The sequence below is a fragment of the Crinia signifera genome, chromosome 9 (assembly GCF_055691185.1).
Source record: "Crinia signifera chromosome 9, ASM5569118v1, whole genome shotgun sequence".
NCBI classification, from domain to species: domain Eukaryota; kingdom Metazoa; phylum Chordata; class Amphibia; order Anura; family Myobatrachidae; genus Crinia; species Crinia signifera.
The window spans coordinates 18,998,883-19,070,971 of NC_139225.1; the positions used below are offsets into that span (position 1 = coordinate 18,998,883).

The 72,089-nt window shown below is 48.2% G+C and overlaps 2 protein-coding genes and 1 pseudogene across 2 annotated transcripts in view; 2 read left to right on the plus strand and 1 right to left on the minus strand.

Moving 5' to 3' along the window:
- The window catches only part of ABT1 (activator of basal transcription 1), a 6,969-nt gene extending 3,222 nt beyond the window's left edge, over positions 1 to 3,747 (plus strand). Inside the window, exon 4 of the mRNA XM_083161288.1 lies at positions 1,970 to 3,747. Within this exon, the coding sequence (XP_083017414.1) occupies positions 1,970 to 2,335 (366 nt within the window). The 3' untranslated portion in view covers positions 2,336 to 3,747. The remainder of the gene's footprint in view (positions 1 to 1,969) is intronic.
- A 14,263-nt stretch (positions 3,748 to 18,010) lies between these two features.
- On the plus strand, positions 18,011 to 19,525 carry LOC146036800 (kinesin-like protein KIF19 pseudogene; annotated as a pseudogene).
- Positions 19,526 to 34,702: 15,177 nt separating this feature from the next.
- LOC146037262 (CCN family member 1-like) lies at positions 34,703 to 45,892 on the minus strand. Its single transcript, XM_083161289.1, has 5 exons — positions 45,667 to 45,892; positions 40,905 to 41,118; positions 38,512 to 38,883; positions 38,005 to 38,198; positions 34,703 to 37,465 (listed from the first exon to the last, which is right to left on the minus strand). Exons 1-5 carry the CDS (start codon positions 45,724 to 45,726, stop codon positions 37,163 to 37,165), a joined length of 1,143 nt encoding a protein of 380 aa, XP_083017415.1. The 5' UTR covers positions 45,727 to 45,892; the 3' UTR covers positions 34,703 to 37,162.
- Between the last annotated feature and the right edge of the window lie 26,197 nt (positions 45,893 to 72,089).

Genomic DNA, 72,089 nt, shown 5'->3' on the forward strand with positions numbered 1-72,089 from the left:
CCCCGCTGCTGCAGATGTGCTGTCTCTCTTCCCTCACACCAGGACTAGGCTGGTGTGAAAGGGGATAACCCGGGAATGCCCCTGCTTGATCCCTGGACTGCATTCCCAGATAAATCCCTACATTTTCTGGTGTGAAAGGGGTATTTATATATCCTCCAGTCTAGACTGGGAGCGACACTGCCACTATTGTCGCAAACCTCCATTAACTAGAATATCACATTGTGGAAATATATATTTTTTTATTAGAAAGTGTCAACTCACTTGGGACTAGGATTTGCAACAATGTTTCCCACTGTACTAGCAGAATATAATTTCCCACTTAAACCAAAGCAATCGTATACAAGCACACTACAACCAATTTAAATCAATTGAGAGCAATATTAGGTACTTGTTTCCTATCTGGGCGCCCACTAAGTTAATTGAGCACCATGCTATTCTCCGTAGTGAAATCTGATCGCATCGCATCGTACACATACACGATATTGAACGATGCGATGCGATGCGATGCGATCCGATTCGATTTCCCATAGGAAACAATGTTAAATGGCTCAATTTAGCCAAATTATCATAGGAACAATAGTAAATGGGCCAAAAACACCCCTGAACATTGAAATGTCCCCCCAAAAGTAGTTGACGCCACCCCGCCATCAACGTGAACCCGAAGCGTGGCGAGCGCAGCGAGCCCGCGAGGGGCGGCGGTACGCGTCCTCCGACCTTTTCATGCCCTACTATCCACTAGGGCGTGGAGTGAGAATAGAATAGTGTGGCGAGCGCAGCGAGCCACCGAGCCCGAAGCGTGGCGAGCGCAGCGAGCCCCGCGAGGGGACGCGGATACCTTCACAGGTAAACGCGTCCCTTTGCGGGCTTCCCAGGTGTCCGCGTCGCCATGGACACCTGGGAAGCCCGCGAGGGGACGCGTATAACTGTGAAGGTATCCGCGTCCCCTCGCGGGGCTCGCTGCGCTCGCCACGCTTCGGGCTCGGTGGCTCGCTGCGCTCGCCACACTATTCTATTCTCACTCCACGCCCTAGTGGATAGTAGGGCATGAAAAGGTCGGAGGACGCGTACCGCCGCCCCTCGCGGGCTCGCTGCGCTCGCCACGCTTCGGGTTCACGTTGATGGTGGGGTGGCGTCAACTACTTTTGGGGGGACATTTCAATGTTCAGGGGTGTTTTTGGCCCATTTACTATTGTTCCTATGATAATTTGGCTAAATTGAGCCATTTCACATTGTTTCCTATGGGAAATCGGATCGCATCGCATCGCATCGCATCGTTCAATATCGTGTATGTGTACGATGCGATGCGATCCGATTTCAGTACGGTGCCGTACGTAGAAAACCTGGGCGCCCAGATAGGAAACAAGTACCCAATATTAACCCATACGAATTATGGGTTAATTCTTAACCACATTAAGTACACATCTTTGTAATTTTGGTACTTATGTAATATCTGGGCTCCCGTTTTTCTTATGAGACCGCGTCTCCTCGCGGGGCTCGCTGCGCTTGCCACACTATATAAAATCAACTCCATGCGTAGTTGGATAGTAGGGGTATGAAAAAATGGGGCGCATTTAACATGGGAGCCCAGATAATACATAAGTACCGTAATTTTTTTTTTTTTTTATTCACATAATTTCTGACTAATATCACTTGCTCTGTGAACTATTTTTAACCTTAATCATGTTTTTACGATAATTTAAATTAAGTTATGTTTTAATATGTCATTATTTATGCGATAACTGTAGTGGAACCTCACATCAGATTCCAGAGTGCATTTGATATATTGCTGATTTATAGATACGTAGCACCATCCCCAATATTGGGGGAAACAAGGCATAAGGAATGCCAAGTGATAGAAAGCGAATGTATATAAACAATTACATTGCACAAGATTAGTGCGGATCACCCCCACAAATCCCCCCTCCCCCTTTACTTTTGTTACGTTCACTGATGCTTCTGTCTCCCACAGTACTTGCACCGTTTCAAGTGGTCTGACTTGAGCGAGAGGCTTGCAATCGAGAGACAGGTCCGGCAGCAGCGGATGCGTGCGGAAGTGTCGCAGGCAAAGAGAGAGACAAACTTTTATCTGCAGAATGTTGAGCGCAGCAAGAAATTCTCCAAAGCTGATCGGAAGAGGGCGGCGGAAGAGGGCGCCGGCGCTGGCCCGGAGAAACAGTGGAACTTCACACAGCGTAAAACAGAGGAAGAAATTCAGGTCCTTAAGTCGGCCAGGAACAATGAACGCATCCAGAAACGCCAGGAGAAGACACAGCGTGTGCAGGAGAAATCACAGACCAACCGCTCACTTCTGCACAAGATTTTCAATGCTTCCTGAAAGGCGAGCGCCTAGGACCGGTGACACTGATTATCACTGGCCGTGTAAGTGCTGCTCCACCGCAACAACAGGAGTACTCTCCGTCATATACAGGAAGCCCCATTACTAGGTCTGCTCAGCCTGTGTTATCCTATGTGCTTCAGAATGCAGATAAGATCGTCTGACCGGTTTCTGGTTGGTTAAAACCATTGTATGAATATATTTAGTAGAAAAGTAGAACCTTTTTTTTCTTTATTGGGTTGTTTTTGTATTTTTCTTGCTCAATGCGTCCCAGTACTATGTGTACTATATATATTCATATTGTACCATCTCAAGCACTGACTACTATACTGGAATTATTTGCAGCAAAACATTACAGGGTGCCATCATCGGATTCATTTTACTGGCCATTTGCAGACTCCTTTCTTCATGTGTAACCACCTTATTTGTGATGAGGAAGAGGCCTCTTATTCCGCTTCCACACAGGTGACCTGGGATCTGCCAGATCTAACAAGCCAACAGATTTGCAGGCTCCGCTCCATGAGCTCTGTTGGAAGCAGGATTTGCATCCGGACATACGAGAATCCTGGCCTAATGCAAAAATCTGACATTTCCATGTAATTGAGAAGGAGGTAGAAGTGTTGTAACTCAGATATCTCAAATGATTTAATCTAAAAAGGAAATGCTTTTGGTTTGAGGGTGGTCTATTGGCCCCCACCATGATATATACCTGTACAAAATGTGGGGCTGATGCAAATCTGCCAGCTATAAGCCGTATATGTTCTGCGCTTACACCAGGAGTATACTGTAGTGTATATGTGTCTGCAGAGGTGGGTGACACTGGCAGTCGTAAATACTACACTTATATACCACAGTAAGGGCGTGACCTACACAGAACAGACAGTTAATGGGTTTTAACCCTTTGCGTGCCAAATTATTTTAAATTTATATAGCAAATGTGAGATGTTGGCATTCAAAAGGTTAATAAGTAAAGCTGTATTTACCATATAAAATGCAGTTAATTGCAGAGGCTAACACAACATTTAAATGACTAAGTATAGCAAATGGGAATGTGTTTTCCATTGTGAACTGGATACAAATATCTGTTAAGTACCGGCAATAGAGGGTGCAGCAGCCACACTGCTAATAGTGCAAGTGGGAGGGACCAAGGCTCACCCAGCCAATCAGAAGCAGCTGCCAATAGTCTCTCTCATATCGGCTTGCATTTTGCACCGCCTCCTGACAGGCCAATGTGGACCTCTGTTGTTGTATGCCTGCAGTTATATTAACTTACCATTACTGTACTGTATCGGCGCTCGCACACTCCCATTGCCGCCTCCCAAAGGCATAAGTGCAAACTGCAACCCAGTCCGCGGATTGAAGGATGTGTAAGAATTGTTTAAAAGGGCAGAAAAAATAAATGTAAGCCTTCATACACGTGCAGTGTGCTAATATGTCTTTAACTGAGTGCCAAACGAACTTGCCAGAATTGGTGAGGAAATTACCAAGCAAACCTTTTTATTCCTCATAATGACCTGTCATGTTACCTTATATAGGAAATATAATCTATTTTTAATCAACATTTTTTTATTTGAATTTATATAACAAATGTGAGCGACGATGGCATTTTTAGCCGATATTTTCCGCATCTCGCAGATGTTGGCACTCAAAGGGTTAAATCGTGTCGCTCGTAGACTGAACAATCACTGTCGCCTCATAATGGCAGCGGCCATTTTGTCTGCTGAGCTGGTGCTTATGTGAAGGAGCCTATGAAGTCACTAAGCCACGCAGTTGATGCCGCAGTGACCTGTTGTGGAGATTTGTTCATCCCCCAAATCTCTACAGTGTGTAGAAAACAGACACAAATACGCGTTCATTCAGCCTGTGCCTGTTTTATGTTGTGTTTTTGTTAAGATGACAAAGCTGCAAGAATCTGGGCTCCTTGTGGTTACATTGTGTGACCTTGTGATGAATGGTCTGATCATGCTCTGTGGTCCGGTCTCCACACCATGGCTTCCATCAGGGGAAGCATGGTCCTGAGAAAAGCTGTGTCTGTTCCTGTAAGTATGGTGTTCCAATAACACACCCAACCCAAGCACCAACCATCTGACCAATCGTTTCTCTTTCCTTCAGGCTTTACGTCTGGGTTGTGCAGTTCTCTGTGCTGGGAATAGCATGGTCTTATCTTTGTGAGGAATGACAATGGGTCGGATCCTGGGGTGCACACAAATACTGTAGCACTGCCGCAGGAGGAGGATTGTGTAAAAAAGGCGACCACTGCTGGCTGCGGCCCGAGATTCAACACTAGGTGAACATCGCCACCATCCGTCGCAGCGTCAGACATCTGAGTGACCATTCAGTTACCAGGGGAGGTAGCCATTTTAAGTCAATGGCGTAAAGTTACATGTTCCACATATCCCCAGTGCACGAAGAAATTGGATAACTGCTCTTTGATGATCTGGAGGAATCCATCATGCATCCGACCGTCCAAAACAGGAATGAAAAAGCCGTTTACTACACATGCGCAACTGGGAAATATGCCACATGCGCAACTGGGAAATATGCCACACCGTTTATCGGCAAACGCATGAACCCACTGCGATTATATGCGCTGCTACAGCAAAAGTCTCATTAATTTGGGCACACCGTATATTTTACACAAAGCAGCAGCCTCTCCTCAGCGGCCCCTCCTGCTTCATGACCGAAATTCCTGAGGCCTCTCTGGCCACACTCATTGCGGCCTAGGTGCTGGGTAGCCGTCTCTCCCCTCAGGCATTCGTGCAGGGGAATTTAGGGTGCTCTCCTCATCCTCCTGCATGTAGTCCTCACTGACCCATCACTCATCTCCTGATATACTCTGTGCTGCTGGGGGCCCTGCTCCTCCCACTATATAACTATCAGTCTGTGGCTTCCTGCTGCCCCCATTCCCCTCCTCACATCATGTCACTGCCCCTGTCACATGCAGCCTTGTCCTCACTGACACATCACTCATGTCCTGTTATACTCTGTGCTGCTGGGGGCCCTGCTCCTCCCACTATATAACTATCAGTCTGTGGCTTCCTGCTGCCCCCATTCCCCTCCTCACATCATGTCACTGCCCCTGTAACATGCAGCCTTGTCCTCACTGACACATCACTCATCTCCTGATATACTCTGTGCTGCTGGGGACCCTGCTCCTCCCACTATATAACTCTCAGTCTGTGGCTTACTAGTTGCAGTCCAAGATTCTGTCTACTGTCTGCACACATGTTATAGGGAAACATACACATGTATGCTTGAGAAGACTGTAATAACATTGTTTAGTTGTGTTGCAGCCATTAGTAAGCTAACTATTGTAATGTTTTAATGAGATCACAGGACTACAACCAATGTGTAACACAACTGGCCGCAGCCAGAGTTTCATTGCGGCTATGGAAGTTTTAGAAGCAAACCTGTCGCTTTCTCCCACCGTGCCCAGCTGTACGGGCTGCAACAGGAGGCAGGGGCCAGCTAAGGACAGTGCAGCACTGATACACACTGTATGCGATGTGGCCAGCATTAACCCTTTCACAGTGACCAATTTAGGGATAGTGCAGGTAAGACTGCAATTTCGCAAATCACACAATCCTATCAATATTGTTATCAAGGCCCCCTGTGGTTTGTACATGTAGCTCAAGCTGACGATATCGCCAGCAAGCGCATGTACAGAGCGAGGGTCCTGTTGATGTCACTGACCGATATGGCTACCGATATCTAAACACACTATACAATTAAAAAGTCAAAACGTTGGAGAAAAAAAAGTGGAAAATTCATGTCGTCCATTTCATGTGTCAACCTTTTGCTTGTGCCGAGCCTTTGTCAGTATCAACCTTTCTATGTCAACAGTTTGTTAGTGTCGAAACTGTAGACCAGGGATGGGGAACCTTTGGCCTTCCAGCTGTTGTTGAACTACACATCCCATTTTAAATAGTATTACACTATGTATATTTTTTTCTTCTTTTTTTGTATGAGAAATATTGGAGGAGTTGGGATTGCACTACATCTTTATTTTTATCTCGAGTTGCCACACAAGAATACGTAACTATATCTCCCATCTCTTTTGTATGTGCGCAATTATTATTTCACCTATAGCTTGTTCAGAATTGTCATTTCTGGCATTTCTCTATCGCATCCTAGAAAATGACAGACATTCACCTGCAGATGGCGCTGTTTGCATCTGTATTATTCTGTCATTCAGTTTTAGGAATGTAATCTATGTACCATGAAATATTAGGGGGATATTCTCTGAAAACAGACATTGTGATGGGTAACTGTCCCCCAGATGCACTGTGGAGGGGTCTCTCTATTTCTGACACTATCCGCATTCCCCCATTTCTGTGGCGGCTGTGAAGCTGATGGATGTATTGCTTTCTGGAATAAGCAGAGGCGTAGCGAGGGCGGAGCCGGGGAAGCACAAGCTCTGGGCGCAGGAAGCTATCAGGGCATCGGAGCCGTGCCCGCTTCCCTGCACTCTCGTCTGCCCACTCTGTCTCCCCCCGCCAGCTCCCGGCTCCCCGCTGTGTCCGGGCTATGTGGTGCTATTTAAAATTCACGTCTCCCGCTGGATCAATCAACTGGTGGCTGCTGGACCGTGAGCGCCTATTGGCTAGCACGGTCCAGCGGGAGATGTGAATTTTAAATAGCAGCACTGTGCACGTCTCCCGGACACAGCAGGGAGTTGGGAGCGGGCAGGCCCGGCGACAGGGGGGAAGGGGTGCGCGGATTGCACCACTGCTTTGCTGGCTGGGGGGGGGAGGGGTTATAGAAATCTGTGGCTCATTATTCATTGTATGCAGACCGTGGCAGCCCTGTTGGTTACAATGTGAGTTTCCTCCCATACAGTATACAGTCCTGGAGCCGTAAGCAAAAGGAATGGCTGCATGTAGCTGAAGGCAGGTATGGCCGGTACCACCCCCAGGCAGCCCCGCCCAGTGCGGCCACGCAGCCTGCACTTATGGACCTGCGCATGCACACATTGTCTTTTCACCGCAACTGTGCTGAGCAGCAAGTGAGAGGCCATCACAAATTCCAAAATGGAACAGGCGTTCATAGGAATATTGCAGCGTGTAGTGGGCAAAATCAATCCGATATACCAAAACCATATAAAAGGCTAACTACTCCACACCTCTATGAGGTGAAGTACCACCAATGACCACTATAGGCTACTCGACGAACCAAATTACTCCTTTGTGCGCTAAAATATGTCATAACAGAAAGTGAAAGCAAATTTTGCAGGTAAACTAGTCTGTTTCAAACTTGCTAGATATGGAGAGAGGAGATAGAGATTGGACGTAGAAGCAGATTGTGTGGGCTAAAAACTGTCACAGCTCAAAGTGAAAGTACATTGCAGAGGTACTCGTTTTGACTGGTTCCACATTTTCAGCCAGCTGGGCTGTTCTGAATACAGTATTATTAGTACAAAGCTGCCTTCCAGTGGAGAAATGCAATACGACATCTACAGTATCTATATATATATATATATATAAATTGATGTGTGTATGTTCCCTATGGACTCCAAAACGGCGTGACTGATTTTGATGACCTTTTCAGGCATTCTCCAGATTAGCCCAGCGGGTGACCCTGTGAAGTTTGGTAGCGATCGGATCAACAGAATTATTATTATTTTTTTTGACAATTAATTGACCGCGCCACGAATGAGATTTTGTTCCTGCCGAACTTCTGTCAAATGCAACTGAATATTCAAGCCGTTGTCGACAATGTATTCCCAAATCTAACAACCAACTACAAAAATCCGGTTTGGCTGTGCGAACGTGCAATTTTGGCACCAAAAACTGATGATGTCAACAAGCTCAATGAGAAAATTCAATTGAAACTGCCCGGCAAAACAGTCAAATACAAATCGATTGGCACAGTAATGGACGAAGAACAAGTTGTATGGAGTAAGCCCATACAATAGAGTAAGCCCATAGAAACACAGAGGGAATACACAAACTCCACACAGATAGGGCCTTTAGCAAAACTCTCAACATCGCCCACTCCAGGACTTCCCCCTTCATCTATTATTGCCGTCACCTGTGCTGAACCAGTTATTATTACCACAGGTGTCGGCAATCATAGGGAAGCCCCGGAGCAGAGCCCCCCTGGAATGGGTCATGTTGGGAGGATTACCTTTAGGGCAGTGCTTTCCAGATACGGTCCTCAAGCCACCCCAACAGTCCAGGTTTTAAGGATATCCATGGCTGAGCACAGATGGTCAATTCAATGAGGTCCTAATTAATTCACTTGGTAGCTTAGTGGGCGCCCAACTAACATATAAGTACCATTCACTTATGCTTAATCAGGGATATCCTTAAAACCTGGACTGTTAGCATGCTTTGAAGACCGTGTTTGAGAACCTACTGTTTTAGGGATATTGAGCCGAAGACCTCATTGCTGTGTATTGAGGGTTATAGGAGATGACTATGAACATGCAATAAGGGGGAAGATGGGGACATTTAGCATCCCCCATACATTAATTAGAATTTTTACCTATATGCTTGTTGACAGGGGTTTAAGTCACTTTGCCAGGAGGTTCATAATCAAGGTTTCATGCTCGTTGCCAGGGGTTTCATGCTCATTGCCAGGGGTTTCATGCTCGTTGCCAGGGGTTTCATGCTCGTTGCCAGGGGTTTCATGCTCGTTGCCAGGGGTTTTGTGCTCTTTGCCAAGGGGTTAATATTTGTTGACAGGGGTCTCATGCTCAGGGTTCCATGTTCTTTGCCAGGGGTTTTATGCTTGTTGCCAGGGGTTTCATGATCAGGGTTTCATGCTCGTTGCCAGGGGTGTCATGCTCAGGGTTCCATGTTCTTTGCCAGGGGTTTCATGCTCGTTGCCAAGTATTTTGTGCTCTTTGCCAGGGGGTTCATGATCAGGGTTCCATGCTCGTTGTCAGGGGTTTCATGTGTGTTGCCAAGAGTTTAATGCAGATGATTTCATGCTTGCTGACAAGGTTTTAACACTCGCCGGCGTGCCAGCGTTCCTGGTTTCCCGGCACATCTGGGTAATGCTATACATGTTTTGTTTCATTGACAGACAATAGAGGTCGTCTATGCCCTCTTAGCATCTGTCTCCATCTAGGCAGCAGCCATTATTGGAGGGCCATTTTCATGGTCCCTGACTGCATGGAGGGGGTGTATCTGGGTATTGTACACAGGTCCAATGTACAGTAGTATGATGCCGAATATGGTGCCATGGGTTCTATCAGCATCAAGACCTCCAAATAGCATTTCTCCTCACTGTAATGACGTTTCTCTTTTCTTTTCCAAACATCACTTTAATGTACATATGTCAGCATTCCAGGAGTTGCAGCTAACAGGTTAAACGACGATTCCCCCTGTGTCCCCCCCCCCCTCCCCCTCTCACAGTCAATCTGCTGTCAGATCTCACAGGTTGCTGCAAGGGCTGCCCCATATCGACTTGTATAGTATAGTCCTGTCAGCCTGTCTGACTCTACTGCCAATGTCAACTGCGGTCTGAAGGCGGGTGGCTCTCAGTAGTCTGACACTGTAACCCAACTCTCCTCTGACGTCGCCGGCCAGACCTTTACAGAGTTGGGGTCCTGGAATGAGGGCCTGAGGCATCGAGAGACAAGAGCAAAGTGTCAATCACTTGACCTGGGCCAAGGTGCAGTTAAACTTGGCCGTGCATCGCAAAGCAAACTAGATCACTAGGCTGGTCACGCGGAGGTCACGTGTGCACAAACGTGCGACACGTACTGCAATGCTGTCCCGCCAGGAAGGGGCACCAAGGTTGGCACATCGAGGGAAGGGCAAGTCTTGCATTTTCGCATGCAGTGCAGTTTGGTGGCGTAGTGGGGGGTAGGTCCGACCTCTGTTTCAGAAAATGAAGGCGCATCGCCCCCGGTTTCCTGAGGCCCAGCTTACGGAGTAAGGGTCAGTCACAGTAGCTAAAGGCAATGTTGGACGGAGCGGGTTAATTCCCTCCGAAATTAGCATTTTTTCCCGCAGCGAATGCGTTCACATATCTACATTTCTGGCCACCAATGGTTCAAATTATTGACATTTTTCCATCGATCATTTCCTGTCAATGGAGGGTACCAATGGTACCATCGATGGTGAACAAACCGATGTCCATCCCTTGTCCAATAACGGAAAAATATAAATTTGGAAAAATCACCAAATTCACATTCATACAAAAAACATCTCGCTCAGGCGTGCACCAGCTCAACCAATAGTGCGACCAATGTGCCTAATTCAGGAGTGGCATGGTCTGTAACCTTCCTTGGAAGCAGCCATGATAGCGGTGTAGGGTGATGCGTCAGTAGGCGCCTATTTCAAGCAGCTGCCTTCTGCTGCAGTAATTACCCGACCTGCTTTATAGGACGCAGCACTGCATCTCTCAATCACCATTGGTAGGCTTGCAGCACCCAAGGGACCACGTGAGCCACCCGTCGCAGAGGCCAGAAAACATAACACCGTTTAGAGAGCCAATCGGAGCTCGCAGCCCGGCAGCCAATCACTAACCGTGCTGTGCCATGAGGACTGTGGTGTAATCGACCACCGAGCCACTGCTGGAGCTATTGTTGCGCCACTGCGGCTCATGGCTGTAGGGGTTTAACTGATACGGCCAAGGCCTCTAGGGTAGTGGGGCCTTCGGCAACTGCCCATTGAGCCGATATGAAGAGCCTGTGCGGTAGTGACTAGTAACGCAGAAATAAATGGGTAGTCCATTGGCTGTTATGCGAGTGTCGCAGTTGTCCGTGCAAGCGGCTGCCTTCCCAGACGTGCCACCACAAGCCTAGGATGCCGTTGACAGGCGGAGGCACTGCACCTGCTATAGGGCTGGAGCAAACCACCAATGGTGCAACAGATGCTGGGACATAAGCAAGCGGCAATCTGTATTACAGCGTTCACAAGTAACTTCGCCCTTGACTGTGTGGCCGCGAAGTGTTAACCATGATTATTTCCTAAGATTGTTCTATTGAAGATAGTATGTTGCTATGGGCAACCAATCAGATACTGGGCCAGATTCTCTAAGTTTCAAAAGTGATAAGATGGAGAGTGATAAACAGCCAGCCAATCAGCTCCTACCTGCCATGTCACAGACTGTATTTGAAAAATGTCAGACAGGAGCTGATTGGCTGGCTCTTTATCACTTTCTATTTTATCACTTTTGAAGCTTAGAGAATCTGGCCCAATATCCACCATCTTCTAGAAAGAGCTAAATCAATAAGAAGTAGATTCTGATTGGTTGCCCCAGCAACATCCCATGTGAAATAGAACTCCCATTTTAGTAAATAAACTCGGTGTGTCAATTTACAGATTAAATCAGCGCCTTATTCTGTAATATTTAAAACTTGCTAACCGCCCGTTAAAATGATGGAATAACATAACCGTAATGTCAGTGCAAAACACTTGAATTTGCCCCATAGAGATGAGGAGCCTTTTTATTATAGAGGATCCTTCTCACGGTGGCAAGAAAACAAAAATGGTCCCTCACAGAATTCTGCGCCATGACATGTAACGTCAACATAGCAACCGCTGTCCTGCAGCAGCCGCTCCATAATAATAACTGCATATGTCTCATTACAAGGCTGCCAACACTGCTTTCCCACCCAGCCATTGCTGGCGGCCACTCCCTAATCACTGAGCCGTATATCACCTATTGGGACAAAGAGGTCCTGGGAGATTGGGGCGATAACCTTTTGCCTGCAGTGCATCTCCACGCAGCATGGGGTGGGGGGGATCGGTGTATAGCTGAGGTGAATGGGAACAATTAGGGAGCAGTAATAGGCCATTGTTGTCGCCAACAGTTACAAGTCCAATAATTCCCCACCAGCCCGCTATGCATTCTGCCCATTGTCACGCCGAAGTTACGGCATTTGGAAAATAGCTGCTGCGACTGGTTTAAAGGCCCGATCTCGGTGGTTGCTAGGCAGTTGTGAGAAACCTCTGCCGAGGGTGAGAGCTGGGTAATTAGCAGCGAGAGATCACACGGCCTTTGCAAACACCCTGTGTTCTAGCTCCGCGTTGAAAGAGCGTTTGTGTATTTACAATCACAAGAGCCTGACCTTCAAGTGTATACACAGGAGAATGGGCCGTCGGCGCTGCTCAGCCTGCTGGCTGCACAAATCCCACCAGGCTATTGCTGTGTCAATAATTTGTCTTCTGCTTTAGTCTCAACATTGGCCGCTGGGGCTCGCCGACATGTGCCCGGCGGGTTGATGAAGAGCGCGTCGGCTTGGCTGGCACATCTGAGATGAAAGGATCACTGTGCTGGATCACACACACATTTACTCGTCTCTGCACACCCATATATCCGCTCTCCCTGTGAGGTACTCAGGTCCCGTCCCGGGGGACGAAAATGTGTCTGACGTCGAGAAGACCTGGGTGGTTTGTGCACGTGTTCGGCAAAACCTGGCCACGTAATGTGGAAACATTTCACGCCCATTCTGTGTCACGCTCTCTGTGTCTAATTCTGTACGAGGTGTTTGGTGGATTCCGACACCGTCTGACTAGACGCAAGGGCCTGGTTTTGAGTGGGGTGCAGTCTGGTCCCACACAGCAGAACCATGTTTTTCTTCAGTGCAGTGGTCTGGGTCACAGGGCGCATGTGTTATGATTATGGGCAGGGCATAAAGTGGTCATGCAGAGGTGGGGGAACTCATTTCCCTATGCCACCTAATTACACCCCCTCCCCGCCCCCCAATAGGCAGAGACAGGTCTAGTTGTAGGGTTTTTGGCATCCCCTTGCAAACTAGAATGCTTTTCTGTAAGAATTACTGTGCAGGGTCAATGTTGAGGTTAAAATGTTCCACCTCACCATTAGAGGTGGTGGAACTCAGTTCCACCCAGTTCCCCCTCACTTTAACCCCTGATTATGGGGGTTATTCAGACTTTTTGCACACGGCTGGGCGATTATTGATAGACTGCACAATTGTATGGATCATAACCCGCATGCGCAAAACCATCCAGAAAAAAAAATCCTGTCTTTTTTTATATCCCTGGCAAGTTGATTGACAGGAAGCCGTCTTTTTTGTGGTTGGTACTGGCTGTTGTCTGGGAGAATGCAGGTGGACCCAGGTGTTTGAGGAGAAGTTGTGCTAATGCTAATTATAAATGTACTCCCATATTCTATAAGCAATGCTCCCGCCTTTCGAAACTGTGACACAGGAGTCCCGCGGCGAATGTGCAGAGTGACACCAGCAGCCGTGGTGCATGCTGGGATGGATCTGATCGGATCCCTCTCACAGTGATGCAGAGAGAAGCCAATAGACTTGTTCAGGGTAACCCTCCACATTGGCTCTTCGCTGGCATGGCTTTAGTAAATTCGGAAATGCGGTCATACCCCCGAAAATGGGAATTTGACCGCATTTTTGGTACGTCCCGCCCAGAGAAACTGCACCTTCCACAGGGCTGTGGCACCAAGCAGGTGGCATTTCAGGGTCTACAGACACTGACAGCGGCCATCTTGTTCTTTGTACATTTGCACACCCTGATGTACGCCAGGGAAAGGCATTGTCGCAGCATTAGCAAAGAGTTGCAGGTGCAACTATGGAAAATGGCGCATGGGCAATGGCGAATCAGCAACTTAGCCTGATGTCCAGTAACATCGGGATTCTGTGGAACTTCAAGTTTCAGCCTGACAAAGATGGGGTCCTACATCTGACAGTAGTGCAGTATATTAGTACGTTTGCTGTAAAACATTGTTAAAACTGCATAAATTACATCCTGCCAGATTATGATTTATGTCCCCAGAACATTCCACCCTATCCCCAAATTATGGTAAGAGAAGCAGATACTTCTTGGCATTACAGTTGCCATGGAATAGCCGCGACAGGCCTTCTCGCTGAGGTGGCGGATGATCTGACGCGTGTTTTGTGTTGCTTCTGACATAAGATAACAGCTGAGGTGACCATCATCGCAACCATTCTGTGGTGGGGTGTGATTGAGCTATGACTGGGAACCACTGAGGTAAAATTTCTCTGGCGAAACGCGTTAGTTTCATGCCGAAATGCGCAACAAGGCAAATATCACGCAGAACATTGCTGACCATGCCGCTTGTCTCTACACCTAGGTACAGAGCGGACTCTGACAGAATGCACGCCTGTACCACAAGACAGATATATCATATACCATGTAGTAATACAACACACATTTCAGTCTAAATATTACCAGATGTATCAAAGGGAACCTGAGGCAAAGAATTCAGCTGGAGAGAACACTTTACCCAGGAACAGTAAACTGCTTGTCACAGAAATAATGGGGGTTATTTCTCTATGTACGCAGTGGTAAGAGGGCGCTTGGGTACGTATGAGGTGATATAAACCAGGCCTGGTCAACCTGTTGCTCTCTAGGTGTTGTGAAACTACATGTCCCAGCATGCCTTGCCAAAGTTTTGCTTAATAGAGTGCTAAAAATGTGGCAATGCATTCTGGGATGTGTAGTTTCATAAAGGGTCACATGGGTTGGCTGAAAACGATCAAGGGCCCATTGTCAGACGTGGAGGAGGTGTGGCCAGTGACATGTGGGTGTGGCCATTGACATGTGGGTGTGTATACCCCTTTACTATAAATGGCCCCACACACATAGGGGGCCAACTGCAGTGCTCGTTGGATGTCTCGCAGCTGCTCTTGGTCAGTCAGCTGTAGTAGCCGATTATTTAATGCGGCTGGTGGGCACTGGGACTTGTAGCGGCCTTTACTGGGCATCGGTGTCACAGAAGGCCTGGTTCATATCTGTTATCAAGGCTACAGGTTTCGCAGTTGGACAAAACCATGCTGCGCTGCAGGTGGGGCAGATGTAACACATGCAGAGAGAGTTAAATATGGGCGGGGGATTGTCAAACCGAAATCTAAATTGCGGTGTAATAATAAAGCAGTCAGTATTTACTCTGCACAGAAACAACCCCCCCCCCCAAATCTCTCTCTCTCTCTCTCTGCACCTGTTTCATCTGCCCCACCTGCAGCGCAGCATGTCTTTGTCCATCTGCAAAAATTTTAACCTCGCTAACAGGTCTGAAACAGGCCCAGAGTGCGGACACAACGCCCTCTTTCCACAGACTCAGAGCAGATTGCGGAGAGATGAGGGATGGCATGAGAGACAGAGAACATAAAAAAAAAGACAAAAAGGTCACGTAGATAAAAGCTGTAAACACACAAAGTACCACACAGGCAGCTCCTAGGAGCAAAAATAGCAGCCGGCTATAAAAATTGGTCTTAGCAGCCTTGAAAGGAATCTGCCATAGGAAGCTGCAGCATGTTAATCATCCGTAATGCAAACATCTCAGCCTGCGCTTAGCAACGTTTAAACTACAGTGTGTGCAAACAAGGCAGACGAGGCTTATATAACGTGCGGCGCGGGCCCGGGGACTTTATATCTGTGATCGCTGTGTCGCAGGGACCCTGGGAAATCCATCTCAGCGGCTGATTGGATGAGGATAACCGCCGGAGTTGGGAAGATTTATATTATATGCAGCAATGATAAACTATGCAGCTGGGGGTATATGTATAATATACACAGTGATGGATACACGGCAGACAGCAGGGATAAGCTTACAGCAGGGCCCTCTAACCTCCAAGTCTGTCTGTTGTTACCCGGTTTGTTTTATCACTGTCTACTAATGTAAAGCGCAACAGAATCTGCTGCGCTATATCAGGGCCGAGACTAGGGTCTCCGGCGCCCGGGCCAAGGCAGTCATTTGGTGCCCCCCCTTCCCCTGACCAAATGATCGCCTTGGCCCTGGCGCCGGAGACCCCCCTCCCCGCTGACAACTTACATACCTCCTGTGTGCAGCCAGCGGGGGTCCGGTGACAGGCAGCGGGGTTCCGGGGACTGGTGTAGCCACTGTAGCGGCAGCCTGACTCCGTCCGTCTCTCCTACTAGTGCGGCGGCGGGAAGCACTGGTGATGACTTTGAAAAGACGTGCCGGACGCTGATTGGCTGAATTCAGCCAATCAGTGTCCAGCAAGTCTTTTCAAAGTCATCACCAGCGCCTCCCGCCGCCGCGCTAGTAGGAGAGAGTAGAACCGGACCTCCGCTGGCTGTTCTCGGACCTGACAGAGCCCCCCCCCCTCCAGCACCCGGTGCGCGTGACCCCCCAGCCCCCCCCTAGTTATGGCCCTGGCTATATAAGACACTGTAAATAAATAAATAACAGTCCATGAGGACAGTGGGGAGAGCAATCCCTGAGGACTGTTATATAGACAGCGCTAAGATATCAGCATAGGTGTGCCCACATTGAGTGTTAGGGGTGGACAGGCACCCCCAAATGCTGTGCCCACCATTATGGACAACTCCCTGCCCCTAGCAATACCAGCAATACCTTTTACCAAAGTATTTTGCTTTTTAGACCTGTATTAAAATTAGTGCCCATCAATCAATTGTGTGTTTTGCATTGTTAATTGTACTAGACCGTTGTCATATCACTACAGACCTGCATAATCCATATATATTTTTTACTTTATATGCATGTACTGTTATACAGAGTAATAAGAATATTAAAACTGAAATAGGCCGGAGACTATGTTCTGGCTGAGAGACATTTTATATTTTAGCGAGTACCAATAGCTGATGGTAAACATGCATGATTGGCAGTGCTAGACACACCCAATGGGCAATGCTGGACACGCCCAATAGGTGGCGCTAGACACACCCCTTTGACGGTGCACGCCCTAATAAAATGGGCTGCGCACGCCTATTACTGCAGGAGTAAGTAGGTAGCACCTGCAGATTACCCTGAGGGGGAAACAACCTGGGTCCTTGTAGTCATAGGAAAGTTCATCACTCCCTTCTCTACATGCCCTATTTTAGGAGTGATTGACAGCGTTATACACACATAGCTTCTGCCTTAGGACACACACACACACACCCACCCCCGCGGCCCCGCAGCCCAGCGTTATACACAAACCCGCCCCCCCCCCCTAGGGAAAAGACCAGCGTTATACACATCCCCACCCCCTTTGAAAACACCGCCCACAGCTAGGGCTACAGCACACGCCCCCCAATCAACCATTACCAACTGGTGTAGGTGAGCGGCGGCTCCACACCCCCCCCCCTGCGAACAGGTTGTTTCCCCCTCAGGGTAATCTGCAGGTGCTACCTAGTCATAGGCGTGCGCAGCCCATTTTATTAATGGGCCTTGTAGTCATAGGAAAGTTCATCACTCTCTTCTCTACACGCCCTATTTTAGGGTAAACTGTTACCAGGGTTATACCCATTTATATGAACCACTGTAACATAGATGGGGTCAAGTAAGATTTCAAGGGAACTATAACAATCACTTTTGTGTCTTATTTAGGTAATTTAGCAGCAACATCTGTGACCTGCAGTTATGCTGTCGTTAAATATAAGCAACCACTGTGACTTCCTCTATATCTGAAGCTGACCGGTGACATCTATTTTATTGCGTATAAATAATTTTATATTTGAGTATTATGTATTCGGTTCCTGTAGGGTTGCCACTCATCCCTTTAATCCTGGAGACATATTAATTACACAGGTTCTGTGGCTGGCTCACTTCAACACTCAATTTCAACTGTTTTTTTTTTTTTTTTTAAACAGCCATCAGACTTCATTCCAACTGTGTTTTTTTAATCAGCCACAGAACCTGTGTAATTAATGTGTGTCCGGAATTAAAGGGATAATAAGGTGTTAACCCTAGGTTCCTGGGAGCACCTCCAGATAGGTAATACAGGAATACAACTTTGTTAGAATCCAATGTACCAGCATGCCCTGGATGAGATACACAGCAGGGCCCCTCTGCCACAGGGCACATTGTGATGTCACTATGGGCTGTGAGGGCAGATTGTGATGTCACAATGGGCTGTGAGGGGGGTATAAAACCATCCGCTTGCTGCTTCCTGGCTCATACTGTATCTGATATTGCTGGACTAGAGCCAACACAGATCATTTCTCATTCTTTTCTGAAGACTGACGATTGAATAAGATGGAGACTAAAAGTGACAAAGCTAAAGATCATCAAGTGGCTGTCGCTCTGCGCATCCGTCCATTTAATAGAACGGAGACTAAGAACCGCGCACAATGCATTGCCCACCAGCTGGGACCGCAGACAGTGCTACTGCAGGACCCTGGTGAGGACCCTAAATACGTCCTGCGCTCGACCAGGACAAGAGAGACCACATTCAAATTCAACCAAGTGTTTGACCAGGCAGCGACCCAGGAGACTGTGTATAATTCCACAGTGAGGCCCTTAGTGGGTGACCTCCTATCCGGGTACAATGCTGCCATATTTGCCTACGGCCCAACAGGCACCGGGAAGACCTTTACTATGATGGGCAAGGCCCGTGAGCCCGGAGTAATGTATCTCACCCTGAAGGACCTGTTTAATGCCATTGAGGAGACTGGAAATAGAAAAAACTTCTCTGTATCATTGTCATATGCTGAGATCTACAATGAAAGAGTCCGGGACCTTCTAAGACCTTCATCTGGGTCTTTGGTCCTCAGAGAGGATCCCAATGGCAACACCAACATAGAAGGGATTGCTGAGTTCACCCTTAGCAATCCTGAGGAGGCCATGACCCTGCTGGAGAAGGGGAATAAGCGGCGCTCTGAAGCTCCCACCGCCGCTAATAAGACCTCATCCCGCTCCCATGCAGTATTGCAGGTCACCATACAGCAGGAGCACAGCGATGGTGTGAGCACAGCCACGCTGTACATGGTAGACCTGGCGGGATCAGAGCGGGCAAGCCAGACTGCAAACAGTCGCCAGACCATGAAAGAGGGAGGATACATCAACCGCTCCCTTCTCGCTCTGAGAACCTGCATCATGGGACTGCGTGACAAATCAGGCAGCCATAGAAACTATCGGGACAGCAAGCTGACCTGGCTGCTAAAGGGAGCACTGAGCGGGAAAGGCCGAATGGTCCTGATCACACACATCAGCCCCGCGGACAGTGCCTATGAAGACGCCCGCAGCACAATGACCTATGGGAGCAAGGCCAAGTTCATCAAGATACGGGTGGAGAGGAACCGTGTCTGTGTCCCCCATAAGATCCCCGAGGGGACTAAAGTGCTGCCGAAAGTCTCTCATCCTCCAGAGCTCAAACACAAGACCAGAGCGCCGAGGTATGAGGATGATTATTATGTTACGAGACGCACCTCTCCTGTAGCCCCTAAGGCAAGGAATCTCCAGGCCTCATGTGAGATAAAGGCTACAGCTCGTTACAGAAAACGTTCCTCCAATTCTCAAGATCGAAGACCTCCATGGCGATAGGCACATCACTGGTGCCGGTAGGAACAGCACTCGGCCGACATGAACAGCACTCGGCCCGGCAGAAAGATGGGGATTAGGGCTAATGGCGATACCCCAAAAACAAAAACGACACTGAGCAGCCACCCCATGGGTGTGTTGGAAGAGCTGCTAATTATGTGTAAAACGCTTACGGCTACATCCATCTCATTGGGAACATGATAACTTGCAGAATTGACCCAGGACAACGGCAGGTACGGCAGCAAGTTATACATGATTTGTGCTGTTAGCGGGTTTATGGCATCCATTATATAATGTGATGCTTAGATCTTATAAGGATTATGTTAGGGCAGAACCAGTAGAGGGGGGATGAGATCTTTGCAGCATCTTCCTGACATCCTCAATTATTTATTTATTATTATTTATTGACATTGCGCCAGCAAATCCCATTGTGCTCTAAAATGACCATCCAATCAGGTCCTGTTGTTTTACAATCACAGCCTGTATCACGGCAACAGGAACAGGTTAACATTGGGGCGGATGGAGCTGCAGCTCCAGGCCTCCACTTAGAAACAGGCCCGTCACCATGACAGAATGATGATCATCAGTCAGGGACCAGCGGGTCACATGGTCGGCCATAATCATAACCATAGGTGTGCGCACATTGAGTGTTAGGGGTGCGCAGGCACCCCCAAATACTGTGCCCACCCTAATGGACAACTCCCTGCCGCTAGCAATACCAGCAATACCTTTTACCAAAGTCTTTTGCTTTTTAGACCTGTATTCCATTAAAATTAGTGCCCATCAATCAATTGTGTGTTTTGCATTGTTAATTGTACTAGACCGTTGTCATATCACTACATACCTGCATAATCCATATATTTTTTACTTTATATGCATGTACTGTTATACAGAGTAATAAGAATATTAAAACTGAAATAGGCCGGAGACTATGTTCTGGCTGAGAGACATTTTATATTTTAGCGAGTACCAATAGATGATGGTAAACATGCATGATTGGCAGTGCTAGACACACCCAATGGGCAATGCTGGACACGCCCAATAGGTGGCGCTAGACACACCCCTTTGACGGTACACCCCCTAATAAAATGGGCTGCGCACACCTATGGATGTCAGAAGGTTTCATGGCGGAGTAGCGGGCCAGCAGGACATTTCCATCAGTGCTAAGCACAGAGAAGGGGGAAACACGTGACAGAGGGGGCTACACATAGGGCGGTATTCAATGAGGCTGATTCGCCAGGTTTTTATGGCGATTTTGTGCTGTACGGCGAATTTATGACTAAAACGGTGAATCACCCTATTCAATGACCAGATGGCGAATACATTTCAAGGTTTTTTTTCGACATGATTCACCGAGTAGCAATCGCTATCTTTTTATGGTGAAGTGGAATGTGAACTTTTAAAATAAAGTGTATTGTTTTTTACAATTGGTGTAAAAAAATCAGGAATTTTATTCTGAGGAGGGGCATGCTATTTTTATTCATGTGCTGTAAGCACATGCATTTATATTTAATTAAAAATTTTTTTTTTTTTACACGGACCAGCCAGCAGGGGGCCGGAGCCGAGCCGCTCATTAGATATTCATATATTCACTTCACCCGATCATTACATATGCACGATCGGGTGTAGTGAATATACCCGGTCCCCTGCTGGCACCCCCGGGGGGGCAGCCTGTGCTGGCTGGCACCCGGGGAGCCCACCTCCCCCCCACAAACGTTCTGAGGCAGGCAGGGAGACTTCCATCTCCCTGCCTGCCACCGTCCTCAGGCTCCCTGCGGCGTCCGCCGCAGGAGCTCAAATTCGCCGGTCAGGGGCAGCGAGCCCCTGACTCGTTGAATACCGGAGCCGGCGAGGCTCCGGAACGCGGCGACCAGTGGCGAATGTGCAGCGAATCCTAAACAGGATTCGCTGCACGTCGTTAGTATTCACATTGAATACTGCCCATAGAGGGGATGACTTTGCCGTGGGAGTAGTTTGGCTTCGCACCCCACAAATCGGGACAGGTGACTCGCTGCGCTACTGCTGCGCTCGGCACCCTTTACCGTTCCCAGTTGAGATTCACATGGATGATAAAAAGTCGTCCCCCCCCCACCAATTAAGAAAATCATGAAAGCCTCATGTGGACCTTTTGACTTTCGACCTTGCCTATGTCGACCCTTTTTCAGTGTCGACCTAGATACGGTCGACCTACTGACAATAACACATTGAGCTGTCATATAGACCTCAACCGACATAAGAACATTCTCACACAGAAATGACGATCAGATAGGGTTTGAGGGAACAATATGGTTAAAAAAAGCGCCAGACGTGATGGGCCGAATAAGTACAACAAAGATGTCTGCCTGCCGGTCCTACGGAAACCACAGCGTGATTGGCTGGGGGTGGTCACAGAAAGACCTGGGCCCAGACACACTGTAATCCCCCCCCCCCCCTTCTTGGTGACAATGGCTGTTGCCCAGCTGATGTGGCTAGCAAGTTTTGTTGGGAATAGCCAAGAGCTGAACAACCTCAGGTTACCTCAGAATGTTATGGATCTTGCTGGGAAGAAAATACCAACAGAAAACATGCTGTTCACCAATCAATCTTATCAAGGACCTTTGCAACTGATGAAGGGGCAGTGGAGGATTCAAGGGGGAGGGGGACCAAGACCTTGGTGCACTCCTTGTCATTTTGTTCATGAAATGTCATTGCCCGCAGGTGTAATTATTACAATAATAGAATCGGATGGCATACACTAGGCTCAGTTTACTAAATCCGTCACCAAGTTTTCCAGAGTTTATAAACCATGTGACTGGAAGGTGAAAGGGGTGTGGTCTCATACAGAGAGGGTGTGGCTTTGCAGAACGCATCTATCAGATTCCGCTCCTTACTGACACATCCGCCTCTAAGTGGTAGAACACAATTAAAGGCAGAGGTTTCCAAAATCGGCCCTTGATGCCCCCTTACAGGTCCAGGTTTAAAGGAGATCCAGGCTTGAGCTCAGATGGTTAAATCAATTTGACTGAGGTACTAATTAAATCAGTATGGATATCCTGAAAACATGGACTGTTAGTTTGCCTGGAGGCCCAGATTTTGGAACCACTGGTTTAAGATACCGGAAGAACTAGAACTGGATTCCTTTGGAGACTGGTAGTATGACTGGCAGGACGGCGTTTGTTTCCTAAAGCCATCTTTGAGAGCAGCCTGTTTTTACATAAACATACGTTATATACAGCCCGCATCGCCCTTATGTCGGCACTAAGCAGTTATGCTGAGCATCGCCAACCGTCAGCACCTGTCAGGTGTGTGTCCAAAACAGAAACTCAGTCTGCAACGGCCAGAGCACAGGAAGAGTTGTACATGTACCTACATTCCTGCGGGGGCTGACATGACAGTGCAGGAAGATGGGATGCATCTCGCTGGGGCTCAGCGAGGCTCATCAGTAAAATAAACATGACTCTGTCAGAGGAGACAGCCAGACCTCTGGGAATGTAACTGTCACTTATTACTTTTGGGCCGCAAACGAACAACATCCCGTAACATAAGTCGTTACTGTTAACTAACATCTAGCCCATGGTTGCCTACCTGACCCTGTCCTTCAGGGAGAACACACTCTGTTCCTGGACTTCCCTGGTAATGTAGGATTGCCAGCACCTGTGGGGAGCTAGGTAATTAATAACAAAGGCGTTTCACCACAGGTGATGGCAATCCTACATTACCAGGGAAGTCCAGGAACAGAGCATTTTCTCCCTCATGGAGAGGGTCAGGTAGGCAAGTATGAGATACATTTGCACAAATATATGTAACTAATACATACTTGCCTACTTTTAAAAACTAGTTTCAGGGAGATTATAGTTGGTAGCAGAATTTTGAAAAGCAAACTATTGAGGGGGTGTGTCATGCTCCTCCCAAACGTCGTGTCTAGTTCCATATTTGGAGAGATTGTGAAAAGAGATTGTGAATGTGGCACCTAGAAGCATGGGTGTGTACTGCTACACCTGAGAGGAATCTTGTAAAATGACTTATATCCAAATGTAGATGAGCCCCAAAGCAGTTAGTAAGAGCTACTATACTTGGTAAAGTGCTGGAAAATGGTGCAGATGATTCAATGTAAATGTATCTAGCTTTCATTCCCTTTTCCCCCAAATATATAACAGTGTAATGTCGGCTAGGTGACATTAAGTAGATTGCTAGACTAATGCGGGAGAGAGTCAGATCGCTGCCATGTCAGGGAGTCTCCTGCACAATGCAGGAGGTAGGTAACTATGATGCAACAGTGTAATGTGGGCTAGGTGAAATGAGGGAGATTGCTAGACTAATGAGGGAGAGAGGGAGATTGCTGTTATTTCAGGGAGTCTCCTGCAGAATGCAGGAGGGTAGGTAACTATGATGTAACAGTGTAATGTGGGCTAGGTGACATGAGGGAGATTGCTAGACTAATGAGGGAGAGAGGGAGATTGCTGTTATTTCAGGGAGTCTCTTGCAGAATGCAGGAGAGTAGGCAACTATGAACTAATATCTCTGAATTCTATTATCATGTAGTGTTCTAGACTGGTTACTAATTCCATTCAGTGAGCTGGAGGGAAACAATGTGTATTTTTCTTACCCAGTATCACCCCTCCCTTTCAGGCACCTGCGTGGTATTACTAAACTACAGCAATTGAGTATCTGCCAGTATATATATATATATTTCCGCAGTATGATGCAATACGGTGACTTTGCACCATTGATATGTGGGAACTTGTATTTTGTTGCTCTATAATAAAATCCAGCGTTCAAATTGTAAATAATCACTTGACTTACCGGATGTATCGCACCGTAACCGATCGTACGTGTACTGGGCAGGTATACAGCTATTACATAGCGTCTCCACAGTCTATAATAATCACATAATACATAGACAATGGGTCTGGATTGTCAAGTAGCCATCGTTTTAAGCCCCGTACACACGGGGGGATTTATCGCTGAGCGATATATTGCTAGCGATGAGCGATATATCGCTCAGTGTCCCATTTGTATCAGCAACCAGAGATGGTCGCTGATGAAAAAGAAACTGCCTGAAGAGGCCGGCAGTGGAAATCAGCTGGTCGCAGGAGCATGTTCCTGTGACCAGCGATCACTACGGGGGAGAAAACGGGAATGCGCACCCGGCGATATATCGCCGGTGCACACTATCATCACGGGCAATATGGTCGCTCAGCGACCATATTGCCCGCGATATTTGCAAAAATCGCCCCCGTGTGTACGCACCTTTAGAGTTGCCCGCTAATCAGTTGCACCTGCATTGAGTGCGCAGACCTCACAGGTGAATCTATCAAACATTGGAGAGTGATAAACTAGAGAGGGATAAAGGGATCTATGTCATTAGCTGTAGAGAGGGATAAAGTGGATATAGATAAAGATGTCTATATAATAAGCCCCAATTACGATATGGGGATGTATAGAGTGAGGGCCTGGTTCACACCTGTTTAGCAAGGCTGCAGTTTTTTGCAGATGGACAAAACCATGCTGCACTGCAGGGGGGGGGGGGGCAGATGTTACATGTGCAGAGAGTTTCATTTGGGCGGGATATATTTTGTTTCTGTGCAGGGTAAATGCTGGATGCTTTATTTTCATACTGCAATTTAGATTTCAGTTTGAACACACCGCACCCAAATCTGACTCTCTCTGCACCTGTTACATCTGCCCCGCCTGCAGTGCAGCATGGTTTTTTCAATATTCAAAAAAATTGCAGCCTTGCTACCAGATCTGAACCCATCCCTGGATGTAAAGCAGATGCTAAGGGCAGTATTCAATGTAGAAAATTCTCTGTGCATGGCGAGAGATTTTTTCTCTCGCCATGCACTCGCCGTGTTCCGGAGCCTCCTGCTCCCACTATTCAACGTATTTAAGACTCGCCGCCACTCGCGGCGAGTCTTAACCCCTGCAGCGGACGAGCGTCCGCGGCAGGGAGCTGACAGGGAGCCGTGGGACGGTGGCATCCAGGGAGATTAAAGTCTCCCTGGATGCCCCAGAACATATGTGGAGGGTAGGGGGCCCCCCCGGGACCCAGGCAGCACAGGCTGCCCCCCCCCTATAGCCAGCGGGGGACCCAGTATTCACTGCACCCGAACGTGCATTCGGGTGCAGTGAATATATGAATATCTAATGAGCGGCTCGAGCGCTTCGGCCCCCTGCTGGCTGCACTGTGTAAAAAAAAAAAAAAAAAAAATTAAAAAATATATATTTTTTTTATTAAATATATATTCATGTGCTATAAGCACATGAATAAAAATAACATGCCCCTTCACAGAAAAAAAAACCTTATTTTTTTACACCAAAATTAAAAAAAAAAAACTTTTAGATTAAAAGTTCACATTCCAGCTCTCCATCAAAAGATGGAGAATTTCTACACGGAGAGAGACGGCGAAAATCACTTAGAAAGACGGCGAATATTTCACATTGAATAGGGTGGTTCACTTTTGGAGAGCAAAATGCTCCGTCCAGGGCGAAAAAAGCAAAAATTCTCCATAAAACACGGAGAATTTTTCTCATTGAATACTGCAAGTCTCAGATAAGAACAGAAAAGCAGATTATAAATGGAAAATTGTGTAATGTAAGCCACAGGTTTTCAACATGTTGTCTAAGATGAGACCAGATCCATATGGTAAGTCGCTTTCCGCCAACCTGTAAACGTGTGGGAACGGTCAGGTTACCATCAGTCATTTCGTCATGTTCCATCGCTAAAGAGTCAAAATAACAGGGAAATGATTTGATCATTGGAACACTGGATACAGATTCAATTAGATAAGATTGTAATCATATGTGTGTGGAGTAGAGAATCGTGGCCGCCGAGAGGGCGGGCAATAACACCCCCCCCCTTCCCCCCCATGTACCTTAAACATTTGGGGGTGTGGCCTAATTGTGGGAGGCGGCCAAAAAAACAATTATTTTTTTTACTGGGGCCCGGCATACCTCTTGGCCGTGTAGAGAATATAGGGGTTAATAAAACCCAATCAGATTCTACTTACCACCACCAGAACCACTGTCACCCTAGGCAACCATGGCTATGGGTCATTAGATCAATAGTTAAAAGGACGACCCCAAAAGGTCAACTTGCGCAATGTTAACATGAGAAAAAGGTTGACGTAAAGAGCAACACATAAAAAAAATCATGATGGTTTCTTTTAAATTTTGGAGTGCCAGTTTTAAACTTTTAGCACATGGACCCCCCTATTGTTGTACTGCGATCCCTTGCAAGGCTTGCTTCCCTTTCGTGCTTCAGGAACGGCTACTCATGTCGACAATATGCTGTCATGTTGACATAATGCATTTCGACCGATAGTGGTGCTAGGGTGGTGTCCCTATTATTGAAACTCCTCTTCTGTCTAATTGGGTCTCTCCCTGATGGCCAGATGTATCAAGCTTCAAAAAAGTGATAAAGTGGAGAGTGATAAGCAACCAGCCAATCAGCTGTGATTTTTCAAACCCAGCCTGTAACATGGCAGTTAGGAGCTAATTGGTTCTTGTTTCTCACTTTCTAAAGCTTGATACAGTACATCTCGCCCTAAATCTCAACCGGACATCATAAATGTGCTAAGTGGTGTAGGAGGAATTTGCTATTAAACCTTTGCTATGATTGAATGTCATTTTGTACCTTACTTCTATTTACAGTGCGCGGAACCATCTCACATTTACCTGAACATGACCCTGTGATTTTAGTGCGTCCGCCAGTATGTCACTCGGCAAGCGATTAGTCAGACTGCTAGTCAGCTGTGAGCCTCGTTTATCGTTTCATCACCCCTGAGGCGCTACACTAATTGATTTCTTTTTAAATGTCTTTGGTGGGAGAGTTCTGTATGTGACTGATAAATGATTCCACGTTTGGGAGTCATCCCTCAGAGAAGCTCCATGATCTGCGGTTTATTTTTAGAATCTTTTTATGGTGCAATCGCTCATTCGAACACCCAGTAACGCCAGGACACTTTCGGGGCTGCCAGTTTCTCCTGAGTCATTTACTAGGGAACTCCATCGGTTATGTGAAATAATGATGTCATCGACGCGTCATCACAGGCAGAACCGCCTATTATCTGAGATGCTGAGAACTTACAATAAAGAGACATGACCGTGCCCAGACAGAAAGGGGGGCTTGCGACACCACCACCCCCCCCCCCACGCTGTGCAAAATCGTACACTCCAACCGTGGTTCATGTGCAACGTAGAAAACACGTGGCATTTGCGTTGCAGACTTACTGAGCAAAAACCGCCTTTGACGACCGTTTTTTTATTGGCTGAAAGTTAATAAACCCAATTAAGTGGAACAAAAACATCACAGCAGAAACATGGAGGAGACCTGGGAAAAAATGAGGCCTCCACGCTGCGTTATTGTATTATATCTCTGCGTGGGTCTCTCACTATTATTCAGAAACATGTTCCACCCAACTAGCCATTCTGGAAGAGAAGGATCATTACGCATAATAGATCCTGGTCCCCCCCAGGACCCCCACTTTTACCCCCTGGCCACGAATCTGACGGGGGGGATCCCTGCCTTGTGCCCTCTCTCCCACCCTTCCTTCCCGGTGATGTCTCCTTACTAACTAGCGCCTTGAAACTCTATCCTCACGCCGTGTTCCTGGCCCACGTTTTGGCAGCTGTTATTTTCTATCAGCGTCCGACCCCGGCTGACTGGTTGCTGGTGCGCATTACAAACGCAGTAAAATACTGGAATAACATTTTACACTTGGCGGATTTTTTGCAACAAAATCTGAATTCTTAGAGGGGCAATAATGAGGGCGGCATAAAGCTATCGGAGTCCAGCTCTCGTATGTTTGGTTACGCCGTTGCTAAGCATTTTATAACATTTTGAGGGATAAATCTTTGAGACAATGGTAACTATCTAATCAGCGAAGCAGGAACGTTGGTCTGTTTTTCAGGGTTAAAAGGTTTACAAGGAAATGTTTGACGCAAAGCGGGTCAATGCAGGGTTAAAAGGTTTACAAGGAAATGTTTGACGCAAAGCGGGTCAATGCATGTTTTAGTGGTTTATTTAACTCTAATGTTAACCATAATCCTAAACATAATGCTCCCCCTAGCGCCTATCCGTACTGTCCCCTTCCGCAGCTTCATTCTCCACCAAGGCCCTCATTCTAGTTAGTTCGCTCCCCTGCGCGTTTGGCCAGGGGAGCAATTTTGAGAGACTACGCTTGCACATTTATGCGCATTGCAGCCTCTTTGTGAAAGCGGGCATGGCAAGCTGATTATTTGCCGGCCGCTGGCACACAGCGGTGCAAGTGGGGGGCGTGGGGCGGCGGGCCGTGGTTGCGCCATTAGAAACGTCCAGCATTTCATGAGCCGGTGACGCGGGCAGCTGGTGTCAGTGCCCCCCGCTTCCCATACAGTGAAGCGCCCGGTGATGTGTGTCCGGGCAGCTGACATCAGATGGCCCCCGCTTCCCATACAGGGACCCACATATCTAAGACAAAAGAGATGTGTCTTAGATCTGCAACGCTTGCAAAATCATTTAATGCTCAGGGACCATCGAATGATTTTGCCCCCACACGCAAGGCTGCGAATGGATTTTTTATGCTAAATATTCATTAGCATGCGTGCAGTGAAATCAGCGTGCATGCTTCTACCGTGCATGCTTCTACCGCTCTAGAAGACTTCCTGGAGGCCATCTTTGAACTGTTTTTGCTGCGGTCCCTAGTATTGACCCCGGAGGGGGGGGGGGGTTCCTTTATCGCCAGATCTCAAAGTGGAACTCACCTTGTTGATTTCACAAGGAGGAAACATAAAGAGGACAAGTATATTATAGAATGTACTAAATATGTCAACGGGTGTCAAAAATGATTCGCACTCCAGTTATATTAAAACTTTTGTTGGCTGCACTGTCGTGTCAACACTTTGCGTACTAGGTCGGAGTCACATCCCAGTCACTGATGTGCAACTATGCACATGTTAGGTTGCTTCATTTGTGACTGCAGTGCAAGAAAATATGGCCGCCCCACTTGTGGTTTGCACGAAAGAAGAGCAGCGTTTTCTGTTGTCTGAGGGTGTGTCTGGTGCGGAGATTTATCAAAGACTTTGTGCAGAGTATGGAGAAAGTGTTACGTAAAAGTGTGTATGAATGCATAGAGAAGGTCAAATAAGGCCACACAAGTGTCAGCCATGAAGAAGGAGCCGGGCGCCTGTCCACGTGTCCACTGTCCACGAGTGTTATATGGACAAATGACAACGGATTATGTTGCAATTCAACTAATCAAATTCTATCTATTATCTTCTAGAAAGTGCTAAATAAATAAGTAGATTCTGATTGGTTTCCATGGGAAACGCCCCAGCACCAATAGCACTCTCATCTTTGTAAATAAGCCCCTTATTGTCTCACTTTCTTAGCTTCTCCTTCTCCATAGCAGCCACTGTACAGATGACGGCAATCAAGATTTCCAACGCCAGCCAAAATATTTAAATGATTCAGTAGAAAAGGTCGCTCTGTAAATGACTCATCGATCACAATTTATGGTAGGGGGAAGAAAACTTTTATTGGAGATAAACATAAGCATTGGTGAAAAGTTCCCAGGGTCATAATTCTTAAGCAACGACAAACGAAATAAAAAAAAAATAATCGTAACGAGCCTGTATGTTTTACTCGTCCTTTCCAGAACAACTCTAGTCGAAAACTTCCAAACAGTTCATTCTGCCCCCACGTTTGCTGAGTCAGCCCCCCAGCTGCGTTGTGTGTCCACTGCAAACATCGCACCTCTCTCCTAAATTCTGGACATTCCAGGCCGCGGTCCCCGGTTGCTGCTTCTCACACTGGATCTTCGCTGCGTCAAGGTAGAAGCTGACTCCCCAGACTTCTCCGTGACGATTCCACATCCGTCTGGAGTGTGTGCTCAGCTCTGGGAAAACTATTCTATAAATGTGGCAGATATCTGCCGCGCCTACTAGGGCGAGAAGTCACGGGGGTTCGCAGGAGGAACGCCGACGAGCGAAGCCTTTCCTGTATCAAGCCCGTATGTTTCTAAGTTCGATGGGCATTCTTTTGTGTACCAGTTCCTCCCTATGGTTTGTTCAATATTCAGTCAATTACCCCAGGTGTACTAAGGGTAGATTTCCAGAGCAGGGAGGACCCACAATGAAACAAAGTAATAAATAGTGCGGTATTCAATTGTTTTTTCACCAGCTGGCTATCCCTGGGGGTGGTGAGATGAAATGCACGTTTGTATTGCAAAACCCGACCATTATAAGAACGATATGGGCAAAGAAATAGATCAATTGAATATCGCCCTATGATCTCTTGTCATTTTAGATGGGAGTTCGGTCGCAATATAGCAATTGAATACCACCCATTTGGGGTTATTCTAGTTCACTCGGAAAGGCACAATCACTCTCTTATGGACAAAACTTATGCACTGCAGGTGGGGCTGATGTAACATGTGCAGAGAGAGTTAGATTTGGGTGGGGTTTGTACTTCAAACTGATATCTATGTTGCAGTGTAAAAATAAAGCAGCCAGTATTTTCCCTGCGCAGAAACAATAAAACACCCAAATCTAACTCTCTCTGCACATGTTACATCAGCCCCACCTGCAGTGCACATGGTTTTGTCCATCAGAGAGTGATTGTGCCTTTGAATCCCATAAATTTGAAAAAGGTTAAAGAAGGTACAAATGAGTCCAAGTTGGTCAGAAATACTCTCAATGAAGTTTCAATACACAACGCCTTTTACTGTGAACACTTAATTCATCCGCAGGCAAAAACTTGGCAATTACAGTATGTCATTGGGCCAAACCATTGTTATCATTGCTCCATAACCAAAGTGGATGGTATATGTTTACTGAGAGTGGCCCCAAGTCTTAAAGGTCCAGTAGTTGGTCAGGAGTTGGTCAGGAGAGCCAAGAGTGGGTGTCACTACAAGGGGGATAACCACGGTCCCAAGACAATGCAACCACAGTGACCACATTTTGGACCTAAATTGGTGGATGTGGGCAGGGCAGCCGAGAGGTATGTCGGGCCCTGGTAAAAGTTTGGGGGCATGACCTAATTATGGGAGGCGTGGCCACCTCGCACAGTTAGAATGTTTGGGGGTGTGTGAGAAAAAGCATTCTAAAGTCGAGGGGAGAGTGTTATTGTCCCCCTCCCGCAGCAGCACACACCCACGGCTGTAAGTGTGCGCTGCTGCTGCCCAGGAGGGATGGAGGGGGAAGGGGGGGGGGTCGGACCAGGGCCCCTCCAGCAAGCCTGGGTAATTAGTACCTGCCCCCCCCCCCCCTCCTCGGCAGCCCTGGATGTGGGTACGGATACCCATGAGTGCCAACAGCTCCAACATTGCAAGGCTACAGTAGGCCACTAGCAGCTGGAGGCGATGTTCGCTGTACGAAACTTGGTATTGGGGACTTCTTAGATGACCTAAACTATTGCAAAACCCTAATGCAATGTGTGAGGATTTCTATTTATAGGACCAAGTTGCGTTTCCTAGAGAACCGGATCAACTTTGTCATTTCATCCTTGGTATTTACGAAGGTACATCAAAGGAAGTCCTCCATGGCACTCAGTTGTAAAGGCCAATATCAGGTACCGCTGACCAGTCAGACAGCTGCCAGGTGCCAAAGGTCAAATACCTGGAACCAGCCTTCGCTGCACAACAGAATACCTGGGCATCACCCAGACGGGTATCCTGTGTCTGGACACAGCTGTCACCCAGCCAAAGCTGACGGTTATAGTATCTGGAACCCTCTGTCTGAGGGAGATGTGTTTGCAAAACACACGTAGGAAAGGATTGGGTTCCGGTCCCCGGATGCACAATAATATTAATGCGCCATCAGTCTTTATAACGCTAACTGGAGTAGGGATGGCCATCGACCATCGATGTTTTGAAATCATCGATGGTTTATGGCCGATGTGGAATACTTTTGCCATCGATGGGGGAGAACCAGATGGTTTCCCTCCACTGATGGCACAGCCAAACCTATTTTTTTTTCAAAGGGCCGGGACACAGAGCATAGCCCCGCCCCTGTCACCTGTGAAGCCCCGCCCCCGTGTTTTAATTTGCCCACAGGCCAATCAGTCAACCAAAATCAATGACCATTGATAGGTAAAAATATCGCTGACACCATCAATGGCCAGTTGCTCTATTGCCATCGATGGCCATCCCTAAACTGGAGAAGTATCACAGAGCGCGGAGAAGTCTGAACAAGCTGCCCCCTATCAACCAATCAGCATCTACCTATAATGTTACAGAATGCACGTCATTAGTGCTACCTCTAAGCTGATTGGCTGCAATGTGCAAAGTGCTAAATTCTATATTTGCAACACCCTGCATGTAGGATGGTATCCTTAGAGGGAGATAAAGTAGCAGCCAATCAGCTGTGTTACAGTCTGTTTGAAATATGACAGTGAGGAGCTGGTTGGCTGATACATTATCTCTCTCACGTTACCGCTCTCCAAGGCTTTGCACATTTCCCCCAAGCAGTGATACTCTGATAGGGTGTGCCTGGCAGCATGGTGGGACTGTGGATAGCATGACAGGAGTGTGATTGGGAGACAGGGCTCCCTCTGTGTGGGGTTTGTATGTTCTCTTTCTCTGTGCTTGCATTGGATTCTTCTAGGTGCTCTAGTTACCATGGCACGCTGCAAGAAAACACACTGGCGGGTTCATTGGCTCTGAGTACAATAAATAAATAATAAACAACAAGCCTAGGGTGCGCCCACTTGTATTGTCATTTACATTGGAAATGTACTGATAGAAATGGCATAAATTAGAAAAGTTTGCGCCTGCCTGAAGACAGGGCGGGTGGCTGGTGTCATGTGACATCAGCCACCCGCCCCCGGCGCAGACTGAAAACATCGTCCCCCCCGCGTGCGAACGATTAATTCAGAATGGCCCCCTAGATGTTCAACTGTACACATCCATTCAAACAGTGAGTACTGGCGGGATTTCACTATAGCGGGCGGTGGCATAACCGAACGCTGGCCGATGCGAATTCGCGGCCGTGCGATCAGCGCTGAATCAGGCCCATTGGGTAGGCAATATCAAAATCAGGGATGGGGAACCTTCAGCCCTCCAGCTGTTGTTGAACTACACATCCCAGCATGCCCTGCAACAGTTTTAATATGACCAAATAGCAGGGCATGCTGGGATGTGCAGTTCAACAACAGCTGGAGGGCCGAAGTTTCCCCATCCCTGATCTAAATCAACAATGTCTAAGTCAACACGAAAAGATTGTCATGCACAAGGTCGACACTGGGAAAAGGTGGACACGGAAAAAGTTGACAAGTTTTTTTGGTGTCAGTGTCAACACTTCATCACATCGACCCCCGAAACTGCCAAAAAATACTCCTGTTAAAATTTGTATGCGTCGACCATTTCCTTTCATCAATGTAGACCTTGTGCCTGTCTACCGTTTTTCAATGTCGACCTTAATGCGTGTCAACCTATTGACCGTGGACGTAGACATATCACCGGGATCCCGAGTAACCTATTTCTGCTCCAGTTACTGTGTATGTACTAGGATGTCTGTTAGCTTTTCCCCACTTTCACGATTTCCTGCTACAAATACCAGTATACGTCTCCTATGAAAGGGAGAGTGTTCTGTAATGTACTCGGTGAGGCCGGGATATGTGAATCCGCTCCAGACGGGAACCCGAATCCCAATGGAAGTCGTTCCGCTCGTCCTCGATTTCTTCCAAGCAATTGTGGCATGTCGGCGCTAATTTCTACAGCGTCATACACACCAAACTTATAATAAATACTGCAGGCTCAGCGGGACTATAAAACCCAAGTGTCTGTCACAACATCTGTCCCTGGTCCTCATCCTGCTTTGGAATGTGATACAGACCGGGATACATAGAACAATGACGGTATGGCTGTATACTAGTTACATGTACATCCTATGACATAATCACTACTACCTTATGTTCTATTAAGAGGGGCACATTTACAAAAAAATCGTTGCCAAACACAATTCAGCTTTGCAAAAGCAAACAATGCAGAAGTTGCTTTGCGCATGTTGCCATATATCTGTGAAAATCACATCTTGTGTGACTGGCCTGGATTATTAATAGTTTATATCTGGCTGACTGCTATTGGTTATTTCCCATTCATGCCTGTGTTGATAAGGACACTCTGGAGTTAATTAACTAAGATGGGAGTTCTATTGAAGATGGACACTCCATCAATTTATCATTTACAGACAACAGGACATTTTATATATATACATATATTTTTTTTTTTTATTAAAACTTTACATATAAATGCTTGTAATACTGTCAGACATAAAGAAATTGTATATATTGTAAAAATCTGTCACAAAAGCCTTAGACGGGGACTATACACTTTTTTACAATCCCAGCTAGCTAAACAAAGCCCTTCTCCCTCCGTACCCCATGCGCCCCTCCTGTCGGAGTACCTTCTTCCAAGTATCAAACAGGCAGGAACCCCACTTATAGGGCGCATGGGGGGAAAGGGGGGTACAAGTTATGCCAACTAGCAAACCCTTTTAAATACATACAATATTTTGTTTTAACCCTACAATGGGGTCACAATTTAAAGGTCAATAATCAACGTATTACAAAAATACCATTTACATCGAAAAAAAAAAAGACACTAACATTAGACAAAAGATTACACCTCTATCGGGAAGCAAATATTGCTTATTGACGTGTCACAGAAATCTAGTTAGGACATATCTCCATGTCAACAGTACAAGGACCCCTCCCTACCCTTTCCTGTCCTAGCTATATAGATGTTGCATCCTGAACAGTTCCATATTACACTATGTTTCCGTTTTACAGCCGGCTCTAGTACTTCAGCGTATATCAAGGCTTTTTTGCATCCCCAAGTGCTAGAGGACCACCAAAGAAGTGGTGGGATCGTCATTAAAGTGCACCACTTAGTGGTGGTGGCAGCCATCTTGTGGGAGTGGCCTCACTGCCGGCCGTGGTTGTTAGGAAATGGCTTGGCCACATTTACATTGACGTCACCGGTTCCTACAAAACTGATGAACCAGGGGAAAAAATTATTATTATAGAACTAAAATATATAAAAAAAAAAAAAACAAGTTCCGAAATGACGTTATGATCAGAATCAGTATAGATTTTTAAGGTGTCGCGTTTCATGCCAAAACATCAGGATTGGCCTTCGATAATGTAAAAGTAATAAAAAATATATAAAACGTAACTATGGTGGACTACGTGACACTGCTGCAAACTGACTGTGTCATTTTTAAAAAAAATGTTTGTTTTTCATTTTTGTAACCTCTTCACTGATAGATCCCTGCAACCAATTGGTCTTTGGCTCTTTCCTGGCTGAGACACTGCGGTCAGCTTGAAGTGACCTGAGACTGTGGGCCACAAAAGGGGTAAGCAACAGATTGAGCTGTTTTACAGGCAGTGGATCATTTAAAGTGCCCTTGCGTTAGCTACAAAGTGTAGCCTACTGTACTTCACTTATTCACTGCCTCTCTAACAGGACCCCAACTGCACCCCTCTCCTCTCCACACCCCCCTCCACCCCCCCCCCAACACAAAAACTGATCATCACCGATTATACTGACCAAGCGTTCGTGAGTCTGATCTCTTCCACAGACCGCGGGTTAGACTACAACAATAATACCATCGATCCCTTTTAAAAACACGAAGAAAGAAAAAAAAAGACCCGTTTCTGGGGCACGCATACTGTAGCTCCTGAAGTTCTCAAGAACTGCACGCTGTCTCATCTCACGTCTAACACCAAGTCACATTAATCATACCACTGGATATTATCCCAGGATTACTCACGTTACTGGATAATGTTTGTCTAAGCTAGTTAATTGGATATTGCTCCGGCCCTAATCCACTCCTGGTGGCGTCAAGTAGACATTTATTTATAGTGGGCGCACTGTAAAATGAGTTACAGATCTCTGGAATGACTTCCAACAAAAACATAACCCAATCGGTCCACATGTGTGAAGGTTTGGGGGTCACACGATGTCTAAACTCAAGAAGGCAAAGGAGCCTCCGGTTATATTGTGTTAGATAAAGACCAGATCGACCCACGGATCAGGTTAGCCTTGCTCTCCAAGGTGGTGGGTTCCAAGTCATCGTGACCTAAATTTGACTACAGTAGAAGATCATGGTCCCCTATCTCCCTAGTGTACACTATAATCGCCCAATTCTTTTCCATGTGCTTCAATGGAACTTTAGTCATGGGTTATATACATCTTACAGTGTGTAGCGTCCTCTGCTTCAAATGTGCCGAGGAAACAGACGCACATACCTTGTCAACTCTATTCCTGCCGCGGTAGGACACCTACAGTCCACGTAATACTGTCCCACTGTTGTCTACACAGTCATTCTGTACAGATACCCTGATTTATTCCCGTACCGGGAGTAACATGCATCAACACCAGACCTATGATGTCCTGTACTAAATAGCCGCTAACAGAATGCATCCGTCACCCTCTCTACCATTTCTAAGCCCGTGGCGTGTGCCACGCTCTCTTCCATGTTGATGAGATTAAACAAGGGTCAATGGTAACTCTTGGGTCTTCGGACCAGGTGTTGGTTGTTGTGCCCTGTCCCTGCATCGTCACCGAATTGCCGGCGGTCGGGGCACTGTAGGTTGGAAATGGTTCAAAGGTTGGGGAGCCACGGCTAGTGGCCACCGCCCCATAAGTCTGGAGAAAACAAAAAACAGGTCCCGGCTGCTCAGTCTGTGAACTTGTGGATGTCGTTGTGCAACCGGTAATGCGGGTAAGACAGCTCGCTGTGGTATGGGCAGTTTTGGTGGCACCGGCACTTCTCCACCCACATCATGCTTTTCTGGAACGTGTCCCCGTCTTCGCAGCGGAAGCGGACGCGCATGGTGCGGGTCTTGGACGGGGTGCAGCACCTCCCATCGGTGCAGGAGCCGCAGTAGTGTGGCTTGTAGCGGCGCACACTGCTGCAGCCGGCATAGGTGAAGTGAACGGCCTGCTTGGCTTTCTTCGTCCTGGTGCATTTCTTCCCGCTCTGGCCAAGAGACAGATTAAACGTGGTTAGACAACGGAAGTGAGCAGTGGCAGATACAGGGGTAGGGGCTGCAGTACAGTTCATGATTCAAATAGGGGAGCTTCACCAACTGCCATCCCAATCGCTTGCAAACATCAATGTCTTTGACTCACTGACTGTTGGTACGGCTTCCCTATTTGAATTTTGGACTGTGCTAAAGCCCCCACCCCTGGATCCGCCACTGGAAGTGAGAATTACACATACTGAGTGGATCATATAGGCAACTGAACCTTGCTCATTTTAACACCCCGCACTAATAGCTATGCCTGCTGGGATCCTCCATTGAATACATAAACTCAGGCTATCTTCTTTTTTACTTGTAGCACATGGACCCCAATTTGTACACCGCCTGTTCACGGCATAAGTCCATAAAATATGAAAAAGTAATTAAAAAAAAATAAAAATAAATGAAAAACTCATATCAACCATATGCTGTGTCATGTTGACTTTTTTGACCACACAATGCACTTCGGCCAATAGTATCAGCCTGATGTTCTTACCTTGGGTTTTGCTGGGAAAGGGTCCTTGCAGGGCCGGATTTGGCACAGACGATTCTCTTTCATCAGTTTGCACTGAGAGTTATCATTGGTTATCCTGGAAGATAGGCCCATGCCACAAGATTTGGAGCACTGAGACCATTCTGTGGTTTGGATGGCGCAGCTGGAACGCTCGGGCTGGGGATGGGGACCCAAAGCTGAAAACAAATGAAAGCAACAATCAATAAAATAATTACCAATGAAAATGAAAAAATGGGGTCAAAAACGGGCAACAGTGGCAAAATTCACCCAAACCACTTCCTGAGCTGCCTAAGCTAAGATGTCGTCCTCCCAACCAGGCCCAACATGGGTGTACCTACTGAGTTGACCCTAATCTATCTATAGGAGACACAGTGGACCTCTACTTCACCCAAGGATCTTGGGATCCAGGTGGCATCTCGTGTACTAGAATTGGTGTATACCAAAACACAGCAAGGGATGGGCGAGGTACGTTCCTAGCTCTAAACTTACCCGTCTCTACCTTGAATCCATTTCGGACCAATGTAATAAGCTCGTTACTGGACACTGGTTCAACGTCCTCCTGATCTACAATCTCTTCAGATGACTTCAACGAGTCATCCACGTCTCCGGCGGTGGTGTCTCCCGAGTCCTCCGGGATGTGGTTACTGCCGCACAACCATTCCTCGCAGCACTGTCCGGGGACCTTGGCCAGTCGGGGATTGATGCAGTCCACACTGGGCAGTGCCAGTTCCTGGGGGCACAGGGGCATGCAGCCCACCACGCCGTCCATGCAGGTACACTGGTGCTTGCAGTTGGGCTGAAAGTTCTCTCCGTTCTGGTAGATCTGCCCGAAGAATTCACAGGGACGCCCTTCAAACTTTGCTGGGAAAAGAACAAAGTCACGGATTAACGGGAAACTCAAATGGTTTACACAGTCCTTTTGTGAGAAGAAAACTCTATTAGCCCTTCTGGAGACCGGAGTGTTACCCTAAATATGCCCAGGCCACCGCCTACAGGTAATGATCCCTACCTGCAATATAAAATCTTGGTCTGGTATGTGGACATAAATTGGCACATGGTTTTCAACCTGTGTGATTTAGAGTTTGTGCTTTTAGTTAAAGCCGGATAAGGGGTCGTGGAGGTCTTCTGTCCTGCAGCCTGAGAGCAGACTAATTGTTTTATGCGCTGTACAATAAAACTAATGTTTTTGTCATGCCTTTTTTCCACTTATTCTATGCTTCACAGCTATTTATATATCATTAGGCGATCCAAAATGACTGTGCCAACTGTAGAGGGCGCTGTGGAGCTTAATCACCTCACCGAGCAGATTAAGGGCCAAATGATGCTAATTACATAAACACACGGATAACAAAAATGCCGAACGGATGCAGACCAACTAAATCAATGTAATCCAGGCATGTCCAAACTATGGCCCTCCAGCTGTTGTGAAACTACACATCCCAGCATGCCTTGCCAAAGTTTAGTATTCCCTAATAGCAAAACTATGGCAAGGCATGATGGGGCTTGTAGTTTCACCACAGCTGGAGGGCCATAGTTTGGACATGCCTGATGTAATCAGTAAAAGTCGCTGGAGGGTGCATTCAATTTATCTGACGGCAGAGTCCCCCTTTAAGACTTTCCAGCAATGTTTTCCTTTCCGCGGAGACGGTCAAAGTCCCCGAACTGCTTGGAAGTCATTTTTATGACGACTGATCCCTGTAACATGATCCGTCATTGCTTGCACTAATAACCACAACACGCTTGTTCTAATCAATACCTGCTAATATGTGACATTAAACGGCCTTAGATTGCCAGTAATTCGCAATAATAAAATTCCCGGGAGATTAGGCCATTTTAGAACTTTTCCAGGGTGGTTTTATCTGCAGACGGATGGCTGTTCCGACGCCTTGCCAGGTGCGCGGTGTTGACTGGAATTCTATCTCCTCTTTAACAACATGCCAACACCGCAGCCAGATGCCAGCCGGTGCCCAGCGGCAATCCAGCTCATCTTTCACTAATAAGTTGTGATAGTTTAAGGAAAGGTGCAGATTCTAAATGCAATTACACCCTCATGCGGGTCACTGACTGAAATAATAAACCCGGATTATTTCACTTCATCTCTCCTGTACATAAAATGTTATTGCCACTTTTCTCAGGTAATAAACGTTACGGGAAGTGCGAATGACATCAATTCTGAGGTAATTCGTAAAGATGGAGCCTGGAAACAGACCGACAGGGCAATAATAATGGGGCAGATGGAAGTGGAGGCAAGCTGCGCGGTAACGGAGGGCCAGGTATTGGGGATCAGGGACAGCAGGTGTAAGGGTCTGTGGGTATCGGAGATAAGGGACAGCGGGTATCGGGATAAGGGACAGCGGATCTCGGGCATCAGGGACATCGGGGATCAGGGACAAACGGGTATCAGGGATCAGGGGCAGCGGGTATCGGGGATCAGGGGCAGCCGGTATCGGATATGAGGGGCAGCCGGTATCAGGGATCAGGGGCAGCCGTTATTGGGGATCAGGGACAGCGGGTATCGGGGATCAGGTGCAGCGGGTATCGGGGATCAGGGGCAGCCGGTATCGGGGATCAGGGACAGCGGGTATAAGGGGTAGCGAGTGTCGGGGATCAGGGGCAGCGGGAATCGGGGATCAGGAGCAGCGGGTATTGGGGATCAGGGACAGAGGGTATCGGGGATCAGGGGCAGCCGATATCGGGAATCAGGGACAGCGGGTATAAGGGGCAGCGAGTGTCGGGGATCAGAGGTATCAAGGATCAGGGACAGCGGGTATCAGGGGCACTGGATTAGGGTTTTAAAGGATAGTTTATTCCGGGCTAATCCAATACTACATGGGCAGTGACCCTGTTTCGGGGGGAGTGCATAGAGCGGGTGCGGCCGGTACCTCTGCAGATCCCCATGCTGGGTGAATGGTCCACTCCGAAGTCGCAGTGCAGTCCCTTGATGTGATCACAGGGGTGTCTTAGGTCGCAGTCCTGGTTGTACTGCCGGGCACACACCTTGCAGCACCCGCAGGTGTCGGTCACTAGGCTGATGCCAGGGGCACAGGTCGGGGTCTCTTTCGGGCACACACAGGATGTCGGGCACGATGATTCCCCCTGTTCCGAAAACAAAAAAATATGAATAACTTGGATGTAAACAAAAAGTTACGCAACAACTTTATCGATCGTCCCCGCACACAGCCAATGACACAGCTCAAACATTCTGTTCCCAGCCGCCTGTGCTGTAATATAACCGCTGAGCTGACACGTGTGAGATTAAATAACGCTTCCCAGAAATCATTAAGAGAACGCCTAATAAAATAATTAACACAGTTAATAGAGGATGGCAAACTCTTTGCTTGTGTCGACAAAAGGCCAACACAAGCAAAGGGTCTAGGACCGGTGTAAGAGGCAGGAGCCAACGTGCCTGGATCCGATCGATGGCTAGTACCCCAAACTGCTAATTAGCCGTTAGAATGCCAAATCTGTAACCCATCCTGTGTTTATCTTCGATTACAGCCAATTCCTGGAGGGGCAGCAGCCAGGGGTTGGCATAAACAAAAACCCACATCGTCACCCGCTGACTCACGCACCAGCTCCACCTCAGACCTGGCGCAGCGCCCACATTTTGGACAGGGCAAGAACTGTGACTCTGGAACTAACAGAGCCCCATTCTGCTCCTTATGTTGTGATAACCGGTACACTCAAATAGAACAGGGAAAAAAAATGGGGGGGGGGGGGGGGGGTGTATTTTCTTCCTCCGCTCAGTTCTCTGCTCACTATAAATAGCATCTAGTGGCTTCCAGCAAATGTCAGCATTCAACAGGCACCGAAAAGGTAAAATTAGAATCGATCTGCATTTTCCATCTTCGGTTCATGAGGAAAGAGTGTAGAGGGGAACAAACTTGGGTTAGCCCAAAAATTTGTGGCAAGACCTTTGACCTCCTGGCGCAAGCATCACATTCTTATCCTCAGACATCTTATATAATAAATGGCTGCTCCTAGCCTCTATGGGGGGGGGGGGGGGATTCGGGCATTCTGCATAGCGGCGGACACTTTGGTGGTTATTCTGGTCCACTCGCAAAGAAAAATTCCTTCTCAAATGGACAAAACCATGTGCACTGCAGGTGGGGCAGATGTAACTTGTGCAGAGAGATTTAGATTTGGGTGAGTTATTTTGTTTCTGTGCAGGGAAAATACTGACTGCTTTATTTTTACACTGCGATATAGATCTCACTTTGAAGTAAAACCCCAGCCAAATCTAACTCTCTCTGCACAAGTTACATCTGCCCCACCTGCAGTGCACATGGTTTTGTCTATTTGAGAAGCAATTTGCCTTTGCGAGTGAACCAGAATAAGGGCCTATATGGCGTTGGGTTTGCCCGTAGCATTGCTGATTAGAGACTTATCCATGTTCTGTAGTATTTTGTTCTCACTGCTTCTGTACTATATACAGCGCCGCCGACCCCTTGTGGCGCCGTATAAATAATAATGCTTTAGCACTGCAAGGATATGCGAGTAAACATCTGGCCTAATTCTGACCCGTTAGCAAGGCTGAAATTTTTGCAAATGGACAACACCATGCTGCACTGCAGGTGGGGCAGATGTAACAGGTGCAGAGAGAGTTAGATTTGGGTGGGGTGTGATCAAACTGAAATCTAAATGGCAGTGTGAGAATAAAGCAGCCAGTATTGACTCTGCACAGAAACAATATAACTCCCCCCAAATGTAACTCTCTCTGCACATGTTACATCTGCCCTACCTGCCGCGCAGCATGCTTTTGTCCATCTGCAAAAATTGCAGCCTTGCTACCAGGCCCTCAGTGAATCTTGGAATTAGGCCGCGTAATAAGTAAAATCTGTATACAGCTACTTGTGAATGATCCCGGGCACAATGCTTTTCCGTATGAATAGCAGACAGTAGGCGCAGGTATCGGAGGAGAGAGGGAGGATATGCAGAATCTGATAAGGTTAATGCTATAACCAGTTGCAGCTCTGAACTCCCGCAGTGCACAGCGCAGGGTATGATACCGGCACGCAGGCTATGGGAAGTTTGGACGACAGCCAGGCATTGCTGGAGTACAGAAGGTCACTGGTGTCACATTTGGAGAACTATAGACACGGTTTGCAAACGTCACCCTTTGATATATCGATCAAATATTTTGGCAAAGTCTTTTGAAATGAAAGTCTACTAGTGTGTATGGGCCTTTAGGGTGCTTATACAATGTTTAATCGCATTGCATCGCATGCCATTGTACAGTATCGCGCGATATCGCATCACATCGCATACCATCGCATGCCTTATGGTATGCGATGCGATGGGCGCCGACAAAATACACAAATACCCTAGATTCTTATTTATCCAAACACAGCGGCAGTGAGGCACCCCCAGTGGCACCGCTCTCGGGTTAGGGTGCCTTCATTGAACCCTATGGCAAAGGATTCCGGCAGCGTGGTTAATTCCATAGCTGTAGTCAAGGGAACGGTGGGTGTGCCAGTAGCTCGCTGTCTGATTGGACCGGCGTTTTCCATTCAGGCGTCAGATTAATTGCACGCCATCAGCCAAACTGTGAACTAATACCCCAGACTTGGCTGGAACGCGAGGAGCGCTTTGCCAGTGATGGTCAGGAAGGGGGGGGGGGGGGGCTGGCTGTCCAAATCACTAATAAAACCGAACGCCAAAAGTGTGTCCACTCCCCTTTTGAACCGAAATTTGCTGTCGCCCTTCTTACTATGGAATCCCAACAACTTTACGGAGCACGTGGTACAATATGCAATAAGGGGCACACTCAGGGAACGGTATTGTTGAGCGCAAGGGGAAATCGGGATTTTGGCCCCTGAACCCAGATCCTGGCATGTGGCAGATACGGTCAATGTTCCGGCGGCGTACCAGTCGTTCAGTTCCCCAATGTACAACTTGTTCGCTTGTAATCCCTGTGGTTACATTCTATAGAGCGGAACAGCAGAGCAGTAACGGAAAGGGTTAAACAGCTGGCCAACATGCTGCCGCCGCCGCCAGCCCCAGAGGTGGCACCGCGGATGTAAACATGGCACAATGAGGTCCTTCATGGCACGCACCACAACAGCTAGACTTTGCAATGGAAAAAATACATCAGGCATAAAAACTCTCCCCCCCCCCACACTTCCCCGCGCACCCCCCCATCTACCGCCCCTTCTAGTCGCTCAATGCGGGAATGTGGGGGTCTGGAAATAGGATGTTTTCCTTCTGAACATCATGTAGAGAAGGATATAAAATAAAAGGGAAGTCAGGAGCAGAGCCCTTGAAATGTGATACCCGCATGCAAAGGAGACGGGTCGTATAAACACACAGCGGCTGGGAGTGTGAGAGCGGCACTCACTGTTTACAAACTTCCAGCGATGCTTAAAGGCACCGCGCAGCTCGCCGCGTGCCCCAGAAATGCCCAGCCATGGGGCAGCGCCGGACTACATGGGCGGAGTGCTTCTTATCTGCCGTCAAATTCTCTGTTTCTACTACCGCACCGTCTCTGGGCACTCATCGGGGCTGGCACTAACTGTGGTCACTACAAATGAAGCAGTTCACAGCGGGCACAGCGCCAGCTTGCAAAGGAGCGCACCCAGCCTGCCTGAACGTAGCGCCGCTGAGCAGACATAGCCCACAGAGAGACAGGCTGTATTTTATGCTGCGTTCCAGGATCCTTAGCTCCTGTGGAACCACAAGTCCCAGCAGTTCTAAAACAGCCATTGTGAGACAAAAAAAGTCTCTGGTTTCCTGTGTCGGTCAGGAAAATCACTATACTACTGTATGTCACACTGCGCGGACCCCACACTGTGTCCACAGACCACACTTAGGAACGGCCAGCTTAATGCCTGATAGATTATTATAGACTTATATTCACATTATTATTCTGACTGATTCTATCCCTAGATCTACCATACAGCAGAATAATAATATAATAATAATAATAATAATAATGATAATATTACTAATAAATATTATAATGATAAAAATACAATAATAATAAAAATCATAAACTAATAAGAAATATAACAATTAAATATGAATATAATAGCAATAATATGTATAATATGAATAATAATATATATAATAACAATAATAATGTAATAATCCCAACAATAAGGAAAATACTACTACTACTAAAAAAAACCAGAATACAGGAATTTCCCTCTGGCACAGAAGATGGTTAATGGGCACATTGGCGGGCACCCCAGCCCCGAATCCACCAGACGGGCGAATAAGGAGTCTTTGAAGGCAGCGTCACAACAAAGTCATCGGATATAACGGGACTGTAGAGGAAATCTCTGATGGACTGTAACAGAATGAGGCGATTGTCTTACCAGACACGTGGGTGGGTGGCATTCGCATGGGAAGAACGTATAAGTGCCCTGCAGGAGTTACACTATCCCTAGGGAAGGGTGAGCCTCCTGCCCACGCTGCCATGGGTGCATGCTAGATTGCAAGCTCTGCAGACTAGTGCAGTTGCAATGCAACAGCAGCAGCACAGTGACATTACTACTACTACTATTACTACTATTACTACTACTACTAATAATAATAATAATAATAATAATGAAGAGTGTCATGCCCCCCGCAGCCCCTGGCAATGTCACCCTGCTGCCCCTGCAGGGAAAGGGGTAGGGCAGAACACAAATAGAGACAGCTCACCGTCCTCATGGAGTAGCCACTAGCCAGCAGTGCAGCGAGAAGCAGGGGTCCCAGGAACATGTCACCGTCCACAGTCAGGGGATGTCTATGGGAGAATGCACCCAGGGTATATGGGGGGCACAGGACCAGGGATCCTCAGTCACACTTTGGGGTGGGGGTCTGGGGGGGTTGTTGAGCTGGTGCCACAGGTCACCTGCGAGTCTCAGCTGTTCATTGAGAAAGTCTGCCAGCTGCCCGGCTACTTATAGCGCCCGCTCCGGGCACCGCCCAGCAGCAGCCGCCCACCACCCATTCCTGGCACCAGCAGTAGCAGCAGCAGCAGCGCCTGGCAGCAGCGAGTCTCAGCGCTGACCCCTACAGGCCGCCCGGAGAAATGCAGGTGCCAAAATAATATATCCATTTGAATACATTCTCAATGATTAGAAATGTTGAGAAAAAAATAGTTTTAGATAATTGATGGTCAAATTAATGATTTATTTTTAATTATTATCAATATTTAACCATTAATCTACCAAGAACACTCACTTGTGGGTAAAACGCCGCCTTTTGATGGGCACACAATAACATGAACGTGTGCCAACGCCTCTGCACTACCCAACCGGTGTGTGGCCACACCCCCTGCGATGAAACTAACACATGTCCATGCCCCTGCACTGCCTCCCGTGAGGCCACATCCACTGTTTCACCAACCTGGCTGCCCATTCCCGCATGGGGCAGCTGTAAAGTTGGTATGTCCCGGATCCCATTTGTTAAAAATGTTTAGACTTTTTTTTACCTACTTGCCTACTTGCTTGTTGCCATGGGTTTTATGCTTGTTGCCAGAGGTTACATGCTCAGGCGCGCAAATGTTTCCAGAATCTAGCATTTCTGGGTAACGCTATACATGCTGCACTTTCCTAACAGACACTCGAGGTCCAGTAGGACTTCTAGAATCAGTGTCCTCCAAAATGGCGGCCATTTTTAATGGGCCATTTTCAGCAGATTTCATGCAGACCCCAAGGATTCTACAGAGACCCTGTCATGGCATTGTTAGGGAACCACTGGGACATCCATGAAGAGATAATGGGGGAAATTTAATAGGATGAGAGATTCTGAAAGTGAGAGATTTGATAAGAAATGTCCAGTTTATTTAAAGCGGCAATCATTTATACTTCAACGTCAAACTGCTTTTGCAGTGTAAATGATTGCCGCTTTAAAAAAAAAAAAAAACTGGACATTTCTTACCACATCTCTCACTTTCTGAATCTCTCATCCTATTAAATTTCACCCAAATGGCTGATAAGCAAATGTAATTATTCCTAATTGTTGCCAGTTATGGGCAGTTGTTAATGCTGGCGATCCTCCACAGAACACGGCAGAGAGGATTTGGAAGCTGATAAAACGATTATAGACGCACTTTGCTGTAAGGTCAGTCAGAGAATATTTCTTTAATTACGCCACGGGCTCGGTTTACCTCAGACAAGTGTACAATGTGGAGGTTGCACAGGGGCAGTGGCAAATTCTATTCTTTAATGTAAATATACATGGATTTGCCATTACTCACTGGCTGTCTGCTTCCATTGGCGGGAAGACGTGAGACAAGAACACTGACTTGTGCATTAGTCTCCAGTGTAGTGAATGATATAACAGCGGGCTGAGTACAGATTACAGATGAGACAAAATCTCAGGACCGGCCGGGTATTATATTGTATAAATTGTAGAAGCACCCTAATGGGTGTTTTCAATGTTAAATGGCCCCCCATACAATTTTTAATTGTATAAGCACCCTAATGGTTGCTTACAATGTTAAATGCACCCCCACGCCACCCCCACTATCAACGCCAACCCGAAGTGTGGCCAGCGCAGCGAGCCTGCGAGGGGCTGCGGTACGCTTCCTCTGACCTTTTCATACCCCCAGTATCCATGTCGGCGTGGAGTTGATTTTATATAGTGTGGCGAGCGCCCGCGTTTTACTTTACATGTATTCCGCGTCCCCTCGCGGGGCACGCTGCGCTCGCCACGCTTCGGGCTCAGTGGCTCACTGCGCTTGCCACACTATATAAAAACAACTCCACGCCGACGTGGATGGTGGGGGTATGAAAAGGTCGGAGGACGCGTAACGCCGCCCCTCGCGGGCTCACTGCGCACGCCACTCTTCGGATTGGCGTTGAAAGTGGGGGTGGCGTGGGGGTGCTTTTAACATTGTAAGCACCCATTACAGTGCTTATACAATTAATAATCTTATAGGGGGGCCATTTAACATTGAAAGCACTGATTAGGGTGCTTATACAATTTAAAATCGCATCCCATCGTATTGTATGCCATTGTATGTCATATACAATCAGGGGCGGATCCAGGATAAAATGACAGGGGGGGGCACCATGATAAAAAAGAGTTTGGGTGGGGGAGGGGCGGTGTTAGTGGTGCAAGTGTACATGCTAAGAGAGCGGCAGGAGAGGGTGGGAATGGAATTAAAAATAGGCCCTGGCATTTAAAGTACGCAGGCCCACCATGGCGACAAAAGTGAAGGATGTAGTTGTGCTCCAGAAAAGGGTGTGTGGCCACTCAACAGGGGGCGTGTCAACACCATATACAACTTCTACACATTATGCAACAAAATACTAGACCCCATTATACTTGCCCCTTACACATGATGCCAAATGGAATGAGCCAAAATTGACATAATGCCACATGGATTGAGCCAAAATTCAAATAATGCCACATGGATTGTGTCAAAATTCACATAATGCCACATGGATTGTGTCAAAATTCACATAATGCCACATGGATTGAGCCAAAATTTACATAACAACACACACGGATTGAGCCAAAATTCACATAATGCCAAATGGATTGTGTCTAAATTCACATAATGCCACACGGATTGAGCCAAATGCATAAAATGCCATACGGATTGAGCCAAAATTCACATAATGCCACATGGATTGAGCCAAAATTGACATAATGCCACAGGGATTGAGCCAAAATTTACATAATGCTACACGGATTGGGAAACAATTCACATAATGCAACACGGATTGAGCCAAAATTCTCATAATGCCACATGGATTGAGCCAAAATTCACATAATGCCACACGGATTGAGACAAAATTCACATAATGCCACATGGATTGAGCCAGAATTCACATAATGCCAAACAGATTAAGCCAAAATTCACAATACACTTTTTAAACAGGGACATTGTCCACCAAAGGCACGCATTAAACATTTACACCATAATGTCCATTACACGTTAAGTTACACGCCATTATGTCCATTATGTGTTATGCCAAACACCATAATGCCTATTAAAAATGATGCTACATAAGTGCTGCTTCTCTACATGCTCATTGCTAAGGGTTCCATGCTCATTGCCAGAGGTTCCATGCTCGTTGCCATGTGGGATTACATGCTCATTGCCAAGGGGGAATACATGCTCGTGGTAAACGGGGGACAGCCGCTGCCAGGCAGAAGTGATAGCCACTGACAGTGACAGAGCCTGGCTGTATTCAGAGCACTGCAGGTCCCGGCTATTTGAAATAATACCCCTTTCACACCAGAAAATGCATTCCCAGGTTGGCCCCTTTTACACCAGCCTAGTCCCTGCATTTTCTGGTGTGAGGGGGAGAGAAAACCACCCCTCCCCCCTTTAACCAGTTATCTCATTTAACCGGCTATATCTTCGAAACCAACTGACCCATTTACATGAGACAAGTATTATATTGAAGAACTTTTGAGTGGGCTTTGAATGATTTTGGTCCAGTGAAACTGGAACGTTTGGTTCCAGAGTAATCTTCCCTCAAAATCATGAACAGCCATGAAATTACATTTCAAAAATGAAAAAAATTCGTTTACACGCAATATCTCTGGAACCGATTGACCGATTTGGACCAGCCTGATATCATATTGAAGGCCCAGCGATTTGGAATTGAATGATATCAACCACAAGCTTCTGTGATGCCAGGGCGGGAAATGGCAGCCGTCGGAACCGGGTGGGGGTCGGAATTGACGGGTCCCATATTATCCTATGGGGAAAAAACGTTACAGGTTTGCCAGGCGATATCTCCGGTTCCCGGGGGGCTAGAGACACGGGGCTGGGCTCGTTGGAAAGCCCTGGTCCTCAGCTACATAATAATAAATGACAGGGGGGGCACGTGCCCGGGTGCCCCCCCCTGAATCCGCCACTGTATACAATGGTATACGATTTTAAATTGTATAAGATCGGGTGCCATCGCATACCATTCATTGTAAGGCTTATAGTATACGATGCAATGGGCGCCATGCTAGGAAACAAGTACCCATATATTATATATTTTTACTTATAACCCTCATCCGTATAGCTTCCTCCTGCCATGCGCTATGCTTCCTCCTCTCTCACTTTCCATCTTTGCGGACGATACAAAACTTAGCAAAGTCATCAAATCATCAGAAGATGATCTTGCAATTCTAGATGAGTGGGCAAAAAAATGGAAGATGAGGTTCAATGTAGATAAATGTAAGGTTATGCACCTTGGGAGACACAACCTGTGTGCTAGTTACAACCTTAGAGGAGAGGAACTGGGTAATTCCATATTTGAAAAGGATCTAGGAGTCCAAATAGACAGCAAACTAGGATGTAGTGCCCATTGTAATTTAGCTACAGAAAAGGGCAACAAAATTCTAGCATGTATTAAGAGGGGAATGGAAACTAGGGACTCATGGGTAATTATGCCACTATATAAAGCATTGGTAAGACCTCACCTCGAATACGGAGTGCAGTTCTGGGCCCCACACTATATAAAGGACATCATAGAATTAGAAAAAATCCAAAGACGAGCAACAAAGCTTATTAGGGGAATGGAGAATTTAAGCTACAGGGAGAGATTATGCAATTTGGGACTATTTACATTGGAAAAGAGACGTTTAAGGGGGGACATGCTTAACATGTACAAGTATATCAAAGGCCAATATAAAGAACTGTCACACACCCTCTTTTCTACTAGAAAGGAATCTAGGACGCGAGGCCATGAGTATAGATTAGAAGAAAAAAGATTTCATTCAGCTAGTAGAAAGAATTTCTTTACGATCAGAACAGTCAAACTCTGGAACTCTCTTCCCAGAGAGGTGGTAACGGCTGGCTCATTAAATGCGTTCAAGGCAAAGTTGGACAAACATTTACTGGAGAAAAACATCCATGGGTACAAATAAGAAATATAATCTGTCTGTAAAATATCAGAACCTACCAAATCAGCAATGGATACCAAATCAGTAATGGATAATCTATACTAGGTTGAACTAGATGGACGCAAGTCTTTTTTCAGCCTTACCTACTATGTAACTATGTAACTTTCTGCTTCCTCTTCTCTCACTCTCTGCTTCCTCCTCTCACTCTCTCTGCTTCCTCATCTCTCACTCTCTGCTTCCTCCTCTCACACTCTTTGCTTCCTCCTCTCACACTCTCTGCTGTCTCATCTCTCACTCTCTGCTTCCTCCTCTCACTCTCTCTGCTTCCTCATCTCTCACTCTCTGCTTCCTCCTCTCGCGCTCTCTGCTTCCTCCTCTCACTCTCTCTGCTTCGTCCTCTCGCGCTCTCTGCTTCCTCCTCTCACTCTCTCTGCTTCGTCCTCTCTCACTCTCTGCTTCCTCCTCTCACTCTCTCTGCTTCGTCCTCTCGCGCTCTCTGCTTCCTCCTCTCACACTTTTTGCTTCCTCCTCTCACACTCTTTGCTTCCTCCTCTCGCACTCTCTGCTTCCTCCACTCACTCTCTCTGATTCCTCCTCTCGCGCTCTCTGCTTCCTCCTTTCACACTCTCTGCATCCTCCTCTCTCACTCTCTGCTGTCTCATCTCACGCTCACTGCTTCCTCCTCTCACACTTTCTGCTTCTTCCTCTTACACTCTCTGCTTCCTCCTCTCACGCTCTCTGCTTCCTCCTCTCCCGCTCTCTGCTTCCTCTTCACACGCTCTCTTCTGCATCTTCTCTCACTCTCTGTTTCCTCCTCTCACTCGCTCTGTTTCCTACTCACGCTCTTTCTGCTTCCTCCTCTTACACTCTCTGCTTCCTCCTCTCATGCTCTCTGCTTCCTCCTCTCACGCTCTCTGCTTTATCCTCTCTCACTCTCTGCTTTATCCTCTCACTCTCTCTGTTTCCTCCTCTCGCATTCTCTGCTTCCTCCTTTCACACTCTCTGCTTCCTCCTCTCACACTCTCTGCTTCCTCCCATCACACTCTCTGCTTCCTCCTCTCCCGCTCTCTGCTTCCTCCTCTCACGATCTCTGCTTCCTCTTCACACGCTCTCTTCTGCATCTTCTCTCACTCTCTGTTTCCTCCTCTCACTCACTCTGTTTCCTACTCACGCTCTTTCTGCTTCCTCCTCTCACTCTCTCTGCTTCCTCCTCTCACACTCTTTGCTTCCTCCTCTCTCGCTCTGTTTCCTCCACTCTCGCTCTCTGCTTCCTCCTCTCACACTCTTTGCTTCCTCCTCTCTCGCTCTGTTTCCTCCTCTCTCGCTCTCTGTTTCCTCCTCTCACTCTCTCTGTTTCCTCCTCTCACATTCTCTGCTTCCTCATCTTGCTCTTTTTGCTTCCTCCTCCCACACTCTCTGCTTCCTCCCCCCCACATAGTTTAACATTAACATTGCTAATAGGTTGACTGCGGAGTATACAACTAGTCCTGGTACCATCAGGGCTTATCTGTAAGCATTATCCGCAATAAACTGCCCAGGGATCCGGGATAACACACGGGATCGGGAGATTATCTGGGATAACGGCCATGATAACGGGCCATAATTTTATAGCCAGATAACGGTCATCGGTCATAAATCACGCCCATCTTTTCAGGAGAAAGATATAAGTTTGCAACCGGTAGCTGCCACAGGCCCACCCCTAAATCCCTGTCCTCGTTATCTGTGTATCCTTCCCTGATAAGATCGGTAATTCAGCGCGGAGCAGTAAAACCTGACCCAGCTAAATGCTCTACATTCTTCAAGCGGTTATATCTGAGCCTTTACTAAGGTAGCCTGTACTGTTTGCCCAGATGCACATTAAATATAGTCCCTGTTGTATGTTAGCACTTGGCCTCCGTCCCACTCCAGCAGAATTAATAACTGAATAAATAACCTGCTGTCCCAGCGCGAAACATTCCTGTAATAATTACTAAAATTGACTGTGATGAGTGCCAGGGTGCACCGGGGGCCGGCTGTTGCCACAACGCTGCAGCAAACTCCGTAAACACACCGCGTTGTCAGCAGAGGGGCGGCTCACCCAGTGGGGACATGGGAATTCCTATCCCTGTGCCTCGTGCCTCACCGAAGTCACCTATTGCTGATGGTCTGACAGTGATGGCACTAGTAGTTATATACAGGTGGCGTCACATGACCAATATTGCATGTATGGAAATAACGTAGTGGAATACATGCTTGTAGTTTAGGCCCGTACTATATCAGATTATGGGGCAGATGTGCTAAGCCTTGGAGAGAGACATTGCGGAGAGAGATAAAGTACCGTCAAGCAGCCCCTAACTGCCATTTCCAAACGCAGACTCTAACATGACAGTTAGGGTCATATTGGCTGGTGCTTTGGGGTACTAGGCCTTAGAGATAAAGGGGGTTATTCAAATCCATTTGGTCCTCTGTGCGTTCGCACGGAGGGCCGATGGTGCTTGTCTGCGCATGTGCAGTTGTAGGGTCCGTGCACCTACGGCCAACTTTCAGTTCGCCGGGTGCACGCACCCATGATGGCGTGCGGGGGGGGGATGGGCGGGGGGCGCCAGGCTGCCCCAATACCATATGGGAACGCCCAGCGTTCCATGGGCGTTCCCATGAGAATGCTGGGCGTTCTCATGGTAATGAGGAGGTGACGCGGGTGTGGGGGCTGGCAAGATGTCAGCTGCCCGGCCATATCCGCGCCAGCGTGCACGCATATGTAAGTAACTTAAAAGTCACTTTTATATGCGTGTACCTTCCACACCTTTCGATGGTCGCATCGAAAGATGTGGGCGGTTACCCGCGGCATACGAATGGATGTTTATGCTAACGGGAGGGGTTTGGTGGACTCGCAAGGCTGCTAATTCGCAGCCTTGCGAATCAACCAGAATAACCCCCAAATTTGAGAGATATAAAGTAATAACCAATCAGATCCTAACTGCCATGTTACAGGCCGTGGAGAGAGATAAAGTGAAAAGAGATAACCAATCAGGTCCCAGCTGCCATGTTACAGACGGTGTTTGAAAAATGACAATTGGGAGCATTACAGTCAGTATTTTATCTCTCCCCAGGTTTTAATGCATCTGCCCCTAACTGTCCACAGAGCAGTGACCCAGAACCCAGGGCTCTCCCTTGGCCTGCATATGGCTGAGGTTCCCAGCACCGGTGTGAGTGCAGCCAGCCCGGTGACATGAGTCTGAGGTTCCCAGCACCAGTGTGAGTGCAGCCAGCCCGGTGACATGAGTCTGAGGTTCCCAGCACCGGTGTGAGTGCAGCCAGCCCGGTGACATGTCCTTGCTGGTCCCAGCACCAGTGTGAGTGCAGCCGGCCCGGTGACATGAGTCTGAGGGTCCCGGCACCAGTGTGAGTGCAGCCAGCCCGGTGACATGAGTCTGAGGGTCCCGGCACCAGTGTGAGTGCAGCCGTCCCAGTGACATGAGTCTGAGGGTCCCGGCACCAGTGTGAGTGCAGCCAGCCTGGTGACATGAGTCTGAGGGTCCCGGCACCAGTGTGAGTGCAGCCAGCCTGGTGACATGAGTCTGAGGTTCCTGGCACCAGTGTGAGTGCAGCCAGCCCGGTGACATGAGTCTGAGGTTCCCAGCACCGGTGTGAGTGCAGCCAGCCCGGTGACATGAGTCTGAGGTTCCCAGCACCAGTGTGAGTGCAGCCAGCCTGGTGACATGAGTCTGAGGTTCCCAGCACCGGTGTGAGTGCAGCCAGCCCGGTGACATGTCCTTGCTGGTCCCAGCACCAGTGTGAGTGCAGCCGGCCCGGTGACATGAGTCTGAGGGTCCCGGCACCAGTGTGAGTGCAGCCAGCCCGGTGACATGAGTCTGAGGGTCCCGGCACCAGTGTGAGTGCAGCCGTCCCAGTGACATGAGTCTGAGGGTCCCGGCACCAGTGTGAGTGCAGCCAGCCTGGTGACATGAGTCTGAGGTTCCCAGCACCGGTGTGAGTGCAGCCAGCCCGGTGACATGTCCCTGATGTTCCCAGCACCGGTGTGAGTGCAGCCGGCCCGGTGACATGAGTCTGAGGTTCCCAGCACCAGTGTGAGTGCAGCCAGCCTGGTGACATGAGTCTGAGGTTCCCAGCACCGGTGTGAGTGCAGCCAGCCCGGTGACATGTCCTTGCTGGTCCCAGCACCAGTGTGAGTGCAGCCGGCCCGGTGACATGAGTCTGAGGGTCCCGGCACCAGTGTGAGTGCAGCCAGCCCGGTGACATGAGTCTGAGGGTCCCGGCACCAGTGTGAGTGCAGCCGTCCCAGTGACATGAGTCTGAGGGTCCCGGCACCAGTGTGAGTGCAGCCAGCCTGGTGACATGAGTCTGAGGTTCCCAGCACAGGTGTGAGTGCAGCTAGCCCGGTGACATGTCCCTGATGTTCCCAGCACCGGTGTGAGTGCAGCCGGCCCGGTGACATGAGTCTGAGGTTCCCAGCACCAGTGTGAGTGCAGCCAGCCCGGTGACATGAGTCTGAGGTTCCCAGCACCAGTGTGAGTGCAGCCAGCCCGGTGACATGTCCCTGATGTTCCCAGCACCGGTGTGAGTGCAGCCAGTCCACTGACATGAGTCTGAGGTTCCCAGCACCAGTGTGAGTGCAGCCAGCCCGGTGACATGAGTCTGAGGTTCCCAGCACCAGTGTGAGTGCAGCCAGCCCGGTGACATGTCCTTGCTGGTCCCAGCACCAGTGTGAGTGCAGCCAGCCCGGTGACATGAGTCTGAGGTTCCCAGCACCAGTGTGAGTGCAGCCGGCCCGGTGACATGAGTCTGAGGGTCTTGGCACTTATTATGCAAATTTCCATAGTTACTTCTCTGCTAATAATAATAGTTAAGACAGAAGGAGACCCTGGGCAGATTTCTGTATGCCCCACAGCGCGTTCACTCCCTCAGTGTGCCAGAGTCTGCTGCCTATGTGCCAGTGGCATAAGTTTGTTACAGTTGCCAGGATGCAAGATATATATATACCCCCCCGACCACACACACACACCTGAAAATATCTATCTGTCTATCTATCTATCTATCTATCTATCTATCTATCTATCTATCTATCTATCTATCTATCTATCTATCTATTTATCTATCTATCTAGTGAGAACACATATGTATATCAGAACTCAGCCACAGAAGTGATATCAATGGCTTTCAATTAACTGATTCAAACTTGCAGGGGAGTAGAGGTGCCCCATTGGAAGCAGGAGCCCGGCGGCAGATAACTCCATTGCCTCACAGAGTTACACCTCTGCTATGCGCCATATGTCAGACGCTGCCATCAGAAAAATTGCGCCAGAGACATGTCAGAAACGCGGCTACGACGCCATATTCCCATACCTTCCAACTTTGATGGAGAAGTAGGCGGGACAACGCTGATGCGCGCCGGAATTTTCGGGGGTGTGGCCTAAATTTGGGGGCGTGGTCTATACTTGCGGCTCCCCGTGAGGCCACGCCCCCATTTTGCCACTATGGGGCATGACCCAGAGGCTCTGTGAGCCTCTAGCCATTCCCCCAGCCCCCTGGCTGCGGGAATAGACGCTGTGCACATGTGCACAGCGTTTATTCCCCGCTGCTTAGCAGCCGACAGGGGGGACTCCCAACAGCCCCCCCTCACCGCGGGACACTGCCGGCCGCGGGAGGGACAGCGGGACAGGCCCTGATAATCGGGACTGTCCCGCTGAAATCGGGACTGTTGGGAGGTATGTATTCCCAGAATAAATCACCGAAATAATGGCGGGGGTCAGTGTATACAATGGGTGCTGGCTGTGCTTTGTGGTCCCCCTAGACTCCTCTACACTCTACACCCGTTATAGGTACGCCGCTGGCACCTAGGTAAGTGCCACCTTTCAGTCCTCTGTGCTGCTGTGGGCGGGTTAGGTACTGCACCTTGGAAAATCGGACAGAATTAGCTCCTGAAGCGTTTTGTAATGTGGCTGCTGATTAGTAATTCTCATCTCCTTAGATGTTGGCGTCGGCGTCCTCGCACCGGCGGTAAACAAACAGGCAAATGTGTCTGAGCTGAAAGATTTACGTCAGACTATTAATAAGATACAGTAGCTGCCTGTTTAATATCCAGTTACTGTGCGGCTTACTTTTGAATCGAGCTGGAAAATCGTCCTGTTTATAGAGACCGGCACTTGCGCAAGGTTCCAGAGCACCAGAATTTACAGGGAGATGTACTAAACGTTGGAGAGAGATAAAGTACCAGCCAATCAGCTACCAACTGCCGAGTTACAGACCAAGGGCCAGATGCACTAAGCTTCAAAAGTGATAAAATGGAGAGTGATAAACAGCCAGCCAATCAGCTCCTGACTTCCATGTTGCAGAATGTGTTTGAAAAATGTCAGGTAGGAGCCGATTGGCTGATTGTTTATCACTCTCCATTTGATCACTAGTGCATCTGGCCCTGTTATTGAACAATGACAGCTAGAAGCTGGTTGATTGGTACTTTATCTCTCTCCTCTTTGTCTCTCTCTCTCTCCAAGGCTGTGTAAGAAAAAACCCGCATTCCTACTTCCAGATTTTTTTATTTTATGAATAAGACTGGTGAGCGCACAAAAAGTGGGTGTGGTCACATAACGCAGGGGGTGGGCAAGTGCCTCCAGCCCCCTTCCTTTCACCTAAAAAACACCTCTTCGATGCCACATGCTCCTTGGACTGGCAGCATGCCCCGCAGCCCCCATCGTCTCTGCGCACCTGCAGAGTGGCTCCTGGGTCACAGACCTAGAAGTCCAGGCAGCGGCGGGGATCACAAAGGGCAGCTTCCCGGTGGGTGGCGGGATGTACTGCCGCTGCTTGGTACATCCTGCCCTTGTCCTTTAGCACATCCCACCTAAAATGCAGAAAATACCATTGTGGGCTGAAGTCCATGAGCAGAGTGTTTCATCCCAGTACAGCTCAGAATTATATTTTCCACAGGTGCAGCCATGACCATGAAATTCAGCAATACACCCAATAAAATAGGACTTTTTAGGAAGCGGCCTCTCAGCACGGTGGCACTGGCGGCCCCTCAGCACGGCGGCACTGGCGGCCCCTCAGCACGGCGGCACTGGCGGCCCCTCAGCACGGCGGCACTGGCGGCCCCTCAGCACGGCGGCACTGGCGGCCCCTCAGCACGGCTGCACTGGCGGCCCCTCAGCACGGCGGCACTGGCGGCCTCTCAGCACGGCGGCACTGGCGGCCCCTCAGCACGGCGGCACTGGTGGCCCCTCAGCACGATGTACAGGGAAGGCGTTCTGTTATGTATACAGAGCATATATCAGTTTAAAGATATTCTAAAGTTAAAACTGTGATTAATGTACAATATAAAGTGGTGTTAGAAACCTATTCATAGCCCGCCCATGCTCCCCTGCTCTGCCACCTGACGCACACCAGGGGTAATGAGCATGCCACACACAAGGGTAATGAGCATGCCACACACAAGGGTAATGAGCATGCCACACACAAGCGTAATGAGGATGCCACACACAAGCGTAACGAGCATGCCACACACAAGGGTAATGAGCATGCCACACACAAGGGTAATGAGCATGCCCTGCAGTTTCTGCTGAGGTCAATTATGTTGATATCAGTACAATCAGGCTCACCAATAGGGGGGTGCTGTGGGTACAGCTGTCCCGGGCCCGGCCTCTCTGAGAGAGAGGGAAGGGCCCAGGCAACTCATTTTGCCCACCGCACCCCCTCGCCACTGCCTCTGCTGTGCTGCCAGCTCTTTCAGTGCACTGAACGAAGCCCTGCAGAGTCCCGGAGGCTTCTTCACCTCCAGACGCCGGCAGCCAATCAGAGCTCACGTACCGCTGGCAGCCATTCTGATTGACTAACAGTACGCAAGCTCTAATTGGCTCAACAGCGGTGCCACATATTAATTGATTGCCGGTGTCCGGAGGCAAAGAAGCCTGTACTCGCCCCGCAATGATGTCAGTCACTCTCTTGTACGATGTTGATTGGGGATTAAGTAAAAACCGAACCCGGACAAGACCCCGGAATGCTGGACAGGACATCAAACTCTGAATTCTGGAGCTTGTAGTGTCCCGCCCGGGGGGATGCCTGTGATAGCTTTCACCAGGGATATGGGGAAGGGGAGATTACAGCCTCCTCGTGTGGTCCGGACCATTCCGGTTTTTGCTACATGCCCGGACCATACAGGGAGGCTTTATTCTCCCCCTCCTCCTCTCCCTGTTGACAGCTGTCACAGACAGCCCCCCACCCCGGACAGGACCCCCCCGTTCCGAGGTATTGTCCAGGTCTGGTTTTTACCCATAGCCTGTTGGTTGGTACAGCAATGATCACAATAATAGAGATTCTCCTTTTGGAAATCCGGGATTGAAGGGTATGGGTCATTGGGACTAGGTAGAAACATATTATTCCGACATGTTCAAAAGGTCGACATGAAAGTTTGACATGGAAACAGTTCGAGGTGAAGTTTTCATGGATTTTAGGTGTCTATGTTCACATATACCGACATGGACACGGTACAACTATACTATATAATTTTATATATATATATATATATATCAGTGTTCGATGCGCTAGTTCCTCGTGTGTCACCGGTCTCTGGGAACCTCTGTCCCAGCTCGGCGTTTACGATGCACCTTCCTCATCTGACATGTGAATCACTCTCTCACCCTGTGAATCACATTAGGGAGGCATGTGTCCTGATACGGATCTCACCCCAATGGCACGTGTCTCACAGTCTCACATTATGCCAGCTCATCTCCTTCATGTTCTGGCTGATTTCTTGGATCTCCTTCAAAGTAATAGTGGAATCATTGACGCCCCCACACCCGGCAGAACGCTCCTTAATATAGACAAGCTGTTAAACGGGGAGCTCTGATGTCATCACTGATTATCGGTGAGCTCTGATGTCATCAACAGAGTTAGGGTGTAATGTCATCGTCCCCCCTTTGAAAATAACTGCAGAAGCCATCTGTGATTTTGCACCTTTGTATGGTCACTGAGCTCACCAGTAACTTATGATATTAATGTATCTATGACAATAAGAGATGTATCAAGTGGATATAGCTCCTGTTCTCACTGTTCCACTTGTTTTCTGATAGCAACAGCCAGCTGCAGCGGCGAAATGCGCAACCTAAACTCCTAAGCGCCGTAGAGCTCCGCCACCTGCCCATGGTGTTATGAGTATTTACATTCCCTATGCCGCAACTGGGTGCTCTTACGGGTTAGGATCATTTGGTCTACAGCATTATGGTCGACAGTCATTAGGTCGACACCATTAGGTCGACATGAGAAAAGGTCGACATGGTTCTAGGTCGAAAGGTCATTAGTTCGACAGGTCATGAGTTCGACATTGTTTAGGTCGACAGTGAAAAGGTCGACATGAAGTTTTTCACAGTTTTTTTACCTAAATGTCAACACAGTCGACATGGACACAGTTTAAAGTGCACCGCATCCCCTCACTGTGCTCGCAATGCGTCGGGCACACTATTTTATTCTCCCACCACGCCCTAGTGGATGGTGGGGCATGAAATACCGCCTGTCGGCACATGTTGGCTCAAAAAAGAGTGAAAAACTCCATGTCGACCTTTTGACTGTCAACCTAAAAAATGTCGAACTAATGACCTGTCGAACTAACGACTTGTCGAACTAATGGCCTTTCGACCTAGAACCATGTCGACCTTTTCCCATGTCGACATAGACCCATGTCGACCTAATGACTGTCGACCATAATACTGTAGACCAAATGACCGCATCCCGCTCTTTCTGGCGCGTTCAGCTGCCGCCTCTTGTCCCTGGTATTTGTGGTCCTTCCACCTAGAGGGTCTTTGTTTAACCGGTATGGATCATTGGGTCGACCTAAAGATGGGTCGACCCAATGACTGTCGACCATCTTTAGGTCGACCAACCGACCGTATCCCGATTAACCAACCGTGTAACATTATATGGAGGAGACAGTTGCAGGAGGTCAGAACAGAAAGGCCTCATGCTGTACCTATGGACAAGAGATGCTATCTGCAAGAAGCGGTTCACATTCCCGACACTAGTGGCCGCTCTCCCCAGTCCATGCTGGTGTCCTACCTGGTATACTGTATATTGTTCCAGGTGTCAGTGTGTAGAAAAAGGTTCATTTTATTAAGAACAACTTATTTGTCATAATATATTAATAATATTAGCAGTATAATTACTGTGCTATCATTAGCATGCCATGTTTTCTGGCCGCAGGGCTGTATTGGCCATTACTTAGCTGATATCATAGCAGGGGTGTCAAACTCAAATTCATCGGGGGCCGCATCAGCAGTTTGGTCACCCTCAAAGGGCCGGTTGTATCTGTAGGTCCCCCTGTATAATTGTAATGCCATGACACCACAGGCTGCTCCCCCTGTATAATATAAAATGAATGCCATGACACCACAGGCTGCTCCCCCTGTATAATAATAATGCCATGACACCACAGACTGCTCCCCCTGTATAATATGATAAAAGTAATGCCATGACACATAAATGATTATACAGGAGGAGCAGCCTGTGGTGTCATGGCATTATTATTATTATACACGGGGACACCTCAGGAAACAGCAGATATATATATTTTTTTATTGTAAGTGTGATCCTCATCCTCACTTACTGTTTCTCCGTCTGTTCTGCAGCTGCTGCGGCTTCCAGCTTTTCTTCACTGCTTGCTGCGGCCACACTGTCCCTGACTCCCGGTCCAGCTTCCCTGCCTGCTCCTACTTCTCTACAGACGCATGGGCGGGCGGCGTCATCGTCATGACGTCCCCACCCAGTGTCTGTCACTGCCGGGCATCAGAGGGAACAGGCGGCCGGGCCCTCCTTTACGTAGCCGTGGAGGCCGCCGGCCATGTTTCTGTAGCCGCATACATATGTGCCTACAGGAACATGGCCGCCGACAGTGGAGGAACAGGTAAGGCGGCCGCGGAAGTGGACGCAGCACTCCTGTTTTAGACACACTGCCCCTGCGTGCTATCTCCTCGCGCGGGCCACATGACGAGGTCTGGCGGGCCGGATTTGGCCCGCGGGCCTTGTGTTTGACACCCGTGTCATAGTGTATGAGGCCAGAACCCAACCATGATTGGACGGAGTACCTTGCACAGTTATACACACAGTTCTAAGAAAAGACAGGCCTGCTGAGCACCCTTGGGCAATGCGCAGTTAAACACTGACCTTTGTTGTAAACAGCCCAAAAATATGCATTGGTCAGGGTTGCACTGAACAGCGCATTCGGAACGCAATCCTTGTGGTGCTTTCATTTACAGTGTGATTTTAACTCTTTTGTTTTCAGAATCATCACCTTAACATCACCTTAGCTAACCTTGGTAATCTATTACCCCGCAGAAGGAATAGGGGCCTGTGTCGCTACATAACGGGCCCTGCAGAAGGAATAAGGGCCTGTGTCCCTACATGACGGGCCCCGCAGAAGGAATAGGGGCCTGTGTCGCTACATGACGGGCCCTGGAGAAGGAATAAGGGCCTGTGTCCCTACATGACGGGCCCGCAGAAGGAATAAGGGCCTGTGTCCCTACATGACGGGCCCGCAGAGGGAACAGGGGCCTGTGTCCCTACATGACGGGCCCTGCAGAAGGAATAGGGGCCTGTGTCCCTACATGTATAGAGCATTGGGTACAAACTGTCCCGTGGTGAGATCACAGACACCTCTCTCCTGGGACAGTCCAGGACCATATATGAACAGTGAGTGGGCCACCAGCCGACCGTAGCCCCTCACTGGTCACCCGTCATCACTGCCGGGAAGGGGGAACCAGGGTGTGTGGCCATAGGAATTCATTACATACAGTGCATTCAGGACACACTGTGTCATATCTGTGACCCCGTTGCTGTAATGTTTTAGATCAGTATTACACCTGTCTCTCCCAGGAATGAGTAAGATGTGAGTAAGCGTGTTACGTGACCTGCGGTGTCCCTGACAGGCGGCCGGCACAGGAGACTTATTACAGGCCGCGCCAGCTATTTCCAGCTTGTATGGTAGATATGAAATGAGGTGAGATGCGCTGCGATATAAATACACCGATGTCGCTTTGTACTGGTATAGCTATAACAATACTCAGAGCCTAATTCTAGCTGGCAGCAGAGTCCGTACCAAGGACGAAGTTCTGATTGGCTGTTATCGCGCACACCATTTAATAACTCGTTGAGTGGGTACCCATCTTACCAGCGGAGGCAAAACTGTGATAAACTAACCGGGAACTGGTATTTTAGGGGGCGCTGCGGAGCGTATTTTGCTTGCTTTCGCACTTTGCGCACTTTGGAGTAGGGATGGCCATCGACTATCGATGTTCCCAAAACATCGATGGTTGGGACCTAGTGCTCGATGTTTTGGGCATCGACAGTGGATGGTCGAATAGTTTTATGCCATCGATGGATGGCTTCCAATGGTAAAAGTTGGGGGCGCATGCGCAATGTGTGCGTAGCATCATTGCGTCCAGCTGCGTCGCTGCGGACGGCCCGCACCGCCGGGAGGTGCGCGCATGCACAAAAGAAACTTAAACTGGATTGATGGCTAAAGTTTCTTATGCGCATGTGAGCGGATCCCGGCCGGGCAGGCTGCCCGCAGCGACCCTTCCCGTTGCTCTGCGCATGCGCGGCTAAGCGATGGCAGGAACCATCGATGGTGTGAGGTAGACTGGTTTATAGCCATCGATGGTTCCTGCTCTAGAAGCCATCGATGGCAACCATCGAAGGGGGATGTGCCGAGGGCCATCCCTACTTTGGAGATAAGCGGCATAGAAGCACAATAACCAGCATTTCAGGTGCATCTCCCCTAGCGGCTGTAAAGAGAGGGGAATGGGATCACTGGATAGTCGACATGCACTGAAGGTCGACATGCATGAAGGTCGACATAACTGAAGGTTGACATGGGCTAGGTCAACATGTAATTAGGTCCGAACAAGTATTAGGTCACAACAGGGAATTTCGACAGTAAAAAGGTCAGTATGGAGGTTTTGACTTTTTTTGTCCCGAATGTCGACACAGTCGACATGGACACTAATAAAGTGCACCACGTCCCCCTCCACGTGGCTCGTTACGCTTGGCACAATATTTTGTTCTCCTGCCACACCCTAGTGGATGGTAGGGCATAGAATACTGCCTGCCGGCACATGTCGGCTCAATGAAGTGAAAAACCCCATGTCGACCTTTTGACTGCCGAACTTCCCCATGTCCATCTAATGCTCGTGTTGACCTAATGACCCGTCGACCTAACCTATGTCGACTTTCAGTCATGTTGACCTTCATGCATGTCGACCTTCAGTGGTCGACCTAATGCTTTGGTGACCCAGTGACCGTATCCCCTGAGGGGGGTGTTTGGCTGTCCAGACGTGGCCCCCCTGTTTGGGGCTGGGTCAGCGGTAACCGCACATGCTGGCGATACAACAAAGCGATCCTGGCCGGTAATATTCCACCCAGATTGCATTGTATGGACCCCTTAGACCAGCGATGGCTAACCTTGACACTCCAGCTGTTGTTGAACTACACATCCCAGCATGCCCTGCATCAGGTTTAGCATGGCCAAATAGTAAAACTGTAGCAGGGCACGCTGGGATGTGTAGTTCAGCAACAGCTGGAGTGTCAAGGTTAGCCATCACTGCCTTAGACATCACTAGTCCTATGTGGGCAGTGTACGTGGATCACCCCTCCAATTTTTGTCTACAAGCCCCCATACACTATGCAACTTCTCCCGGGCAGCTGTCAGAGGTCAGAGGTCGGATGTGCAACACGTCCAATCTCTGATTCTGATCCAAAGGACACAGAACCGCATATCGGTTCGGATGCCAATAGCATTGAATTTGCACACTTTTCACCTGATTTCTCGGCCCGATCTGTCGGAATCGGGTGACAAGTGATCATATTTGTATGGCCAGAAGATGACATTAGTATCAGGGATGTTTCTGCTCCTGTCTCTGCAGGGTGACAGGCCAATGGCCACTAACAGCTGACGGTTTCCCTTTGCTATGCCAAGTATTCTGTGTGGGTGACGTTCCCCGTGTGGTATTTGCAGGTACTGTCATGTAATCTGACCATAGCTGGCTGTGCGCTGTAACGCGGCCTGTTTCCTCCATTGTCCTGGGACAGGAAGTCTGAATCAGATAGTTGCTGAATAACTGTCCCAGATCGGCTTCAACTTTGATATTCAGAAATGTTCCTTTTATGGGGGAGCATGACGGCATATCAGGCATTCCTCAGTGCCAGATGGATGCATGGAGCAATGAGGTCATTTGTCACTAAGAATGTGTTTATCTATGATCTGGCTCAGCGTGTGTAATGAGTCTATAGGACAGACAGTGTACACAGATCACCACAGAGCAGCTGGAGGGCTCATATTTTAATATGGTGCCCACAAATATCTAGCTAGGCCTCTGATTCAGTATGTCCATAACAACCAATCAAATTGTAGCTATCATTTTTTTTTAAATCATACCTACAATCTGATTAGTTGCCAAAGGCAACGCCTCCATCCTAGCAGGAGGATGACCATGCTCGTAATTGGGGACACCTCCCCATACGTGTCTACTTTATATGACTACTCCACCAGCTGCCCAAACCTTCAACTTCCTGGCAGGCAGGTGGAGAATGCTGCCCGGTTGCTCTTTCCACCGACCAGAGTGCAGCATTCACTACCTGACTTCCAGCGTACAGCCAGACAGTGAATGGCTCTCAGCAAGCTGATTGGTAGATGGCTGGAACTTGCCACCAATCAGAGTGCAGTATTCTCTACTTTCCTCCCAGCCTACAGGCAGACAGTGAATGGCTGTTAGCATGTTGATTTGGTGGGTGGCTGGAGCTATCCATCAATCAGAGTGCAGCATTCTCTAACTGCATCCCAGCCTACAGCCAGACAGTGATTGTCAGCATGTTTCGGATGAATGGGTGGGTAGGGAGCCCAGTACATTGCTTTTCCCAGGACCTACAATGCGGTTAAGACAGTCCCAGAAAGAAGCTAACCGCTTTGGTGGCAGGGTGGGACTCTCCACTTTATTCAGCCCCACCTGTGTCATTTTATCCTCCTATGGACCTGACATTCCCAGAATTATCTTCCCATCCTGCTCACTTTACTAGGAAGTGGCCAGTATGCTGGCGAAACCCCCAACACATCCAGGGCTGTGGGAGACTAGCCAATAAATCATGAGTCTCCCACCCTTTCCTGGAGAGTAGATGAGTATCCACCTCCTGTGCCTCCAACAATAGACCCTAGTTGTCCATATACACAGCGGATACACTAGTGAAGAAAAGTTCCCGTTATGTCACCGATACTGTGGCAACTGTTGAGCTGCGGCTTCATGAATGCTGGTTTTGCCATCTGTGGGAACTCTAGAATGGGCATCTGGAGGGGAAGTCCCTTATTGGGGTTATTAAAAACTTCGAGGACGTGAGTGTGGTTGATGATGTGGACTAACATGTATACTTGTAGTGAAGTCACTAACAGTCACCAGACTGACAATAATCATCAACATCCAAATGGAGGAGGGGGCTCCTGTAATCATTAGCAGGGTACTTAGCTACCAATGAGAAGAACAAGGGCTCATTACTAATGTTGCAGTTGGGGGCAATACTTCAGGTGCAGGGTGAGATGCTCTTTGGTGACCCTGTGCACCCCAACTGACATACAGAAAATGACAAATCTTCGTGGAATATTATAACGATAATGATCTAATTATGCAAGTCACAGGTTTCAGGCTCTATGTGGCATCGTTATGATTTTGTGGGGGTAAAAAAAACAATAAATGAATCTTATTAATAAATATATTAATAAATAAATCTTGCCTGGGGACGACCCATCCATCACAAATGCTTCCTGGCTCAGGTCCCGGCAGCCAATGAGGATTGGCATGTAACCCATTGCCAGGGGTTACATGCTCATTGCCAGGGGGTCCCATGCTCACAGTGCGCTTGGGTACCCGGAATCCAGCACTTCAGGGTAGCACTGTTTGGTCTGCGCTCCCCTGACAGGGGGAGCATTTGTCTCCTGAAAGGCGGTGGCCATTTTTGGGAGTCGTTGTAGCAGATACCATGCAGATGGCCAGACCGCATGGAATCTGCAGAGGCCCTGCGCCCCCGCAGCGCCGGTTCTCACCCACCCTAGATACGCCCACTGGATGCACAGTCCTCTCTGAAGAGCAAACATGAATTATAGCTGGGTAACGATTATCTGGAGATGGCATTATCCTATCGGGGGCCCAAGCTCTTAAATATATAACCCTAAAAATCATTGTTATTGTGTACTCTTCAACAGGTATTTTTAATTCCCATTGAGCGTCAGAGGGAATTTTCTCCTTCTTATGTGTGTATGGCCCACAGGTGGCACTACTGTGAGTTGCACCCGACAAGGTGGAGCGTTATACCAAGTGATCATTGTGATTTCTGGTATTAACTGATTTTTTTTGTATCCGGATGGCTCACAGACTAGAGAGACAATCAATAGGTTCCGAAAATTCCGACATGCACCTAGGTCAACATTGACAAAAGATCGACACAAGCGAAGAGTCCACAGATTGTAATTCGGCATTAGGTCTGTGGCATTGTGAGGTTCTCCCGGAGAACAGTTTGGCAATGACCATTCCCACTCTACGAGATGACCTTGATATTGAGCCAGATTTCCATAAAGTCTTCTCCTCAGGGATTAACCTCAAGCCCAGCCGGCAACGAGATGAGGTCTCCTCCTACGCTTCCATGTTGGCCTCTTATATGGCATGTCATCCCTAGTCATAAAGCGGAGGAGGGTATTGGGAATATAAGGTTTTTATTGCCTTGTTAGGAAGCTTTTGTAGCCTTTTAATCATATTTATACAATCCCTGCTCAACGTTCCACTTCTGAAAGACATGTAGGGTTCCATAAATCAAAGCTTTTTATGAGTTTTTCCAGGTTAGAAGTCACCACAGGAGTTAACCCGTGGAATCTGCAGCACATTTCATCCTTTTCTTGTGTCCTACCTGGACAATAAATGAATGTGGCGGATCCCCTTTCGCCCTCGTGGCATGGCTGGCACTTGACGTTGAGCGAATGGTCATCTGATATTTTTTTGAAGGTCCTGCCACCCAGGAATCTTGCCTGACCCAAGTCATAAGGGACCACGTCTGGCAAGACTGTAACATTTTTGGGGTTCAATTGACTGCAGAATATGTCTGTCTATATAACGGATTACTTGTAACCACAAACAGATGCGCTTGTTAAAAAATTTTTAACGAGACCCAGCAAGGCTCGCTAATGTGAGGCCCTGAGAAGACGTGTGGAGGGGTCGGTGGTCTACCACACTCCTGTGGGGATACGTTGGCTTGGCGATGCAAAGCTGTAAGAGACCACTGACACACCTGCGCCTTAAAATGCCTGGCATGCCGGTGGCGTACCACCAAACCCTGGCAGAGGAACACCATAGTTCCAGGTATATTTAAAGGGGAACGCAAAGAAAGCTCGCTGTTTTTTAATAAATAACGTGATGGATCAACCGACGTTGGTAATAATATTACGTTCTATGGTGTCCGCGTACTACGCAGTGCTTGACCATTGGGGGAAAAAGTTATAAAATCAGTGGCAGTTGGGTGCTAGTTTATCTCTCTTTATCTTAGTACATAGACCCACCCAATTATTTCATGCGTTGGAATCAGGTAAGTAGCTTCTGTTATACAGTGGGAAAGGTATTGGTCAGCATTAGATGGAATGACCATGAGATAACGAGAGGGCGTACACAGGGCCTGATTCACACCTATTTGCCAAAGACGTTTGCTCCTGGATTTTGCACAGGCGCATATTCGCACATGTGCAAACCCCCACCATCGGGAACGGGGACGAATGCGGACCTGCGTGATCATAGTGAGATTCATTCTGTAATGATGATCAAAACTACTGTGTTTTTGGTTCAGATGATGCATATTTATAAAATTGGTAATTTTTGCAATCCAAAACCCGAAATTTGGATTTCAAATTTAAATCCCAAACTGGATGAGTCTGCAGCGCAACCTCTGCTTCCCATACAGGGGTCACAGAGGCGAGCTGCCCAGAGAGTCCGTAGAGTAGCATCTGATGCCCAAACAGAGGTTACAGAGCTGCCCGGAGAGTCCGGAGAGTGCCACCTGCTGCCCATACAAGGGTTACATAGCTGCCCGGAGAGTCCGGAGAGTGCCACCTGCTTCCCATACAAGGGTTACAGAGCTGCCCGGAGAGTGCATAGAGTGCCACCTGCTGCCCATACAAGGGTTACATAGCTGCCCAGAGAGTCCAGAGAGTGCCACCTGCTGCCCATACAAGGGTTACATAGCTGCCCGGAGAGTCCAGAGAGTGCCACCTGCTGCCCATACAAGGGTTACAGAGCTGCCCGGAGAGTCCGGAGAGTGCCACCTGCTGCCCATACAAGGGTTACATAGCTGCCCGGAGAGTCCAGAGAGTGCCACCTGCTGCCCATACAAGGGTTACATAGCTGCCCGGAGAGTCCGTAGAGTGCCACCCGCTGCCCATACAGAGGTTACAGAGCTGCCCGGAGAGTCTGTAGAGTGCGACCTGCTGCTCATACAAAGGTTACAGAGCTGCTGAAGAGTCCGTAGAGTGCCACCTGCTGCCTATACAAGGGTTACAGAGCTGCCCATAGAGCCTGTAGAGTGCCACCTGCTGCCCATACAAGGGTTACAGAGCTGCCCGTAGAGCCTGTAGAGTGTCACCTGCTGCCCAAACAAGGTTTACAGAGCTGCCCGGAGAGTCCCTAGAATGCCACCTGCTGCCCATACAAGAGTTACAGAGCTGCCCGGAGAGTCTGTAGAGTGCCACCTGCTGCCCATACAAGGTTTACATAGCTGCCCGGAGAGTCTGTAGTGCATCTCCTGCTTTCCATACAGAAGTTGCATAGTTTTCTGGAGAGTCCATAGCACGCACCATGCTGCCCATACAGTGGTTGCAAAGCTGCCCAGAGTCTGTAACGTATTTTAATAAACACAGTCTTCCTGTTGTCCTGTGTATTTCTTCCAATGTTACCAGAAGAGAGATCAAACTCTTTCCTAGAAAAACAATAAAAATAAAATAAAAGTGTTCCCCACGGGTCACTTAGCCGATCCCGGACGCACGCCATTGCCGCATGATGTAATGAAGATTCTCTGTGAAGAACATTTACACAATATGTGATAACAAAACAGATTTATACTAATTGGGGTTTATGACAAACACTGGTCTGCAATCTCCTGGTAACATAATGCAACATCAAATGCAATAATCCTGTAGTTGGTAACATCTGCTCTCAGCCAATAAGGAGAATTGTGAGTGAGCTGTGATGTATGAGCGGCTGCCCATGGCGACCAATCAGCTTTGAGGTAGCAGTTATCAAGTGCGTTCTATAAAATGTTAGGTAGATGCTGATTGGATATAGCTGGATACAACCACTGGTGCCACAAGGGAGTGCCAGATCACCCCTTCCATGCGGTGACACCAAAATTCTGGCTCCTCCACAGTGATATGAGCTGGGTGCTGCAGTGTGAGACTATCCTGCAGCACCTGGCTCCTGTCACTGCGATGGAGCCGCCAGTTCTGACACTAGTCACTGCGGGCAACCCAGCATCTCTGTGAATGCTGCCAGCTGGACATACCACAGAGTGAGGCAATTGGGGGCTTCCTGCTAGTCCAAGCCCCGGCTGTTATGTCAGAGGACTCATATGAGGCCACGCCCCTTTTGGTGAGGCCACGTCCTCGTTCAGGTCCATGCCAGAGGGTCTGAGGCCAAGCTTGGAAGTGAGGGTCACATGACTGCCAGGACCTGGAAACTGCTGCTGACGTCAGGAGCAGTTGCGTCACCGTTGGGAACCTGGAACTGTATGTTGACATTTAAACATGTCAACATTTCATCACGATTTACATGACAAGTGTCAACATAGTCAGCCGATTGTTGTGCAAGCTCCGGTGCGATCACCTTCGGTGGGGCAGTCATTCCAGGATGGGCAGGCAGGGGTCAGACGCAGAGGACTGCCCAGCGTTTTATGGGCGAACAGGACTGAATCAGACCCTTCATTTCTGTTTCCTACAGCTGGGTGTCCTGATAAAGTCCCTTAATAATAACCAGCGGGCACCGGGGCGGCCGGCGCAGCTCTCTCAGGAAACACTGACCCACTGTTCCTGCATTCAGGCTGCACCTTAGCCCCAAATTACCTGCTAAGCTGCTAGACTGCTGCTGCGTTGACTGAGAAACCCCAGATTTCAGGACCACGGTGCTTCCATATTTGTCTCCTGCTGAACAGGTTCCTTCCTGGCAATGGAAGCCTCGAAATGTGAGCAATATTTATATATCTGGATAATGTTTTCCTACTTCCTCTCCGCCTTGCGGTCTCCTGAAATGAATGCTATGTTTTGCCTCTTACTGGAATCTCTCTCGCAGGCATTTTTTATATATTGAGGAAGGGTAGAAGGGTTTTGGCCAATACTCTCCCTGCATTAACTATTCCCTGGACGGATTTATTGAGGTGATACCGGATTAACGTGATGGCCATCATTAACCCTTTCGGCTAACAGAGGTTTGGTTCACATTTCCAGGCCTCCTAATGCTTGACTCATGTGCATCGGGAAATGCAGCCGCTTGCTTTGCTCCGCCCACAACACTCCTAAACCACGCCCATTGAACAAACCACTTTTGTGTTTCTAGGACACGGGTGTCAAACACAAGGCCCGCGGGCCAAATCCGGCCGCCAGACCTCGTCATGTGGCCCGCGCAGCCGCCGCCAGCCTTCACATTTTATTCTCGCTTCTTTTTTTGAGATCCTGGCCTGCAGTCTGCTGAGGAGATAGCACGCAGTGTGTCCCATGAGATGCATGAGAGCTACCAGAAGCTCTGTGACTCCTACATCATGCCGCACGTCTGACGGCTTGCACTACTACTGCATGGAGTAGCAGCCAATCAGGGCGTGCATCCAGATGGAGTTGTGGAACTTGTGTGACGTCACTCTCCCTTCAATCAGCTCACGTAGCCGGAGCTGCGGGGTTGGTGCTGGGAAATGCTGGGACTGGGACGTCACGCAGCTGGCGATCCGCGCTGGTAGTAGCAGATGGGAGCAATGGAAGTATGTGATTGGTCGCTACTACTGCTGGATTCCATGTGGTAACCGTGTGTGCGAGGCGGCTGACTGGAATAGGTTAGTAGTGTCAAGCTCGGGCTGGCCGCTGTACATGGGGATCTGTCACTGAGGGTGACGTTTACACACCAGGCCTTGCTCTCCTCCTAACTTGACTTCAAGGCCAAACAGTGTTCAGGTCGACTGAGCCACTTAAGACGTGTTAGGATAGCTACAGTATGTGACCATTTCCATCTTTCTCAAAATCCAAG

Excerpts from the sequence above, each read along its gene's own strand:
- LOC146037262 (XM_083161289.1), bottom strand. The coding sequence starts at position 45,726 with ATGTTCCTGGGACCCCTGCTTCTCGCTGCACTGCTGGCTAGTGGCTAC. Across the intron at positions 38,199-38,511 it reads TGGATTCAAGGTAGAGACGG|CTTTGGGTCCCCATCCCCAG; the intron begins GTAAGTTTAGAG and ends ATTTGTTTTCAG. Across the intron at positions 37,466-38,004 it reads CTTTCCCAGCAAAACCCAAG|AGCGGGAAGAAATGCACCAG; the intron begins GTAAGAACATCA and ends TCTCTTGGCCAG.